General features: G+C 40.8%; 3 protein-coding genes across 8 annotated transcripts; 2 read left to right on the forward strand and 1 right to left on the reverse strand.

Annotated features, from left to right (window-relative positions):
• Window positions 1–4,462: 4,462 nt before the first annotated feature.
• Window positions 4,463–6,910, forward strand: LOC138353541 (uncharacterized). Its single transcript, XM_069306703.1, has 4 exons — window positions 4,463–4,656; window positions 5,747–5,818; window positions 6,287–6,508; window positions 6,753–6,910. The coding sequence occupies exons 1-4, from the start codon at window positions 4,632–4,634 to the stop codon at window positions 6,908–6,910; spliced, it is 477 nt and encodes a 158-aa protein (XP_069162804.1). The 5' UTR covers window positions 4,463–4,631.
• Window positions 6,911–7,010: 100 nt separating this feature from the next.
• Window positions 7,011–11,554, forward strand: LOC138349460 (uncharacterized). Its single transcript, XM_069306697.1, has 9 exons — window positions 7,011–7,203; window positions 7,364–7,561; window positions 7,906–8,010; window positions 8,166–8,395; window positions 8,601–8,779; window positions 9,369–9,486; window positions 9,722–9,813; window positions 10,657–10,864; window positions 10,998–11,554. The coding sequence occupies exons 1-6, from the start codon at window positions 7,158–7,160 to the stop codon at window positions 9,406–9,408; spliced, it is 798 nt and encodes a 265-aa protein (XP_069162798.1). The 5' UTR covers window positions 7,011–7,157; the 3' UTR covers window positions 9,409–9,486; window positions 9,722–9,813; window positions 10,657–10,864; window positions 10,998–11,554.
• A 7,400-nt stretch (window positions 11,555–18,954) lies between these two features.
• On the reverse strand, window positions 18,955–55,882 carry LOC138353540 (uncharacterized). Of its 6 annotated transcripts, none has more exons than XR_011223206.1 (5): window positions 55,334–55,881; window positions 28,179–28,329; window positions 24,742–24,906; window positions 22,505–22,710; window positions 20,225–20,838 (listed from the first exon to the last, which is right to left on the reverse strand). XR_011223206.1 is itself a non-coding variant. In XM_069306702.1 (5 exons), exons 3-5 carry the CDS (start codon window positions 24,764–24,766, stop codon window positions 20,800–20,802), a joined length of 270 nt encoding a protein of 89 aa, XP_069162803.1. In that variant the 5' UTR covers window positions 24,767–24,884; window positions 28,179–28,329; window positions 55,334–55,880; the 3' UTR covers window positions 20,225–20,799. The 6 variants fall into 6 exon arrangements, 5 of the variants coding, with proteins under 5 accessions (XP_069162801.1, XP_069162803.1, XP_069162802.1 ...); XM_069306702.1 differs by having other exon boundaries at window positions 24,742–24,884; window positions 55,334–55,880; XM_069306700.1 differs by lacking the exon at window positions 28,179–28,329 and having other exon boundaries at window positions 18,955–20,838; window positions 55,334–55,880.
• Window positions 55,883–72,089: the final 16,207 nt, after the last annotated feature.

Below are 72,089 nucleotides of genomic sequence, written 5' to 3' on the forward strand. Positions count from 1 at the left end.
AACACGTGTAAGTGCAGTTAGGAAAAACAACAGAGTAGCCCACACCGTCCTCAGACTTAGACCCATCGGTAAAGATGGAAATAGAGTGGGAGTGCGAAGAAAAGTGCTCAGGGAAGAGGCTTTTCAGAATCGTAGGAGGGGTAAAGGCTTTAGTAATACAAGTCAAAGATGTACAAAACTTAGGAAGGGGGACTCTCCACAGAGGCAAGGCAGGAACAATATGAGGAGAAACATTAGAAATATAAACCGAAAGAGAATCCTGTAAGCAAGATAACCGGACAGAAAGAGGCAGACGAAGAAGAGGAACAGGAGCTACAGGAGGAGTAAAAGTTAAAGCACGACAGAGGCGAGAGGAAGGATGTTGTAAGGACCTCGCAAGATAGCGAAGACAGTAGCGATCACAGCAGTCCTGAAGAGAGAAAGCCAGTGTGAACATACAAACTGAGGGCGGGAGTCGAACGAATGGCACCAGAGCTGAGACGCAACCCAGTATGGTGCAAAGCATCAAGACGGAGAAGAGTAGAAGGAGAAGCAGAAGAGTATGCAGGGCAACCATAATCAAGTTTAGACAGGACGAGAGAGGAGTGCAAATAGAGGAGCATGTGACTATCCACTCCCCAAGAAGTACGGGACAAAACCTTAAGTAGGTTAAGGGCCTTAGAGCATTCAACTCGGAGGCAAGAGATATGGGTTGACCAAGACAAACGAGTGTCAAAGACCAACCCCAAAAGCTTAGCGGAATCTCTGTACACAGGGGGATGACCATAAAGCAACAAAGAGGGACGAAGAACTACATGCTTCCAAATAAAAGTCATAGCACAAGTCTTAGACGCAGAGAACTTGAAGCCATGATCGGTGGCCCAAGACGACACGGCATCAATCGCAAGTTGAAGCCGCCATTGAAGGAGAGACGAATCATCACCCTGACAGCAAAGGGTAAGATCATCAACATAGAGAGCGGAAAAGATGCCAGAAGGAAGAGAGGAAAAAAAACTGTTGAGGGCAACTAGAAAAAGAGTGGTGCTCAGAACACTACCCTGGGATACACCCTCATACTGCCGAAAAGGGGCAGAGAGGGTAGTACCAAGCAGCACACGAAAGGAACGACGAGTGAGGAAGCTCTGGAGGAAGAGAGGGAGAGTCCCACGAAGGCCAAAAGAATGAAGTTGAGACAGAATATGATACCACCAGGTAGTGTCGTAAGCCTTTTCCAGGTCAAAAAGGACGGCAACAACGGAGGTCTTCGCAGCAAAAGCAGTACGAATATAGACCTCCAAGTTCACCAGGACATCCGTTGTGCTGCGGCACTTGCGAAAACCAAATTGAGAAGGGGAGAGGTGGTGATAGTGTTCTGAGAACCACATCAAAAGAACGTTAATCATACGTTCAAAGAGCTTGCAGACACAACTCGTGAGGGCAATAGGGCGGAAGTCCTTGGAGGATGACCCGAGAGACCCTGGTTTCCGAACAGGGAGGACAACAGCATCGAGCCAGTTTTCAGGGACTGGCGACGACTCCCAGACCCGATTGTACAGACTCAGTAAATACTGAGACGTGCACGGAGGGAGATGGCGAAGCATTTCATAATGAATCCATCGGAGCCCGCTGCCGTAGAACCGCAAAGAGCTAGGGCTCAGAGAGAGAGAAGGGATCATTATAGGGAAGGCGAAGATAAGTACAGAAATTTAAAGGATGAGATTCAAGAATAGGCTTACGAAGAAGGAAGGATTGGGGAAGATGAGAACCAGAACTAACAGATGAAAAATGGGAACCCAGTTCGGTCGCGACCTGCAATGGGTCCGCCACAAGAGCACCATGGAGGTGAAGGACCGGTGAGACATCGGGAACGAACTTACCCGCAATCTTGCGGATACACTTCCAGACCAGCGGGAGAGGAGTTTCGGACATAACGGTGGAGACAAAAGACTTCCAGCAAGCACGATTAGCCGCACGGACGGTCCTACGGGCCACTGCACTCGCTTTCCGAAACAAAAGAAAAGACTCAACCGTCTGCCGGCGGTGATGTCTCTTCCAGGCTGCACGCTTACAGCGGACAGCCCAAGCACAGTCCACATTCCACCAGGAAATGCACTTCCGCGTTCCCCGAGAGGATGAGCGAGGAATAGAGTGGAGGGCAGCGTCAAAGACAGTGTCATGAAAAAGAAGGAGGGCGCGAAGGAGAAGCAGAACGGATAGGTCGGAAATAGTAGCACGGAGAGTAAAGAGGCGCAAGTCAGCCTTGGCAAAACGCCACCTAGGGAAGGAGAGAGGAGGGTGAAAAGAGAAAAAAGTAACAAAGATAGGAAAATGGTCACTGCCACAGAGGTCATCAAGGACCCACCACCCGAAATCTAAGGAAAGGGATGACGAGCACAGAGAAAGATCGAGACAAAAAAGAGAGCGATTCCGAGAGTCCAAATGAGTGGGCTCACCAGAATTAAGAAGGGACAGGGAAGAAGAGAAGATGAAAGGTTCAAGGAGGTGACCCCGGGTGTTTGCACCCCAAAGGGCCAACCCGTTCTCACACAAGACAGTACATATATGACTAGTGCTTAAAGTCAATATGTGGAATGTGATTTAGTACATATGTGATATATTCCCAGTTAACTTTTTTACCAAGGCTCAAACTCTTCCTCACGTACCAATTTACGTCTCACAGTACTCGTCCATCAACGTAGATAGCTGAATAGTCGTGATTGGTTCAATTATAACGAAAATTGTAGTTTTCAGGTCCCACATGGGTTGTGAAATTCACCTACTATTGTCCATGCTCTTATAATATTACAGATCAGCTACATCCTATTGAAGGCTCGTAGTTTTGTTTTGAGAAATATTAGTTGTTCTTAGTAAATTATAATAAGCACAATAAATTATTACATAGAATAAGTGCTTCACCAATCAATATTATATACCATAGTTTGTGCTTTAGAAATCTTTAAAGAATGTTTTGTAGGAACGCTAACAGAAAACGATGTTATGTTGGAATGTATATAGGGTAAACTACTGCAAACAGGATGGTATGGTGTGGATTATTGGAAACTATAGGATTAGTATAGGGTCCACTACCACCTGTTAGGTGGGTAAGGGGTCCAATAACACCCGCAGGATGAGTATGGGGGTCACATCCACCCACAGGAATGGTATGGGGATCACTTCCACCCACAGGAAGGGTATGGGATCCAATACCATCCACTGGATGTGTATTGCGTCCACTACCACCGACAGGATGGGTATGGGCTCACAACCACCCACAGGATAGGTATGGGGTCCAATACCACCCACAGGATGAGTATGGGGTCCACTATAACCCACAGGATGGGTATGGGGCTCCAACCACCCACAGAATAAGTATGGGGTACAATAACACCCACTGGATATGTATGGCATCCATTGCCCCCACAGGATGACTATAGGGTACAGTATCGCCCACAGGATTAGTATATAGGGTTCACTGCCGCCCACAGAGTCGGTATGGGGTCCACCGCCACCCACAGGGTCGGTATGGGGTCCACTACCGCCCACAGGGTCGCTATGAAGTCAACTACCGTCCACAGGGTCGGTAGGGGTCCACTACCGCCCACAGGGTCGGCAGGGGGTCCACTGCCACCCACTGGGTCGGTAGGGGGTCCACTGCCGCCCACAGGATCGATAGGGGGTCCACTGCCGCCCACAGGGTCGATATGGGGGGGGTCCACTACCGCCCACAGGATCGATAGGGGGTCCACTGCCGCCCACAGGGTCGGTAGGGGGTCCACTGCCGCCCACACGTTCGGTAGGGGTCCACTGCCGCCCACAGGGTCGGTAGGGGGTCCACTGCCGCCCACAGGATCGATAGGGGGTCCACTGCCGCCCACAGGGTCGATAGGGGGTCCCTTACCGCCCACAGGGTCTCTATGAAGTCAACTACCGCCCATAGTGTTTGTATAGTGTCCACTATCGCCCATAGTGTTATTATGGGGTCCACTACCCCTCATAGGGTCGGTATGGGGGTCCATTACTACCCACAGGGTGTGTCTGGGGTCTATTTTGGCAATACTGCTTTTCCAATCTCATTTGTTGTTCAATGTAAAATATTTGTTGCTCGACTTGCAACAATTTATATATATATATATATATATATATATATATATATATATATATATATATATATATATATATATATATATATATATATATAGTATAGTGCCTTTGCAATAATGTACCAATGTGTGTATTTTCATAACTCGTTTTAAATTGTTGAAAAATAAATAACTACATTGTGAATGCAAGTCAATGTTTACATGCTAAATCAGAGTTGCCAGATTCCGCTTAAAATAGCAAATTGTGCTTATTTTCAAAGCTTGAGAATTTAGCTTTAAAGTAGTTAAAAAACTACGAATTTCGCAATTTGCTATGTACTTTAGTGTACTATTTTAAAATAAGATTGGTTTTTAAGCTGCAAGTCATATGAATCTCAAAAAAAGTATATTATTAACAATCTTATCTCCATAGTTCACTAGTTTCTGTAAATCAGATCTGGTAACTGTAGGCCAAGTACTGGAAGACTCAAGACACAATGTGTTGAAGCTATTCTCTTTGAAGAAGTCATCTCGACAGGATCTTCCAGCTCCAGCTATAAAACTTCACCAAACATGGATCTACCTAGTACATCAAATGGTAAGGAATTACTAAACTGTACAAAGTTTTATGCTAGAACATTTGTTACAGAATTGTCCCTGTCAGGGACAATTCAGTCCCTATTCTATGTGTACTCCATCACATAGTGACGGAGTATGTGGGAATAATTTTGTTGACACTGTCCATTTTGTCAATTCTACAACAGCAGATAATATGAATTCCCAGAGATATTTGTAACTTGAGATACTTGGTTTGGTTTGGTTAAGTTAGGTTAGGTTAGCCTAACCCAGTAAATCCTCCCCGGCTAGAATATAAACCCCGGACAAAGTGCTCGTGAAATGCCAGGCATTTGCAAATATGAGGATGTGGTTGATTAGATTATATTCTTTTCTATATCATAGATGTTCAATATATGAAAAATATTTTAGACTTAAAAATGGACCCCTGAGGTACTCAACTTAACACATTTCTTCATATTCATTCCCATTTAGTATGACCTTTTGCTCTCTTTGTTTTAACTATTGTTTTGTGCACTTTACAATTTTTTTCATGAACCTGTAATTTCCTTGCTAGTCTTCCATGTGGTACCTTATTAAAGTCTTTAGCATAATCCATGTATACTACATCCACCGGAAACCCTTTATCTGAGTACCATGTTACCATGTCCCAAAAGTGAGGAGGTTTATAAGGTAGCATCTGTTTTTAAGAAGACCATGGTGTGTCGATTGAATAAGATTGTTCACTGAAAGATGGTAAATGATTCCCTCCCTTAGGATTTTCGCCATGAGCTTGCAGATGTGTTATACCTAGCTGATTGGACATTAGTTTTGTGCTTAACTCTTTCTGCTTTTTTTTTAAATACTGTAAGGGTGAAATTTTCATATTTCAAATCTCGGGGTACTATCCCTTGGTTCAGATATTTTGTGGAAAGTATTTTCAGCAGTATTCATAGTTCTTCTGTCAGTTTATTTTCCTTTATAATTAAGGTTTTTTTTCTTTTGTACCATAGAAAGTACCACAGAAAGGTGTTATAATGTTGTGTTAGCTTTTCTGTACAATTTTTCTTTTTTGTTTGTATAAAAGGCTATGCAATGAATTCAAATATTTACGCTACCAATCAATTTTTCAGATAGATCATCGGATTTTGACAGTATGCTGTACATACCAGATGTTCCAAAAATAACTACAGACAACAATAATGGTACTGTGTTTACTATTTTTATACTTTATATATAGGAAGACAAGTTCAATCAATGAGCATTTTAATATATCATCAAAATTTTCATACATTTCTTTCACTTTGTTACACTTGTAAAAACTTATTCTTAGCTATATTTATATAAATGTTAATACCACTGTTAAATGAACATATTGATTTGTGTCCTTATTAGTTATAGCTTATTTATGTTGACCCAGCACCTTACTAAAGGGATTACCTTAACTTGTGTCACTATCTCTCTAGGGGGCTCCAGGTAGGCAGTATAGGTAATGCCACTAACATGCATATCATTATGGGGAAAGTCCATAATTTAACACATAATTATAAGTAGGAAATTTGTAGCAAATTTTAAGATTATTAATAGGTACATTGTAGCATAATTTTGCATAAGCATAATTTTCTTGTTTTGTTCTTGTACTTTTCCTTCGAACAGTATTATTTTCTCTTCAGAATTTCACCGGAGAATAGCAGTGATGACTAGAGAACATCTTGAACGTGAGTACCAGAAAGCACGTGCTGCAATGATACAAAGAAATGAGTACTTGAAGAGACTCTTAAACGTGGAGGAACCAAACTCAATAAAGGTGACAAACAAGAAACAGAAAAAAGATAACATACAGGATGTATCACACATTAATTCAAAACAAAGACCAGCTGCACCCCAATCTGATGGTAATCTTCTATTATTTTCTTAACAATATTTCTACAGCTGTTATTTGTGTACTTTCCAATAATATTTGTTGCCTATTTTTAAGTGTATGCTAGACAATTATGGAGATTAAATTACTATAACACTGAACAACTTGGTAGCATAAAGTTAGTTATAGTAATATCTTGAGATTTGTCTGAAAATATTAATACTTGTATACAATTTGCAATTATGTACCATGCTTAAATCTTCAAATGTGCCACCCAGACATTCTGCCTGCTATACTTTCACCACCACACATTCAAAATGCGGGCTATTCTACTAGTGGCAGAACGTACACTCAAAGTTATTTGGCAGCTGGTGAAGAAACTTTGGAATCATTTGATGTTGGTATGTCCCAACATCATTTGTTGGTATTTAAATGAGGGTTTATTTAATGGACACACGTCATAAATATTATGTACCAAAATTGTGCTTAATGCCTATGAAATTTTGTTTAACATATTATACTAATCATTCCTTTCACTTACAAATTTTTCTTACTAATTTGTAATCCCATATTTCAAAGTACTTGCTGCAGAACTTGAACAAATTAAAGATTCTCAGCCAAGTGTTTCTGACTGGCAAAAAAGAAGAAAAAATGCAGAGATTAATTGGGGAGAAAGCAGGGCAATGCTGTTCGATTGGACATTGTCTGAGTTGGGTGTTCCAGATAAAGGTAAATTAAATATTGCTGTGTTCATTAAGGTTATACTGTATAATAAGCATCATATGCATATTAATGACACTCTATTAATACATTTAGACTTCAGATTGTTTAAAATGTTAGGTATACAGTATTTAAAATTAGTATAAATAATTACCCCTTTTTTCATCAGGTAAAGTTTGTGTACAATGTACAAATTGTGAGGCAAGCATCAAATGTGAAGACTGTTTTGCATTTTTGTGTCACATTTGTGACCAAATGCAACATTTTCTCATGCCTTTCCACCACAGATTATATTGGAAAAATGGCTTTTATGAGCCATTAGACCCGACACAAACTGTGTGCCCTGAAGGAAATATCTTTCACTGGAGTAAGTATACGATACCTGTATAAAATCCGTACTTTGTTCCGAGATTACTTCTACTTCCCAATCCCAGTCTAGAGCTACGATTATCTTGGTATAACAAAATAAAATGAATAAATGTTTCATTTCAGTCATTACAACATTTGGAGAAGTCTTAAAGTTTAAACCTGACACTTGGTTTTATAGATTGATTTAATCGTCTGATTGTTTCTTTTCTGTGAATTTCTCAGTCATTATCTGGAGAATAATGTCAATATTTTGTACAATCAAGAAACAATGAAATATTCAGTCTGAAATTCTTTTCCATAAAACTCATTTTGTCAAACTGTCTTCCTTTTCTTTGTTACCAGAACCTGTTGTACCAGCCCAACCACCAAATTCTTGCCCCAACTGCACAGATTGCAAGTTTAAAATTTCAAGCTCCAGCAATCTCTGCATCTTCATCACTATAATGGGTAAATAAACTTTAAAATTTACCCTTTTATTTCCATTACCGGATATTCCTGAATCACAATACATTTTGAAATTTTTGTTGCTATAAATGTTAATTTTTACATCACTATTTTAGCAAGTCGCCACACCACTCAATGCACTGTATTTTAAACTACAGGAAGGTATGACCTCTATACTCCAATCTATACATGCCACTGTGGATATGAGCATCAACAACTAGGCAAGACCATGCACAAGTCTGGTTTCTATTCATCATTAGGAAAGAGCAGCACATTCTACAGCACCAGTCTGCTTGAATCATGGCACCATATAAAAAGAAATTGTCCTGGAACATCATTTCGGGCATTAGTCACTGCACTGGAATCCTTTGGTGCTTCTCGTGGGCGTGTATGTTTTGATACCGTTATTCTTAATATTTTCAGTTTTATATTTCAATACAAAAATTATCAAAATTTTGTAGTAATGTATATTCATTTATTAATAATTAGTTTTTAATTTTGTTCAAACACAAAATGGAATGTTTTTTTTGTTTATTTATCTTATGTCATAATATGCATTTTAAATGTCACCATCTAAAAAATTCTATTCCTAGATTGGACCCATTAATTATATAACTTCGAAGAGAGTGTTCTTCGAATGGCGATTCCAGCAATATGAGCTGAGAAAAATTAGAGGAGAAGCTGACAATGAGTGTCCTGCTTGTGATAAAACCCCTTTAGCAGTACATATTGATGGCAACAAGAAGCTGTATCGTTACAACAAAGTTGGGAGGTAATAAAATGTGCTTTACAGATACTTAATGTATAGTATTCTTTTGTTCTCTACACACACTATATTATAATGAATTATATTGTCTTCAAATTAATGTTCTTATAAATAAAGTATGCACATATAAATATACATTGTCATATGACATATTTTTTAACTGAGTATGTCTTTATAGTTTGCCTTTCAATTGCATCCATATCATCATTTTATTTATCTAACACCATGTAAATTTTTGTTTTATGTAAAATTTAGCAGTGCATCAGAATTCTTCATATAAAACATTTTTTGATACCCCATTACCCATTGTTTAATATTAGCCACAAGCAAAGCCATTTTTAGGAGTCCTACATGCAAAAGGACATGCTTGGTATTGTCAGGTAAATAAAAATATAACATTACATTTATGTATACTAATTAAATTTAATGTAATGTATACATTACATTAAATATAATAAGTACAGTTTGTGTAAAAAAATTTAAGATTTCTGATTGTTTAAGATTAATGATATACGTATCATTTAATATAGTAGGAGGCTTTTAATTTTTGTACAATAATTTGAATTTTTTTTTACTGTATACTTTTATGTTAAAGGTATTATATGGAGGGCGGTGGCAAGAAGGAAGTGGCATGACTTTAGGGGAAGAGGCAGAGCAAGTGTTTGCATACCTCTCACGATACAACTCTACAACTAAAAACATGCTGAAAGCTGGTATTTGTTTATATGGTTCATCTGATCAAGTTTTTTATTATTTTACCTGCCCTGTAATCAGTATAATGCGATTTGTATTCAGTATTCAATAAGTATCAACTCCCTCAAATAATCAATAAAAGAATGAAAACATATTGGTCAAACTTGAGTTGGTCTTGGTGAGTAAAGGTATGTTATGAAACTGTTATTAATCTATGCTCTTCAAGATGTTCATTGCTATAAATATTTTTCTCAGAAAGAACAGAAGAACTCACAGAGGGTGCAGTCTTTTGGAACCATCGAAAAATTGATGGACTGGCTCGTGCATTAGTTACTCGACTCAGAAAGGTACTAAAAATAATATATATTTATTTTATTTATTTGTATTTATTTTGAAACTTATTATAATGCATTTATATGTGAAAGGTATTATAATGCATTTATAGGTTAGTTATGTGTTCAGATCATGTACTACATATATTTTCCATTATAAATTAGCGACCATTTCCTTGAATTAACTGCTTGAACTTTTTCAATATATCAATAAGGTTAATTTGTATAAAGTATATAGTATTTAATTAACCTAAATGTATGATTCCGAGATATATCAAATGTGTTCACAGAGAAATCACAGTATCGTGATATATCACGGGAACTGTGATGAGGGTTTGAACCCCATGCACTGAGTGCTCTCAGATGCATGCTCTAGTTCACTACGCCACGACATGGTCAGATGAATTGCAACTTGGAGTACTACTGCACCCACAAGGATCCCAAGGCTTCCACTGAAGCCAAACCAGGTTTCACACAATTCCCCCATGAACTCGGTCTCTGTCATTCAGTAGTTCTGCCTTTGATGCCCCCATTTCAATGTCTTTCTCCATGTATTGATATATCACAATAATATGAATTCTATGTGTATTGAAAGGGCCATCAGAGGTAAAACTACTGGAGGACACAGACCAAGTACATGGGAAACTGCATGCACAACCGCCCATGGAATGGGTATGGGGGTGCATAATTAACAAAAATTGAATTGTGGGTTCATTAGTACCCTAGGTTGCAATTCTTTTGACCATGTTGTGGCGCATTCAACTACAGCAAGCATCTGGGAATGCCAAGCCCATAGGTTCGAACCACTCATCATGGTTAATGTGATTTGTTCATTAAATTTATTATATTTTCAAATAGGCCAGAGAGACGGAAATAACAGTTTCAAATGAGATCGACAAACTTGATGTTCAAAAGTCATTGATTCAAGAATGGCGATCTGACCTACAAATGATTTGTAAGGAGTTAGAGTTAAACACTGGAACAACCTCGAAGAACATAAAATATTCTATCGAGGCAGTTGCAGACTCTATCAGGCATCGCAAAAATCTGATTGCCACTGATGCAGGTAGGCTTACTATTTCTTTGTTAACTCTGAAGCAATTTCTATTTAGCTCTTGTCTATAATTTCTATGTAGGTAAATGATGAGGAAATTTTTTTAACAACTTTAAAACTTTCAGCCAAAAAACTTTATTTGCAGCATCCAGTAAAATGCGCTCTTCCCTCCGGCACAGAAATGAGTGTGATAGGAAAAAGCTTCAAGGCTTCATAAAAATCTACAATAGTGAAAACTCTGAAATTCAACCAAAAATAAGAGTGGAATCTTGGCTCTTTTGAAGCAAGGGCAAAAGATGTGTTCTGACAAGCTGAGTGATGCAAAGCGTTTATTTGGATACCAGGAAGAGGATGTTGATGTTTCCGAGCCCTACCTGGAGCTTTGTGACAGTGAAGATGATGATGATGAAGATGAAGATTTACTACTAAACTCATGATACAAAAGTTAAGTATAATAAATTTTACCTGATTTCTCTTGCTAATTTCTCTTACTTAATTTCTCTAATTTCTAATTATCCTAGCCCTAAGATTACTACTGGCCTCCATTGCCTTGCCTGCACTTTGTTTCCCCCTTAACCATATCACTCATTCTTACAGGTGTGAGACAGAGAGGTACAAGATCATCCAAGAGGAACAACACCTGAAGCACCCAACATTTGGGTGTTTTAATTAATAAAAACGCCCTTCATGGCTTCACTCATCCTGGCTGGTTTAATTAAAAAAACCTAACCTAAACCTAATATATATACCTCTAGAGTCAAGGGAGTTAAGTTTTAGGCTGCACAATGAAACTGCTATTGACAATTTTATAACTGCTGCTGATAATGTCTGTCCTGTGACTTTTTTGTAAGCATAACCAAAAGGCTTAACAATCCCTTGCTTACAAAGGGAATACTTAAACCCATTAATAAAAAACATGACCTTGAGAAGAAGTATAGGTTAGGAATTGTCTCCAAAGAATTCTCATGCTCTTCAACAGGTCACTTGAACTCCAAACCTTTCCAGTTATCCTAAAAAAAGCGAGTTACCCCTGTACACAAATGTGGTGATCTCACAGATGTTAACAATTACAGACCTATATCAATCCTGCCTAACTTGTCAACATTTTTTGAAAAACTAATCTACAAGCAGTTTGACTCTTATCTAGCCAAACACCATATACTTAGTACTAGGCTGTACAAGAATATAACAACTCTTGTATATATCTCAAAAAAAAAAAAAAAAAAAAAAAAGCACAAGACGAAGCTTGAAAAAGTTTAGTGGTATGCAAATAGGCTAGTCCCAGGACTAAGAGGCATGAGTTACGAGGACAGGCTGCGAGAAATGCAATTGATAGGGTACATAAAGATAAACTGTTTAACACGGGTGGTAGGCGAACAAGGGGACACAGGTGGAAACTTAGTACCCAAATGAACCACTAGGATGTTAGAAAGAACTTTTTCAGTGTCAGAGTAGTTAATAGATGGAATGCATTAGGCAGTGATGTGGTGGAGGCTGACTCCATACACAGTTTCAAATGCAGATATGATAGAGCCCAGTAGGCTCAGGAATCTGTACATCAGTTGATTGCTAGTTGAGAGGTGGGACCAAAGAGCCAGAGCTCAACCCCCCGCAACCACAACTAGGTGAGTATACACACACACACACACACACACGTATACACACACACACACAGACACAAACATACACACACTAATGCCTCTATTCACCTTGCAGTAAATAGGAACCTGAAAGTCAGGAAGCTGCTAAAGGCTGCATCTTGGGGATGTGTGAGTGTGTTAGATAAAAATATATGTTGTTTAGATATGATGGAGGAAAAGAGGCCGAGAGTCGGTACATTAGACAACCGACGCTTAGAAAGGCGGGGTCCAAGAGCTAACAGCTAAATCTTGGAAATAATAAATTAAAATATTTAATACACCCACATACATGTTTCACATTATTTTGGCTGAGGGAACACTGAGGGCTGATGGCCCCGTCGACGGGGCAGGAAGTCGGTGGTTGATCAAAGGCCTCCCACATCCTCCACATACCTGAGGATTATTCCGGCTTAATTTTAAACGGAAGTAATGTCTTGGCATTTACGGCTTCAGCGGGTGGGTGGGTCCGTGGGTTTATTACACTGTGAGTGAAAACAATCGCCTATTCTCTATTTTATATTGCGGCTTGTAGAGCTAGAAGCTGTTGCCTCTTGTGTGCGTTGCACAAGGGGATTAATATCTGGATTAATAGCTTTCAATATTTCCAGTATTTTTTAAGGTAACGCTTAAATACCGAAGATACTGCTATTGGACACCGCTTAATTGACAATGTCTCAACAACGCAGGCTAAAGATGTGCGTGGCTCCTGCTATTGCAATGATGCTCATTTGTTTTTCAATGATGGGCCTTAGTTGCCCCCTCTCTAACTTACCGTTCTAAATACCCCTTCTCCATCTTCCGCAAACATTTCCCCTCATACATCTCCCCCCTTTCCTCCTGTCCCCCTTGTCCATCTTTGTCCCCCTGTCCATCTTTGTCCCCTGTCCCTCACTTTGTCCCCTTGCCCACATTTTCTGTCCTCTGTCCCAGATCCCTTTCCCCCTCTCTGTCCCCCTGTCCCCCCTTTCCATCTCTCTGTCCCCCTGTCCCTCTCTATCCCATTGTCCCTGTCTCTGTCCCCCCTGTCTCTCTCTGTCCCCCTGTTCTTCTCTGTCCTCCTGTTCCTCTCTCTGTCCCCCTGTCACTCTCTGTCCCCCTGTTCCTCTATGTCCCCCTGTCCATCTCTCTGTCCCCTGTACCTCTCTGTCCCCCTGCCCACTCTTTCTGTCCGCTGTCCATCATCTGTCCCCCTCCCTTTCCTCCAGTCCCCCTATCCATCTCTGTCCCCTTGTCCCTGTCTCTCCTCTGTCCCCTCTCTCTTGGTCTCCTGCCCCCCTCTCCTCCCTCTGTCCCCCGGTCCCCCTCTCTGACCCTGTCCCTCTGTCTCTGTCTCTGTCCATGTCCCCCTCTCTGTCCCTGTCTCCCTCCCTGTCCCACTGCTCCCCCTCTGTTCCCCCGTCCCTCCTCTGGCCCTGTCCGTCTGTCCCTGTCCCTCTGTCTCTGCCTCTCCTCGTTTCTGACATTCTCTGTGTCAGCCTATCTCTCTGTCTCTTTCCTCGCTCTATCTCTGTCATTCTCTCACTGACTTTGCATATCCTTATCTATACGTCTCTGTGTCTAACATTCTCTCCCTGACTCTGTCTATATCTATTTCTCTGTCTCGATCTTCATCTCTTTCTCTCTCTCTCTCTCTCTCTCTCTCTCTCTCTCTCTCTCTCTCTTTCTCTCTCTCTCTCTCTCTCTCTCTCTCTCTCTCTCTCTCTCTCTCTCTCTCTCTCTCTCTCTCTCTCTCTCTCCTTACATACATACATACATACATACATACATACATACATACATACATACATACATACATACATACATACGTACATACATACATACATACATACATTTATTTAACACATGTGGTACACGCACAAGGGGACACAGGTGGTGGAGGCTGATTCCATACACAGTTTCAAGTGTATGGAAAGTGTATGTATTCAAGTGTATGTATTCAAGTGGCGGGACCAAAGAGCCAAAGTTCAACCCTTGCAACCACAACTAGGTTAGTACATACATACATACATAAGATATAAAACAGTGGAGGATTCCCAGGTAGAACAATCAACCACAATGCCCATTACCCCTTTACCCTGATGTCCTTAACTACACAACTATACAAGAGTCATTAACACGTGTAATGGCTGATCCCCCATCTTTCATTTTATCAGCTTAGTTCCTTTATTATGCCCCAATTACTCATCCCTTGAGCGGTAGTTAAACTGAACCCAAATTTAAAAAAAGTTCCTTGCTAAGCAAGCTACAGTCTTGATAAGTCAGATATATTGTTTGTTAACACATTTCTCAACAATGAACAGTCAGTTTTATCAAGCTAACATATCCTAACACAACGAGTGAGAGTATTAACTGGTATAATTATTTTATTAGACCAGTATATATTATTAGATTATACTGGTATAATTATATATATATATATATATATATATATATATATATATATATATATATATATATATATATATATATATATATATATATATATGTATGTATGTATGAGTGTGTGTGTACATGTGTATACAACATTAATAATTTTGTAACTAGCGTCAAACATTGTTATTTGCTTAGCTAAACGAACTAGAGGGTTCCTGTCCTGAACCGATTATGTGCCTCTGTAATCCTTTACACCACGGCCCACGGGATGGGTATGGGGTGCATAATAAAGAAAGCAATAGAAGAAATTGAAATTGCATAATACGGTTATTGACATTCAATAATAGTAAGATAAAGCAATGAGGACCAAATGGGAGACCAGTGATCAGTGTCTTGTATTCCCTGCAATACCTCAAATCCTACGTACCTCACTGACAGGCTCCAGTATGTTTCTGTGAATAATTCAATTTCTCCCACCCTACCCATCAACATTGGTGTTCCTCAGGGCAGCATACTTGGCATACTTGGGTATCCTTTGGAGGTGCTTATCCAGTTCTCACTTGAACACTATGAGGGGATTGCCAGTTATGCCATGCAGTTATGCAATGTATGAATCTATCTATAAGTCCACCAATCTTTGTAAAAATTTCTTGTATGGATGTACCTTACCTAAATAAACATTTATTTATTTATTATTTATATTTAGGATTCATCAACTGCCAAAGATATTCACATGTCAGTATAATTCTGGCGAGAGAGAGGTTTGGGAAAAGCCGTTATACCAACTAGTCAGCAATAAGGGTGATATTTGTGGGGCACAGGCACACTCGGCCTGGCCCATTAACCCCCAACTGACACTATAGCTACTAGGTACATGAACATAATTACATAATTTACGTACATAATTTAAGGTACATAATTACTAGGTACATGAGGACTGGCCATTGTACTATATAGACCTGAAAAAGTGTAACTTAGCGACAACAAGAAAATATTGAATCACAAGACCAACGACGACCATTCCTTTACCCTGCCATAAACACTGAAATTTGACACCCTACCTCTGGAGCCACCCTGACCACAGGTCCACCAACTACATTTCCCTCCCTCCAACTCTGCCTCCACTTACATTGTACACCACGCAAGTGTGGACTAGTGTGTAAATCTTACTGATACCACACTTAACCTTTATTCTTTCTCAATGTGTTGTATAAAAGGATCTGATTATACCGTTTCATTTCTAACTCCTTTTCTTGGAAGAATGCCACATATGATCGTACACACACACTAGGTCTGTATAGGGTATAGGCAAGGTCTGACAAGGTATACTAGGTGAGTACTAGTTGAGTACTTACACACAAGATATTCTAGGTGAGACTAGGTGAGTATACACACACACGCAACATATACTAAGTTAGTACACCCAGAAACAAGATATACTAGGTGAATACACACATACAAGGTATACTAGGTGAGTACTAGTTGAGAACTTACACACAAGATATTCTAGGTGAGACTAGGTGAGTATACACACACACACGCAACATATACTAAGTTAGTACACCCAGAAACAAGATATACTAGGTGAATACACACATACAAGGTATACTAGGTGAGTACTAGTTGAGAACTTACACACAAGATATTCTAGGTGAGACTAGGTGAGTATACACACACACACGCAACATATACTAGGTTAGTACACCCAGAAACAAGATATACTAGGTGAATACACACATACAAGGTATACTAGGTGAGTACTAGTTGAGAACTTACACACAAGATATTCTAGGTGAGACTAGGTGAGTATACACACACACACGCAACATATACTAGGTTAGTACACCCAGAAACAAGATATACTAGGTGAATACACACATACAAGGTATACTAGGTGAGTACTAGTTGAGAACTTACACACAAGATATTCTAGGTGAGACTAGGTGAGTATACACACACACACGCAACATATACTAGGTTAGTACACCCAGAAACAAGATATACTAGGTGAATACACACATACAAGGTATACTAGGTGAGTACTAGTTGAGAACTTACACACAAGATATTCTAGGTGAGACTAGGTGAGTATACACACACACACGCAACATATACTAGGTTAGTACACCCAGAAACAAGATATACTAGGTGAATACACACATACAAGGTATACTAGGTGAGTACTAGTTGAGAACTTACACACAAGATATTCTAGGTGAGACTAGGTGAGTATACACACACACACGCAACATATACTAGGTTAGTACACCCAGAAACAAGATATACTAGGTGAATACCCTAACACCAACCTCCTACAGTACACAACACCAACCTCCCACAGTACACCTCCCACAGGTAACCCCAGCACCAACCTCCCACAGTACACATCCCACAGGTAACCCCAGCACCAACCTCCCACAGTACACAACACCAACCTCCCACAGTACACAACACCAACCTCCCACAGGTAACCCCAACACCAACCTCCCACAGTACACCTCCCACAGGTAACCCCAGCACCAACCTCCCACAGTAACCCCAACACCAACCTCCCACAGTACACAACACCAACCTCCCACAGTACACATCCCACAGGTAACCCCAGCACCAACCTCCCACAGTACACCTCCCACAGGTAACCCCAACACCAACCTCCCACAGTACACAACACCAACCTCCCACAGTACACAACACCAACCTCCCACAGTACACCTCCTACAGGTAACCCCAACACCAACCTCACACAGTACACCTCCCACAGTAACCCCAGCACCAACCTCCCACAGTACACCTCCTACAGGTAACCCCAACACCAACCTCACACAGTACACCTCCCACAGTAACCCCAGCACCAACCTCCCACAGGTACAAAATGAAGCCATGAGAATTATCTTAGGATGCCCAAGAAATGCTATGATTGAGAAAATCAGGATGGAGTTGAATCTGCAGAGTATTGGGGATAGAATTGCAGAGATAAATGTAGCTTCTGCCATTAGATTAATGAGAGGTGGGGGAGCTAATGAATTGGTCCTCTCAGTTCAAAAGGTGGGAAGTACTGAACAATGTATGATGAAGAAAAGAGCATATATGAATACCTTATGTTCTAATGTTATTAAGTATGATGTTATTTCAGAGTGTATTGCTGTGCCCAAGAGAAAATTTACACCACCATGGGAGGATTGTAATGTAGATGTAGTAATTACTCCCTTGCAAAAGAAAAAAAGTATGTATGAAATAGGAGAGCTGAGGGCAACATATGATTGTATAATTAGAAAATTGCCTACAGAAAACACTCTACTACATGTATATTGTGATGGGTCAGTAGCTAGGGATGGGAAGGCAGGATGTATATGTTCTTAACATTCTGAAACCTATATTGTTTGCTGATGATACTACACTCATCTACTCCAACCCCAACCCACATACACTAAATACTGTAATGTTGTTAATAATGAACTAAAAAAAGTCCACTTATGGATGTCAACCAACAAACTAACACTTAACATAGAAAAGACCTACTACATCTTATTTGGAAGCAAATCTACAAATGCAATTCAGCTTCAGATGACAATGTAAACATTAGCAATAACAATGATGGAAAGTTTCTTGGTCTATTCTTAGACAAGAGACTCAACTTCAGTACCCACATACAATACATAACTAAGAAAGTCTCTAAAACAGTTGGTATACTCTCCAAAATCAGATATTATGTACCTAACCCTGCTCTCATCTCTCTATATTATACACTAATCTATCCCTATCTCAACTATGGTATCTGTGCATGGGGTTCAACCACTGCAAACCACCTCAAGTCCATCATCACCCAGCAAAAATCTGCTATCAGAATAATATCAAATTCTGCTTTCAGACAACACACAGCCCCCTTGTTTAACTCCCTAAACATGCTAAACATAATCTCACTCCATAAATTCTCTTGTGTCAACTACATTTACAAAACCCTGTTCTTAAATGCAAATCCTGCTCTGAAACTCTTCCTGGACAGATGTAATAGGACCCATTATCACCACACCAGAAATAAATATCTCTTTGATATCCCCAGAGTTAAACTTGTATAAATAAATAAATAAATAAATAAATATGTTTATTCAGGTAAGGTACATACATACAAGTAATGTTACATTAATGGATCGATATATAGATAGAGCTAGTACATACAATGCCTAAAGCCACTATTACGCAACGCGTTTCGGGCAGGAAAAACATTAATATCTAGAACTTAATACTAATTGAGCATAAAGAATAAAATGTGTTGAGAACAAATACAAATAAAGATAAAAAAAAGAGGGAACATGACTGAAAAAGCAGCACAAATACAATAGGTTGACAAACAGTGTTGATTAAAAAAAAAAAAAAAATAACAGACATGGGTTGACAATAGAGGGGTAAGGTAGGTTAGTGAATTTATTAGGTAGTGTTTAGTTTTTATCTTAAACTGGTTGAGAGAGGTACAGTCTTTAACATGGTTGGGAAGATCATTCCACATTCTGGGTCCCTTGATTTGTAGAGCATTTCTAGTTTGATTAAGTCGTATTCTTGGAATATCAAAACTGTATTTTTTTCTGGTGTGGTGCTCATGGGTTCTGTTACAACCTTCAATGAAGCTTTTGAGCTTATATGTATGTATTTGTAATGTATGTATGTAAACAATGTATTTATTATCATTTATCAATTCTGATAGAAATTACCTACTTAAAATTATCTGTTAGATTAAGGACCTGCCTGAAACGCTGCGCATACTAGTGGCTTTACAAGATTGTAAATACTGTACTATTCAATGTATTCTCACAACCCCAATGTACCTACTTGTATATATATAAATAAAATAAAATAAAATATTGTGATGGGTCAGTAGCTAGGGATGGGAAGGCAGGATGCAGTATACCAAACTGAATTCGTGCGCCCCTTGAGGGACTTGAAGTAGAGGGATAGGGATCACAGGATAAGTATGGGTTGCACAAACTACTGGTAACAGGATGAGTATGGGTTGCACAATTAATTACTACAAAGTGGTTGAGTATGGGGTGCACGTAAATGAAGACTCCCAAGAAGCAAATCAGAGATCAGCCCAAGCTTCATCTTGAGGCAAAGCTCAATGCCTTAAGCCATATTGATGCTCTGTCCACAGAGCATTCTCTCTCTCAAATCATAATAGTACACTAATGGTTCCCTACACCACCCCTCAGGTGCAGCTGCAGCAGGCTTGGGTGACATGATGACTATGGGGTGCACAATAAACTAACACTCACAGAATGAGTATGGGCTGCACAATAAGCTACCTCTCACAAGATTAGTAATAAAGAAACATTAATTTTTTGGGTAGGGTGACTGAAACTCATCCTGGGGTAAAAATGTTTATTTAAATTTATTATAGTTAAATGAATTTAGTAAATTATTCCATATATTGTATTATAAGTGAATTGACACTAAACTATAAATGATACTAATAAGGTTTTAAAAATGAAAAACAGTAAAAATCCTTCATGTAAGATATGGAAGTTGAAAAGTAAATTAACTGTAAACTAAATTATAAACTGTAGACATAATATAAAGTATTATAAGTAAAATACCTATAAACTACCAAATAATGTGTAAGGAACCATTTCTATTGTTTGTCCTTTTTTACCTGTTTCCTCAGGTATTTTAAAATTCCCATTCCGTTGTTACTACACTGTTTTCCTGGTGTAGTTCCCTGTGGTTCAAATTTTACTACTTGTACTTCTTGCTGTTTCTGAAGGATTGCTAATGGTAGCCCTTGTTGCACCGGCGGAACTTTTTGTAAATGTTCCACCTGCGGAACTTTTTGTAATTGTTGAATTTCTTGCACCTGCGGTACTTTTTGGACTTTATGCACCTGCTGCACTTGTAGCTCGTCAGGATTTTTTTCCAGGGCATTATCGCTATCACCTTCTGATCCTAATGTAAGTTTATCTGCATCAAGCTTCCTTGTGCGTGCTGGAATAAAAAAAAATAAAAAATAAAAAATTTTGAAATGGAAGATCCTGTGTAACAAATTTAATCAGTTACTATGATCGAGCCGCAGAAATTTTACAGGAAAGATATGGTTGGGTTGACTGCATCTATCTGGACCTAAAAGAGGCATTCAATAGAATTCCACATAAGAGTTTGTTCTGGAAACTGGAACATATTGGAGGGGTGACAGGTAAGCTTCTAACATGGATTAAAAAATTTCAAACTGATAGAAAAATGAGGGCAGTAATCAGAGGCAATGTATTGGACTGGAGAAATGTCACGAGTGGAGTACCACAGGGTTTAGTTCTGGCATTCATGGATAAATAATAAATAAATTGTTCATGATTTTTTTAGACAAAAGCTAGAATATGCAGCAGTTGTATGGTGCCCATATCTTAAGAAGTACATGTACAAACTTGAAATGATACAAAGACGTCATGGGTGTCATAGGGGCACCAGCACACTGGTTTGCTAAAGGACCCTTAATGCTGTCGAGACCTTATGGGCCCTTGGACCCATTACGTTAAGACATAGTGCTGTATTGGGCCACACACTTTTTGCCATATACATCAACGACAGAGATGATTGAATTGAAATTATATATATATATATATATATATATATATATTATATATATATATATATATATATATTATATATATATATATATATATATATATATACATATATATATATATATATATATATATATATATATATGTCGTACCTAATAGCCAGAACACACTTCTCAGCCAACTATGCATGGCCCAATTTGCATAATAAGCCAAGTTTTCATGAATTAATGTTTTTTCGACTACCTAACCTACCTAACCTAACCTAACCTAACTTTTTCTGCTACCTAACCTAACCTAACCGATAGAGATAGGTTAGGTTAGGTTAGGTTAGGTTAGGTAGGGTTGGTTAGGTTCGGTCATATATCTACGTTAATTTTAACTCCAATAAAAAAAATTGACCTCATACGTAATGAATTGGGTAGCTTTATCATTTCATAGGAAAAAAATTAGAAAAAATATATTAATTCAGGAAAACTTGGCCAACTTCTGCCATTTTAAAAAATAAAACCAAAAAGTACCTAAATTTTTTCTTGATAGTTTCCTAACTAGTGTATTAAACTCGCACTGTATCTTATGAAATCCAATGCCAGAATATATGTGCCTAAACCATACAACTTTTCCATTGTAATCATTGCTATCACCTTATATCATGATTGTTATATTGAATGCATATCTTACTATATTATACCTTGAAATATTCCTCAAATTATGCTACAATTTATATGTTGATAACCCTCAAATTTTACTTTAATGTACATAGTAATCTTTGTGATACTTTCTTACAATGTACCAGCCAATTTTTTCCATTTAAGCTTTAAATTGCCTATTTAAAATTATCTGTTAGATTAAGGACCTGCCCAAAACACTATGTGTGCTAGTGGCTTTACAAGAATGTAAAAACATCAATTCTATGTACTCTCATAATCCCAGTGTGCTATCTTGTATATAAATAAATAAACAAATAGTATGTAAGTACTGTACAGCATTATTCATGTTGATTCTATACCTTATCAAGCAAGTTCAGCATAAGAAGAATACAAATGAATACAACAGATGTAGACAAACTTCAATACCTGATTTTCAATCCTTCGTAGAACCCGGCTTGCTGTATTTCGTTCTAAAGCCTTCTTGCCTTTAAGTAGAAAACGGGCTTCCTCTTCTTTCTTCATTAATTCTCTACTGTTTCGGAAGTCACACTGGCAGAACTTGCAAACATTGCTTCGGACATGCACACATTGTTTGCAGTTTGTGCATCTCCTCAAGAATTTTCCCTGAAGACCTGAAGGAAATAGTTTCTAATAAAATACTTATATTCAAATGACCTATGCTGCAAAAATTATAAGTTAAATTGTTGTTAAAATGTACTACAGTAATTAAATATATTATTTAAATTATGAAATAATCTACATTAACACTAGTGAGAGCAATGTTAAAAATTTTAGGACTGCATCTGGAAATAACTTTAATTTTGGATGTGATTAACCATGCTGTAACTCGTATAACAAAACTGAGAGGAGTTGAATCCAACAGCCTGATTGACCAGGCTGTTAATTTCAAGCGAATACTATATTATTGGAAGAAAAAAAAATTATATATATATATATATATATATATATATATATATATATATATATATATATATATATAAATATATATATATATATATATATATGTCGTACCTAATAGCCAGAACGCACTTCTCAGCCTACTATGCAAGGCCCGATTTGCCTAATACGCCAAGTTTTCATGAACTAATTGTTTTTCGACGACCTAACCTACCTAACCTAACCTAACCTAACTTTTTCGGCTACCTAACCTAACCTAACCTATAAAGATAGGCTAGGTTAGGTTAGGTAGGGTTGGTTAGGTTCTGTCATATATCTACGTTAATTTTAACTCCAATAAAAAAAAAATGACCTCATACATAATGAAGTGGGTAGCTTTATCATTTCATAAGAAAAAAATTAGAGAAAATATATTAATTCAGGAAAACTTGGCTCATTAGGCAAATCGGGCCTTGCATAGTAGGCTGAGAAGTGCGTTCTGGCTACTAGGTACGACATATATATATATATATATATATATATATATATATATATATATATATAATCAATATTGTAACTTTTTTTGTGTAATGACGTTTTCAAATAAAGTTAGATAAATATACACACATACCAAAAGAATAAGGGTGGTAGGAGAAGAAAATATGAAAGTGTTCAGTGAGGATCCACAAGGTCTTCTCTGAGTACTCTTTATTTTCTTCTCCGAGGCTATGGGTCCCTACACTTGCACCAGAGGTGGTACCCCTCATATATATATATATATATGTCGTACCTAGTAGCCAGAACTCACTTCTGAGCCTACTATGCAAGGCCCGATTTGCCTAATAAGCCAAGTTTTCATGAATTAATTGCTTTTCGACTACCTAACCTACCTAACCTAACCTAACCTAACTTTTTCGGCTACCTAACCTAACCTAACCTATAAAGATAGGTTAGGTTAGGTTAGGTACGGTTGGTTAGGTTCAGTCATATATCTACGTTAATTTTAACTCCAATAAAAAAATATTGACCTCTTACATAATGAAATGGGTAGCTTTATCATTTCATAAGAAAAAAATTAGAGAAAATATATTAATTCATGAAAACTTGGCTTATTAGGCAAATCGGGCCTTGCATTGTAGGCTGAAAAGTGAGTTCTGGCTACTAGGTACGACATATATATATATATATATATATATATATATATATATATATATATATATATATGTCGTACCTAGTAGCCCGAACGCACTTCTCAGCCTACTATGCAAGGCCCGATTTGCCTAATAAGCCAAGTTTTTATGAATTAATTGTTTTTCGACTACCTAACCTACCTAAGCTAACCTAACCTAACTTTTTCGGCTACCTAACCTAACCTAACCTATAAATATAGGTTAGGTTAGGTTAGGTAGGGTTGGTTAGGTTCGGCCATATATCTACGTTAATTTTAACTCCAATAAAAAAAATTGACCTCATACATAATGAAATGGGTAGCTTTATCATTTCATCAGAAAACAAATTAGAGAAAATATACTGTCAGGAAAACTTGGCTTATTATGCAAATCGGGCCTTGCATAGTAAGCCGAGTACGACGTTCTGGCTACTAGGTACAACATATATATATATATATATATATACATACATACATACATACATACATACATACATACATACATACATACATACACACATACATATATATATATATATATATATATATATATATGACAGTGTCAGATTCAGTTTACTACAGTTTAGTAATTTCTTACCATTTGATGTACTAGGTAGATCCATGTTTGGTGAAGTTTTATAGCTGGAGCTGGAAGATCCTGTCGAGATGACTTCTTCAAAGAGAATAGCTTCAACACATTGTGTCTTGAGTCTACCAGTACTTGGCCTACAGTTACCAGATCTGATTTACAGAAACTAGTGAACTATGGAGATAAGATTGTTAATAATATACTTTTTTTGAGATTCATATGACTTGCAGCTTAAAAACCAACCTTATTTTAAAATAGTACACTAAAGTACATAGCAAATTGCGAAATTCGTAGTTTTTTAACTACTTTAAAGCTAAATTCTCAAGCTTTGAAAATAAGCACAATTTGCTATTTTAAGCGGAATCTGGCAACTCTGATTTAGCATGTAAACATTGACTTGCATTCACAATGTAGTTATTTATTTTTCAACAATTTAAAACGAGTTATGAAAATACACACATTGGTACATTATTGCAAAGGCACTATACTATATATATATATATATATAAATTGTTGCAAGTCGAGCAACAAATATTTTACATTGAACAACAAATGAGATTGGAAAAGCAGTATTGCCAAAATAGACCCCAGACACACCCTGTGGGTAGTAATGGACCCCCATACCGACCCTATGAGGGGTAGTGGACCCCATAATAACACTATGGGCGATAGTGGACACTATACAAACACTATGGGCGGTAGTTGACTTCATAGAGACCCTGTGGGCGGTAAGGGACCCCCTATCGACCCTGTGGGCGGCAGTGGACCCCCTATCGATCCTGTGGGCGGCAGTGGACCCCCTACCGACCCTGTGGGCGGCAGTGGACCCCTACCGAACGTGTGGGCGGCAGTGGACCCCCTACCGACCCTGTGGACGGCAGTGGACCCCCTATCGATCCTGTGGGCGGTAGTGGACCCCCCCCCATATCGACCCTGTGGGCGGCAGTGGACCCCCTATCGATCCTGTGGGCGGCAGTGGACCCCCTACCGACCCAGTGGGTGGCAGTGGACCCCCTGCCGACCCTGTGGGCGGTAGTGGACCCCTACCGACCCTGTGGACGGTAGTTGACTTCATAGCGACCCAGTGGGCGGTAGTGGACCCCATACCGACCCTGTGGGTGGCGGTGGACTCCATACCGACTCTGTGGGCGGCAGTGAACCCTATATACTAATCCTGTGGGCGATACTGTACCCTATAGTCATCCTGTGGGGGCAATGGATGCCATACATATCCAGTGGGTGTTATTGTACCCCATACTTATTCTGTGGGTGGTTGGAGCCCCATACCCATCCTGTGGGTTATAGTGGACCCCATACTCATCCTGTGGGTGGTATTGGACCCCATACCTATCCTGTGGGTGGTTGTGAGCCCATACCCATCCTGTCGGTGGTAGTGGACGCAATACACATCCAGTGGATGGTATTGGATCCCATACCCTTCCTGTGGGTGGAAGTGATCCCCATACCATTCCTGTGGGTGGATGTGACCCCCATACTCATCCTGCGGGTGTTATTGGACCCCTTACCCACCTAACAGGTGGTAGTGGACCCTATACTAATCCTATAGTTTCCAATAATCCACACCATACCATCCTGTTTGCAGTAGTTTACCCTATATACATTCCAACATAACATCGTTTTCTGTTAGCGTTCCTACAAAACATTCTTTAAAGATTTCTAAAGCACAAACTATAGTATATAATATTGATTGGTGAAGCACTTATTCTATGTAATAATTTATTGTGCTTATTATAATTTACTAAGAACAACTAATATTTCTCAAAACAAAACTACGAGCCTTCAATAGGATGTAGCTGATCTGTAATATTATAAGAGCATGGACAATAGTAGGTGAATTTCACAACCCATGTGGGACCTGAAAACTATAATTTTCGTTATAATTGAACCAATCACGACTATTCAGCTATCTACGTTGATGGACGAGTACTGTGAGACGTAAATTGGTACGTGAGGAAGAGTTTGAGCCTTGGTAAAAAAGTTAACTGGGAATATATCACATATGTACTAAATCACATTCCACATATTGACTTTAAGCACTAGTCATATATGTACTGTCTTGTGTGAGAACGGGTTGAAAGGGCATGACGACAATTTAAATCACCCAGCAGGAGCACAGCCTCCGGCAAGGAGTCTAGGAGGTGTTTAAGATCGGGAAGAGAAAGTGGGACAGTGGAGGGGGGGGGGGAGATAAATGGAACAAACCGTGTACCATCTACTCACAAAGACATGGGCAGCAGAAAAGAGGAGAGGCAAGGAAAAAAGTAAGGGGACAAAGGGAACATCAGAGCGGAGCAAGAGAGCAGAAGAATTTATAGGCCCCAGCTGTTGCAGGGGGGGGGGGAGAGAGAGAAAAGAATAGCCACGGAAGTGACCAGGACGAGCACCAAGCATCGGCTCCTGGAGACAGACACAAAGGGGCGAAAACTGTGAAATGAGTAGTTGGAGGTCAAGGAAATTGGCGTAATATCCACAGATGTTCCATTGAAGAATAGACATCGGCAAAGAGAGAGAGGAGAGCAACAGAGAGCAAAGAACAAAGGTGAAGAAGGAATACAACACATTAAAAAGGCACAGGATCAGGATCACCAGTCAGGGTTAGGGGGCATGGGTAAACTGAGTAAAGAAGAAGGGAAAGAAATGGGAGGACAGACCAGAGGTGGACGAGCAGGGTCTGGAGGAGAAGGAAGAGGAGGAGGGGCAGAAAGAGGGGAGCGCCCCTCAGCAAGGGCAGTAACCGAGATGGAACTGGGGGCTAAAGAAACCCCCGAGAAAGTGTGGAGTGAGTTTATGTTTAGGATGTTTAGGGATTTAAACAAGGGGGCTGAGTGTTGTCTGAAAGCAAAATCTGTTATTTTTCTGATAGCAGATTTTTGCTAGGTGATGATGGACTTGAGGTGGTTTGCAGTGGTTGAACCCCATGCACAGATACCATAGTTAAGATAGGGATAGATTAGGTTAAAGTGCTTCACACCCCAGTGGTTTATTTACTGAGATGTTGTCTGTATTGACTTATCCTCCTTTCTGCTAGGGTGAATTACGATAACCTGGTCCTTGAATTTCTTTAGGGCAGCAAGGTTTTAGCTTCTGGCCCTAACAGGCTTATATGATTATCCCTGGCATGGACTGAATTGGGTGGAACTCACAAAGTAACAAGCACCAAAGGGCCATCATAAAAGCCCTCACAGAAAGTATTACACACATTTTTATCACAGGAATGGTTTCTCTTCTACACTAATGTTCATTTGCCATATTAGATGTAATTTTTTATAAAGTGTTTTAACCCTTGTGTGGCTCCGGGCTATTTAGCATTTGTCACCCACAGGCGCATACTAAATAAAAAAAAAAAAAAAAAAAATTCTTCCTAACCTGTAAAGTCGTGTTCCCTGATCACCGGGGAGGGGGGGACAAAAATCAATTGTACTTACCAGCAACGTAATAGCGCCGACAAGATGGCGATGACGTCACTATTTGCATGTTCGCTCATGTATGGTGCATCCCAGAGGCGTCGCGCGCGGTCTTCAAGCAGCCAGAGTTCCCACGAATTTATTTTCGCGTCATTATTTACAGTGTCTAGGCCTATTTTATTAGCAATATTAGTCACTAATTGTGTTGCACATAATGTTACATCACAGTCATTATCAATAAATGTTGCATACATCGAGTATACACATGTGCACACAAATGTTTTCCATTACGCCATTATATTATGTAATCACAATGTTCATTATTATATGTACACACAAGCACACACTATGTACAGGTTTTTGCACTATTATTGCACATTTAGAATTCTTGGAGCGAGTGATAGTCGTTGAAGCAGTCGACAGCACACAATGGAACTGCACACGCTTCACACCATGTTTGCACCATTTTACGTTTCTGTTCTCTCCTTTTTGTTGTTTTACATACTAGACATTCACGCTGGCATATTGCACGCTTTCCAGCTGGTGGCAAATGTTTTAGTCTGTGTTGCTGAAAGGCCTCCATGTGAGCGAGCCTGGGTGTTGCAGCATGCTGCAACACTGGGTTCATGATTGGTCTGCCTGTACATCAGCTTGCCTGCCTGCCCATCCACCTGCCTGTACACCAGCTTGCCTGCCTGCCCATCCACCTGCCTGTACACCAGCTTGCCTGTCTGCCCATCCACCTGCCTGTACATCAGCTTGCTTGCCTGCCTGCCCATCCACCTGCCTGTACACCAGCTTGCCTGCCTGCCCATCCACCTGCCTGTACACCAGCTTGCCTGTCTGCCCATCCACCTGCCTGTACACCAGCTTGCCTGTCTGCCCATCCACCTGCCTGTACACCAGCTTGCCTGTCTGCCCATCCACCTGCCTGTACACCAGCTTGCCTGTCTGCCCATCCACCTGCCTGTACACCAGCTTGCCTGTCTGCCCATCCACCAGCTTGCCTGTCTGCCCATCCACCAGCTTGCCTGTCTGCCCATCCACCAGCTTGCCTGTCTGCCCATCCACCTGCCTCTACACCAGCCTATCTGCCTGCCTGCTCACCTGCCCACCCACCTTCCTGCCCATCTACCCACCTGTCTGCTTGCATACCCACCTGCCAACCACCATGCACATCTGCCTGCCATCCACCTATCCCTGCCAATCACCAAGCCCATCTTCCTGCCATACACCTATCCCTGCCAACTCACCCACATGTCTGCACACCCACTTGCCCTGCCCACCTATCAGCCATGGCAACTAACCACCCACCCAGCCCCACACACTAATTAGTGTGGAAATTCAAATTATGTTGGTTGTGGTAAAAACAAAATTGGAAATGTTCACTTTTGAACTTTCCCAGTAAAATGTCTGTTGATCTGAATGACGGGCCTATTCGGATGGGGGTCTTTCCCATATAGTCCGGATTAGCGAGCTTCATCAGTATATTCGTTCCTATCTCAGTGACAGACATGTAGCCATCAATAACATAACCTCCCCCACACTATTGGTAAGTTGGTAAATATAGATACTATAGTGAACTCTCATGTAGAAATAATTAGTAAATTGAAAGAAAGTAATGACCATTTGAATAGCAAAGTTTTATGTCTTGAGGGTTTAGTGAAAGACTTGCGCAAGGATAAGAATCGATTGGAAACAAATTGCAAAGCCATGGAAGAAGAAAATAAACTCTTAAAAATAGCTTTGGAAGAAGTTAAAGTAAATTTAAACATAAATGACTACAATAGGTTAGGCAAGGAAATTCAACAGGAGAAACAGCTTTTGTCAGCACAGATGGAGGAAGTTACACAGGGAATAGAACAGTGCAAGAAAGATATGCAACTCACCTATGCACAAGTGGCCAAGGAGAAGGAAAAAATAGAAGCAGCAGTAAAGGAAGTCAAACACTGCAGCAACCAAGATAAAACAAACATTAGGCTGGAAGTGAGAAAAGAATTGGCATCTAACCTGAAGTTGGTGCAAAACACAGTTGATCGGAGTAAGTCCCTGATCATTTTTGGCTGCAAAGAAAAGGCGATAACATCTAGGTCAGAAAGAGCTGTAGAAGAAGCTAAAGTAGTAGATAAAATTGTTGGCCTCATGGAAGGTCTTACAACCATAGAGAATGTGTGCGACTACAGGAGAATAGGCAGGTACGTAAAAGGGAAAGATCGACCTTTGAGGATCACCCTAAACGGTGCCAAACAGATGGAAGAAGTACTAAGGAATGCTAGAAAATTGCAAAGTGATGAGGATGGGAAAGGGTGGTCGTTAAGACGAGATCTTTCAAAAGAAGATAGAGAGAAGCTGAAACTGAACCTCGCCGAGGCAAAGCATTTAAATGAGAGCAGGAATGAAGAAGAAGTAAATTCTTTTTTCTACAAAGTGATAGGGGTAGGCAAACCAGTAAAGTGGTACATAAAGGCAAACCAACAAAATCAATAGAGAGAGGGGGAGTGAAGAATAAGGAGAGGGGGAACAAGTTCCTGACGATTGCATACACCAACATAGATGGAGTGAGATCGAAGATACTGGAGTTAAGTGATGTAATACAGCTGCAGACACCAGACATTGTTGCACTCACGGAGACAAAACTTGAAGATGTAATTTTAAATGAGGTCATATTCCCAAGGGGCTACTCAATTTGGAGACGGGACAGAAAAATTAGGAAAGGCGGTGGCGTTGCTGTGCTGGTAAAAGAACACCTAAAGGTGAACGAAATAATGACTGCCAATCCACAAGAAGTTGACATAATAGCACTAGAGATCTGCCATGAGGATGATAAACTAATGATAATAAATGCATATAGTCCACCGCCAAGCAGCACATGGTCAAAGGAGGAGCTAGATAGTAAACGTGAACGTCTTATAACAATAATGAGAGAGATTATAGCGAGAGCGGATAACGATAGATCACGACTGTTGATAGTCGGTGACTTCAACTTGAAATCCATAGACTGGGAAGCATATGAAGCTAAAACAGAAGATTTTTGGACCTGTAAATTTGTAGACCTCATCCTGGAAACATTCTTGTATCAACATGTTAAACAAGCTACGAGGATGAGGGAAGGGGACGTTCCCTCCATGCTAGATTTGATATTTACCAGGAAGGAGGAAGAGATATTTGACATTCAGTACCTTCCTCCCTTGGGTAAAAGTGACCATGTCTTTTTGGGAATAAAGTATGCAATGCGTTATAAGCTGGAAGAAAATAAGGAGGTTGAAGCAGTTGAAAAACCAGACTTCAGGAGAGGACATTATGGTGACCTTAGAAATTTTTTTAGTGAGTATAATTGGACAGACTTGATGCTAGGCAAGGAAGTGAATGAGATGTATGTCAAGTTTTGTGAAATATATGATAAAGGTACAAAAAAATTTATACCAAAACAGAGATGCAGGGCCAGAAAACAGGATTGGTTCGACAGAAATTGTGAGAGGGCAAGAGACCAAAAGACACAAAAATGGAATCGATACAGGAAGAGGCCAAACCCCCAAACATACCAGCGATACAAAGATGCGAGAAACAACTACACGGCAGTAAGGAGAGAGGCAGAAAGAAATTTTGAAAAAGGGATAGCGGATAAATGTAAAACAGAACTGGGCCTATTCTATAAATTCATAAACAACAAATTGCAGGTAAAGGATAATATTTAGAGGTTGAAAATGGGAAATAGATTCACGGAAAATGAAAAGGAAATGTGTGAAACATTAAACGAAAAGTTCCAAAGTGTGTTTGTACAAAATGAAATCTTCAGAGAACCAGACACAATAAGAATTCCAGAGAACAACATAGAGCGGATAGAGGTGTCTAGAGACGAAGTGGAAAAAATGCTCAAGGAGCTAAATAAGAACAAAGCAGTTGGTCCAGATGGAGTTTCACCATGGGTTCTGAGAGAATGTGCACCTGAGCTCAGCATTCCACTTCACCTGATTTTTCAGGCATCTCTGTTTACAGGAGTTGTAGCTGATGTGTGGAAAAAGGCTAACATAGTTCCAATCTACAAAAGTGGAAGCAGGGAAGGCCCCCTTAATTATAGACCGGTATCATTGACAAGTGTAATAGTGAAAATATTGGAAAAACTAATCAAAACTAAATGGGTAGAACACCTGGAGAGAAATGATATAATATCAGACAGACAGTATGGTTTTCGATCTGGAAGATCCTGTGTATCGAATTTACTCAGTTTCTATGATCGAGCCACAGAGATATTACAGGAAAGAGATGGTTGGGTTGACTGCATCTATCTGGACCTAAAAAAGGCTTTCGACAGAGTTCCACATAAGAGGTTGTTCTGGAAACTGGAAAATATTGGAGGGGTGACAGGTAAGCTTCTATCATGGATGAAAAATTTTCTGACTGATAGAAAAATGAGGGCAGTAATCAGAGGCAATGTATCGGAATGGAGAAATGTCACAAGTGGAGTACCACAGGGTTCAGTTCTTGCACCAGTGATGTTTATTGTGTACATAAATGATCTACCAGTTGGTATACAGAATTATATGAACATGTTTGCTGATGATGCTAAGATAATAGGAAGGATAAGAAATTTAGATGATTGTCATGCCCTTCAAGAAGACCTGGACAAAATAAGTATATGGAGCACCACTTGGCAAATGGAATTTAATGTTAACCCTCAAACCGCGCATATCATATGTAAATGATATCAGGGACAAAACCGAAACCGCGCACATCATTTATACAGTGTGTCCTCACTTGAACGAACTATATGGGGCGAAGACGATTCGTTCCAGTGCAGAATTCGTTCCATCCGTCCGGCCCTAACAACCTTCTTAATTTTTTTTTTTTAAACATATGCCAGGACACATTAGTTTGTTTCTTTGTTGTGTGGTGCTTCATTATAATATCTTTCATGCTCTTTTGGTGTCAATAATAATCTGAGATGCGAGAATCACCATCCCCCACCCCACTCACACCACCCCACTCACACCATCCCCCACACCATCCCCCCACACCATCCCCCACACCATCCCCCCACACCACCCACACCATCCCCCACCCCACCCACACCATCCCCCACCCACACCATCCCCCACCCCACTCACACCATCCCCCACACCACCCACACCATCCCCCACACCACCCACACCATCCCCCACACCACCCACACCATCCCCCACACCACCCACACCATCCCCCACACCATTCCCCACCTCACTCACACCATCCCCCACACCACCCATACCATCCCCCACACCATCCCCCACACCACCCACACCATCCACACCATCCGCCCCCACCACCCACACTCCCCACACCACCACCCACACCCCCCCCCACCCACACCATCCCCCACACCACCACCCACACACCCCACACCACCCACACACCCCACACCACCCACATCATCCCCCACACCACCCACATCATCCCCCACACCACCCACACACCCCACATCATCCCCCACACCACCCACACACCCCACATCATCCCCCACACCACCCACACCATCCCCCACACACCCCACACCACCACCCACACACCCCACATCATCCCCCACACACCCCACACCACCCACATCATCCCCCCCACACCCAACCACACCACGCACCCACCACCCACCTCACCAACCCACCACACCAACCCACCCACAACCACCCACACCATCCATGGGGTGTATTGAAGCAGCGGGCTTGGAAGCGGCTCAACTCGCCCGACAAAAAATAATGATGGGTTGACAGGTCTCCTCTCACACCTCCAGGACCCCCCACCCCCACCCCACCCCCCAGGTACCCGGCCATACACACCACAATGCCAAGTCAGCTATTGTTTTCTACAGGAAACAATAAAACATGTTAATGATTAATAATGTATATTAATACAACATATTTTGGCATAAATATTTTACAGCTAAGATTGAGATTTATAATAGAGAATGAATGAGAGGTTTGGCAGCCATGCGTGGTCAGCACCCTTCTCTCTCCACTTCCACCACTGACCCCACCTGCCTCTTTCCACCACCTGCCTCCCCTGACACCGCCTGCCTCCCCTGACACCACGTGCCTCGCCTGACCCCACCTGCCTCCCTTGACACCACCTGCCTCCCCTGACACCACCTGCCTCCCCTGACCCCACCTGCCTCCCCTGACACCACCTGCCTCCCCTGACACCACCTGCCTCCCCTGACACCACCTGCCTCCCCTGACACCACCTGCCTCCCCTGACACCACCTGCCTCCCCTGACACCACCTGCCTCCCTGACCCCACCTGCCTTCCCTGACACCACCTGCCTCCCCCTGACACCACCTGCCTCCCCCTGCCTCCCCCTGACACCACCTGCCTCCCCTGACACCGCCTGCCTCCCCTGACCCCGCCTGCTTCCCCTGACACCACCTGCCTCGCCTGACCCCAAGTGCCTCCCCTGACATCACGTGCCTCCCCTGACCCCACCTGCCTCCCCTGACACCACCTGCCTCCCCTGACACCACCTGCCTCCCCTGACACCACCTGCCTCCCCCTGACACCACCTGCCTCCCCCTGACACCACCTGCCTCCCCCTGACACCACCTGCCTCCCCTGACACCACCTGCCTCCCCTGACACCACCTGCCTCCCCTGACACCACCTGCCTCCCCTGACACCACCTGCCTCCCCCTGCCTCCCCTGACACCACCTGCCTCCCCTGACACCACCTGCCTCCCCCTGACACCACCTGCCTCCCCCTGACACCACCTGCCTCCCCCTGACACCACCTGCCTCCCCTGACACCACCTGCCTCCCCTGACACCACCTGCCTCCCCTGACACCACCTGCCTCCCCCTGACACCACCTGCCTCCCCCTGCCTCCCCTGACACCACCTGCCTCCCCTGACACCACCCGCCTCCCCTGACACCACCCGCCTCCCCCTGACACCACCTGCCTCCCCTGACACCACCTGCCTCCCCTGACACCACCACAAATGATGTCAGCCACCTCACCAAGGCCTAACGTTCACACGACCTGTGCTTGTTTTATTGGTCTACTCAAAATTTATTCTAAATAGATATTAGTACAGTACGTAGGCTGTTAGAGGAGGGAGGGAGGGAGGGATCCAGGAAACAAACCCCCCCTACCCCCCCCCCAATGGCTCAGGGAGCGACCGGCCGGCCACACAATGCTAGCTGTTATCTACACCCTAATTGTATTAAAAATTCTGTGAAAAGGAAATGTGTTCAAACTGTTTAAAATATGTACTGTATATAAATATATACTGTTCACGAAATCCCATCTAGTCCGGACAGCTGCATCCCAACGGAAGGGATTATACATCAACGAGTGCTTGACTAGGAACAGACAGCAACTCCTCTACCGCCTGAGTCAAATCCGTCAACAAAACCCAGATGCGATTCATCAGTGCTTCGTTAGAGATGGACTGATAAAGGTGAGAAAAACCGCAGAGGGCAAAATGTTTACAATTACTAAAGAAGAGAACCTCAACACTTTCCTCTCCCAATGTGGTTTGTCTCACCTTATTATCACTCCCAGTGAATTAACTTAATTAACCCCCTGTCAACTAGTGGGGCTAGGTATCCGAAGTCTCCTTGTTTCATTTTCTGACTTAATTTTTAACTCACTCTTAACTAGTCATTTACTGAAATTTTTTAATTGAGTGCATTAATAGTTCTTCAGGACTTATTAATTATGCAGTCATAACGGAATTATTTATAGTTAATAGTCATTAGCTTAAATTTGCCTATGTTTATTATTCAACTTTTCTTTGATTTCATTTATTACCTAGGTTGTCTAGCCTCGCCATGCTCCCTTACTCCATTGTACCCCTGGCTTTGCCTGCATCTCAAATTGCAAATTGTTACTTACAGTGTACCTGAGAGTACTTGTAAGCAATCTACCTCATTTTTCATTTTTGCTCAATTTGTTTGTGTATTGCTTAGTCTTGTTTATATTTTTGTTTTGTATTTCTATAACTTGTGTTTTGTATAGTCCATGTTTATATGTTTTTTCTTTAATCTCATTTATTACCTAGGTTGCCTAGACTAGCCATACTCCCTTACTCCATTGTACCCCTGTAAGCCCCTTGTAAGCTAACTTTTTTTTTTTTTTATTCATTGTGTTTGTTTTGTACAGTATTGTGTACATATTTTTTCCCTTTTTTATAGCTTATTTCTACCTTGTAATTTGCCTTTCTTTCCTTGTTTTTCCTGCAATCAGCTTTTTTTATGCAGACAAGTATAGACCCAGAACTTAACCTCTTATCCACTATCTATGACAATAATCACTTTAATGATTTAAATTGCAGATATTTTGCAGCACATGATGTAAACAATGTATTAACTCATAATCACAATATCTCTGTAATCAATTTGAACGTTAGATCCCTAGGTAAACACTTCGATGATGTTAGTGCCTTGATTGAAACTATTGACAACAAATTCTCTTTTATTATACTTACTGAAACATGGTTGAAAGAGGATACTACTCAACTCTTTAACATGCCTAACTACTCAGCAATTCACAACTGTCGTCAACTTCAGAGAGGTGGTGGCACTGCTCTTTACTATCACCAAGAACTAACATGCTTAAAAGAAATTAGAACTAGAGACTGCTATGGGGAGTATATCTTCGCCAGCTTCAAAGTCAAAGGTGCCGAGTCTGTTCTGTCTGTGGGTGCAGTTTATAGAATTCCTAACACTGATGTGTCCGAATTCAACTCAAACCTTAGAAATCTAATACTTGATAACAGACTGAACAAAAACCACCTAATTATCGCAGGGGACTTTAATATTGACCTCTGCGAGCCAGAACACCCTACTGCTGTTAGCTTCCTCAACTGTATGAATTCCTGCTTCCTCATACCCTTAATCACTAGACCTACTAGAATCACTGATAGCACTGCCACGACTCTAGATCACATCTGGACAAACATAACCTCTCCGCTTTCTTCAGGTATAATCACCGATAGCACTACAGACCACTACCCCACATTTCTCTTAACTAACATTAGCAAACCACCTCTTGAGTCAAGAGAGATACGTTTTAGACTGCACAATGAAACTGCTATAGACAATTTTATAACTGCTGCTGATAATGTCAACTGGGAGTCCAAGTTAGGTAACATAGAGGACATCAACCTAGCAGTGCAATCTTTTCTTCAAAAAACTCTTAGCCTTTATAATACCCACTGTCCTATGCTTACAAAACAAGTCACAACCAAAAGGCTCAACAATCCCTGGCTTACAAAGGGAATACTTAAATCTATTAATAAAAAACATGACCTTGAGAAGAAGTATAGGTTAGGAATCGTCTCCAAAGAATTCTCAAAGAATTACTCATTATTGCTATCTGAGATAATTAGACGAGCCAAAACTAAATACTACGAAGATAAATTTACCCAAATAAAGAGCAACATTAAACAAACTTGGAGCACAATTTCACAAATATTGGGATCAAAGAAGTCTTTAAATAACAAACCGACTCTCCTGTCTAATAACGATGGTCAGCTTTCAGCCTCTGATTCTGCTATTGAGTTCAATAGGTTCTTCTCTTCCATTGGTTCATCCCTTGCTAATGATATTCCATCTTCCAGTACTGACATTAAGGACTATCTTACAGGTAACTATCCACAGTCTCTGTACCTAAAGCCTATTAATTCCGCTGACGTCAATGATATAATCCTTTCCCTTAAAACCAAGTCTGGTGCCCTTGAGGAGATACCAACTTTAATTTACAAAAAAGCCTCCAGACCTTTAGCCCCTACTATTGCTTTGCTCTTCAACAAGTCACTTGAACTCCAAACCTTTCCAGATATTCTAAAAAAAGCGAGAGTAACGCCTGTCCACAAATGTGGTGATCTCACAGATGTTAACAACTACAGACCTATATCAATCCTGCCAAACTTGTCAAAAAATTTTGAAAAACTAATCTATAAGCAGCTTTACTCATATCTAGCCAAACTCAATATACTTAGCCCTTGCCAATATGGCTTCAGACCCAAAAAAAGCACTAACGATGCACTTATTAGTATGCTTAACTCGATTCATACAGCTCTTGATAAAAATGAGTTCCCTGTTGGGTTATTTGTGGACCTGCGTAAAGCTTTTGATACTGTCAACCACCAAAACCTTCTTCAAAAATTACATCATTATGGAGTCAGAGGACACTCCCTACAATACCTCAAATCCTACCTTACTGACAGGCTCCAATATGTTTCTGTGAATAATACAATTTCTCCCACCCTACCCATCAACATTGGTGTTTTTCAGGGCAGCATACTTGGCCCTCTCCTCTTTCTCATCTACATTAATGACCTTCCAAATGCCTCCCAACACCTCAAACCAATTCTATTTGCTGACGACACAACCTTCATTTACTCCAGTCCTGACCCCCTTGCTCTAAATGCCACAGTAAATACTGAGCTAAATAAAGTCCATCTTTGGCTAACTGCCAACAAACTCACCCTTAACATTGACAAAACTTTCTATATTCTGTTTGGCAATAAATCCTCTAATCAAATAAATCTCAAAATAAACAATACCCAAATTTGTAACAAATTAGATGGCAAATTCCTTGGCATTCTCATTGACCACAAGCTGAATTTCCAGGGACACATTCTAAATATATCAAAAAAAGTTTCAAAAACTGTGGGCATTCTTTCTAAGATCAGATATTATGTACCATGCCCTGCCCTGGTGACTCTCTATTACTCCCTTATCTATCCATATCTCAACTATGGTATTTGTGCTTGGGGCTCTACTACCCAAAATCACTTACGTCCTCTAATTACTCAACACAAAGCTGCTATTAGGACAATATCCAACTCTGGCCCCAGGCATCACTCGGTACCCCTACTCAAATCTCTGAATATGTTAGACATTAAGTCACTGCACATTCTCTCATGTGTATTATACATATATAAAACGCTAAACTATAATGCCAATCCTGATCTCAAAAGCTTCATAGAAGGATGTAACAGAACCCATGAGCACCACACCAGAAATAAACACAGTTTTGATATTCCTAGAGTACGACTTAATCAAACTAGAAATGCTCTACAAATCAAGGGGCCCAGAATGTGGAATGACCTTCCCAACCATGTTAAAGACTGTACCTCTCTCAACCAGTTTAAGTCAAAAACGAAGCTATACCTAATAAATTCCCTGTAACCTACCTTACCCTTCTATTGTCAACCAATGTCTGTTGTTTAAGAGCGCTGTTTGTTGACATAATTGTATTTGTGCTGCTTTTTCATCTATGTTTTCATTTCTTGTTTTCATTCTACTCATTATGCTCAATTAGTATTAAGCTTGTCATTTAAGTTTATCATGCCCGAAACGCTTTGCGTAATAGTGGCTTTAGGCATTGTATGTACTAGCTCTACTTGTAAGTCAACCAATCTTTGTAAAAAATTATTGTATGTACCTTACCTAAATAAAAAATTATTATTATTATTATTATTATTATATCACAATTTTCACCATTATTATTGCTCCAATATGACATTTTTCTAATAAAAAGGCTATTTTCAGTGTAGATAATGCGATAATTATTATTAAATTGACTCTTGGCATCTGACGACGAGAGGAGAGTGAGGTAGTGGTGGGTGGTCTCTGTGGTCAGGTGCAGGTGGGAGGGGGGGGGGAGAATGGAGGCGCCAGTCACGTGTTGCCTATAGTGACACCACTTGCCTCCTGACAACAACTCTCTCACCAATGCCCCCCTGACACCATTTTATCACCATTTCAGCTGGGTGTCAGCTGCCTGGCTGACAACCTGCCTCCCAAGAGAATACTAACTTACACCACCTGCCCCCAAACAAAAAACCTTAACTACTGACACCACTTGCCTCCTGGCAACAACTCTCTCACCAATGCCCCCCTGACACCATTTTATCACCATTTTTATCACCATTTCTCCCTAGAAACAATGGGTAAGGATAATAAAACACTACATAACTGTTTACACTCTGGCGAATCATCGTTGATGACAGCCAGCTCTGACGCTCGGCCTCGGTGACCGCTTGGACGAACATTCCTCGCTTAATCGAACATTTGTATGTTCCACTGAACATTTGGTACCGAATTCAATTTGTTCGGCTCTTCCGGGAATTCGATAGAGCGGGGTTCGTTAGACTGAGGAAGCACTGTATATGATTTCGTGTCTAGCGCTATAATTTAAACGCCCCGCCTGGGATAGGGGCAGCTATAGTACAGCCACGACCGATAGTTGCCAGATGCCACCTAGAAAAAAAATCCAGGCCAACATTCTTGGGTGTTACAGCGTCAGTATTGAGCAAGCCACCAAGGCTGGCGCACGCAGCACGAGCTCACAGCACCGCTGTTCAGCTTGTAACCACAGCATCGCCTACAAATACCATAATATAAATGATACTGCTATTATTTAGCAGTGATAGTATTACTGAAGCCCCCTGACTGTGATAAAACTGACCAGGATTCTGATAATAGCAGGATTGTGGTGATATTTAGCGCTGTGCTCCATGGATGGAGGAATAAGGCTGTGGGAGGGAGGGTTGTGGCGTCGTTTTCTGACTGTGTGTGGCCACCATTTATTGACTGCACTCACCATACCAGCTTAGTGGTTCGATATGGTGAACACAAATGTAAATACTTATATATAACGTGTGTATAGTGTGAGATAACAGCGAGAGGAGTAGGTTGGGAGCCGCCATTTTGGTGAGGGAGGAGCGTCGTCTGCACGACTTGGCATGTTGTTTACTGATGGCCACTATGATCTTTGGGCACCATACCAGCTTATTTGTTCAGGTATGGTGAATAAAACAGGTAGATACTTATATATATAATGTGTGTATATAGCGTAATAACACCACAAACAATATTGTTGGAGGACAAATATTAGTGCGCCTGGCCTTGAGGGCGGCTGCCGATCAGCTGACTGTGTGAGTAGCTACGTCTTATTGCCTTTACTCACCATACAAGCTTAGATGTACAGTTATGGTGAACAAAACATGTAAATACGTATATATAACGTCTGTGTATAGTGAATTAATACAGAAAGAGTATTGTGGGAGGTGAATGAGGGTGAGTGAGGTGGTGTTGAGGGAGGGAGTGGCAGTGAGTGGCTCGCTGGTGTTTGGCGGTCATTCCTCGTTGCTTTTTGACTCACAAGACCAACTTAGTAGTTCGTTATGGTGTACAAAACATGCAAATACTTATATATAACCTGTGTATATAGTGTAACAACAGCAAAACTATTTGTTTATTGTTTTATGAACATAATAATTGAATCACTAATATGCACACCATAATTTTGAGTACAGCGATGATTCACACATTTTATTATATAAATATACCATAATTCACTGTATGAAATAATATTACTGCAAAAAAACTAAGAAAAAATCAGAGACATTGAAATAATTACGTAATAATATATTTGTGGCAACTGCCGTCTGACAGCTCGGGTGGAGTAGACCTTGTCTGGTGAAGGCTCTGCCAACGCTCCTTTTTTGCCACACTTCCCTACCCTATTGCGGCTAAAATATGCCACCTATGATTTTTTTGTTATTTTTTCCGTGATCAGGGAACAAAAATGAACACTTCTATAAGACGAAAGAATTTTTTGCATTTTTTTTTTTTTTGTTGCGCCTGTGGGTGTGAATTCCATTTGGGCCCCTAGCAGTTTGAGGGTTAATAAATGCCATGTTATGGAATGCGGAATAGGAGAACATAGCCCTCACACAACCTATATATTATGTGAGAAATTTTTAAAGAATTCTGATAAAGAAAGAGATCTATGGGTGGTTCTAGATAGAAAACTATCACCTGAGGATCACAAAGAATATTGTGCGAGGAGCCTATGCCACGCTTTCTAACTTCAGAATTGCTTTTAAATACATGGATAGCGATATACTAAAGAAATTGTTCACGACTTTTGTTAGGCCAAAGCTAGAATATGGAGTGGTTGTGTGGTGCCCATATCTTAAGAAGCACATCAACAAACTGGAAAAGGTGCAAAGACATACTACTAAGTGGCTCCCAGAACTTAAGGGCAAGAGCTACGAGGAGAGGTTAGAGGCATTATATATGCCAAAACTAGAAGACACAAGAAAAAGAGGTGATATGATCACTACATACAAAATAGTAACAGGAATTGATAAAATCGATAGGGAAGATTTCCTGAGACCTGGAACTTTAAGAACAAGAGGTCATAGATTTAAACTAGCTAAACACAGATGCAGAAGAAATTTAAGAAAATTCACTTTCGCAAACAGAGTGGTAGACGGTTGGAACAAGTTAGGCGAGATGGTGGTGAAGGCCAAGACCGTCAGTAGTTTCAAAGTGTTATATGACAAAGAGTGCTAGGAAGACGGGACACCACGAGCGTAGCTCTCATCCTGTAACTACACTTAGGTAATTACTACCATTAGCAGTAGGCAGCATCTTAGTACCTCTTCTATTTCTTGTATACATCAATGATTTGCCAAATGTTTCTAACATTCTTAAACCCATACTATTTGCTGATGATACTACTGTCATTTATTCTGACCCCAATCCCCACATACTAAATAATATTGTCAATAATGAACAAATCCACAAGGGCAATGACGAGGGTTTGAACCTGCGTCTGGGAGCATCCCAGACACTGCCTTAATCGATTGAGCTACGACATGGTTAAAAGGGTTGAAACCGAAGTTCTACTGAACTTACTGGATCCCGTAGCCTCTCCGAGGCACAAACCAGGTTTTACACAACCCCCCCTTGCACCCGAGGTATGTCAATAGGCCGTTCTCCCTCTTCGCCCTTACATCATCACACACAGAGATCACACTAATGTGATGCATCAAATGAACAAATCCACAAGGGCAGTGACGAGGATTCGAACCTGCGTCTGGGAGCATCCCAGACACTGCCTTAATCGACTGAGCTACGACAGGGTTAAAAGGTGCTCCCAGACGTAGGTTCAAATCCTCGTCACTGCCCTTGTTCATTTGTTCATTTGATGCATCACGTTAGTGTGATCTCTGTGTGTGATGATGTAAGGGCGAAGAGGGAGAACGGCCTATTGACATAGCTCGGGTGCAGGGGGAGGGGGGGTTGTGTAAAACCTGGTTTGTGCCTCGGAGAGGCTACGGGATCCAGTAAGTTCAGTAGAACTTCGGTTTCAACCCTTTTAACCCTGTCGTAGCTCAGTCGATTAAGGCAGTGTCTGGGATGCTCCCAGACGCAGGTTCGAATCCTCGTCACTGCCCTTGTGGATTTGTTCATTTGATGCATCACATTAGTGTGAACTCTGGTTTGTGTCCACTCATGGATGTCAACCAACAAACTCTCACTGAACATAGAAAATAACTACTACGTTTTATTTGGTAGTATCTTGTGGTTCCCACTTCCCCAATATTAGTACTTAAAACTGCTCAGCAGAAGGGGAGGGGGTATAATTAAAAAAATATTTGCATTATGTTAAAATGATAAAAAAATTTTAAACAACTCTCGTACTTTTTGGCTTCAGTGTCGTGAAACTTAAACAAAATATTTTCAGAAATGAATTTTAGACGAATATTAAAAAAAAAAAAGAACGTTTTGTTAATAAGGAGAACAGCTATTAACTGAAACTCTGAATTGTAATGTCAATCCTGACCTTCAACGGTTCCTAGAAGGTTGTAACAGAACTCATGGGCACCACACTAGAAACAAATACCTAATTGATATTAGAAGAGTACGACTTAATCAAACTAGGAATGCTCCACAAATCAAGGGACCCAGAATGTAGAATGACCTTCCCAATCATGTCAAAGATTGTACCTCTCTCAACCAGTTTAAGATGAAAACTAAGTACTACCTAAATAACTCCATGTAACCTACCTTACTTTTAAATGTCAACCCATGTCTTACTATTTAAAGAAAAAAAAATGCTGTTTGTTGACCAACTTGTATATTGGCTCTTTTCTACCATGTTCCCCCCTTTTTTTATCTTTTATAATTTATTCTTTCAATGCAATTTACACTTTAAGCTCAATTAGTATTAACACTATCGCACACCCCACGAGCACGCTGCAGACTTTGACGTCATGGCCCCAATGGTGCGGGCGAGCGTGCGACGCCGCCTAAATGTGTATACTCGTTTCAGTTTTCTCACCTTATTTCTGGTGCTACATCGTTCGTTTTGGTATCATTGTGTTCGCAAATAAATTCCCTACAAGTGTGTATAATGTCCAAAAGCCTGGCATGACTCCCAACAGCAAAGCCTAAAGTCGGCAAAAGTTACCCGTAAGCGCACAAAATCAGTAAAATGTGCATACTCGTTCCATTTTTCTCACCTTAATTCTCGTGCTACGTCGCTCGTTTTGGTATCATTGTGTTCGCAATTAAATTCCCTACATATCTGTATGAATATAATGTACAAAAGCCTTGAGTGTCTACTCGCAGAAAAGCCTAAAGTTACCCGTGAACGAGCACCAATTTGTATACTGCAACCTAATGTGTATACTCGTTCAGTTTGATTACATCAATTTTCGTGTTACGTCTTTCATTTTGGTATCAAATTGTTCGCAATAAAAAGGCGCGTATTTTAAAACTAGTCCCATAATAATAGAGCAATAACTGGAATTTTAACATATATTTTAATTCTGGAAGCTCATCATCACAAAATTATTTATATCTTTCCAGTGCTCTGACAAATTTTTGTGTTACATCTTTCATTTTGGTATCAAATTGTTCGCGACGTAAAGGGGCGCATTTTAAAACTAGTCCCAACATAATAGCACAATAAATAGAATTTTAACAAATATTTTAAAATTTTGACCAAAAACCTATTTATAATCATATAAGTGTTCGGGCATCAAGTTTCATGTTACATCTTTCATTTTGGGATCAAATTGTGCGCATTCTAAAGGCGCTTATTTTGATACTATCCCGAGGTCGATTGGATAAAAAAATGAATTTTATACAAATATTTTTGTAGTGGACGCAAGTCCGGTCCAAACCTAGGACTCGGGAGAAAAATAATGGACGAGAGTCCGGTCCAAAGTGACCGATAGTTTTAAGTTTTAGTCTAAGTGTTTTGTTCTGCACTTCACCTTGCCTGAAACGCTATGCGTAGTAGTGGCTTTAGGTATTGTATGTACTACCTCTTATCTTTAAATCAAACAGAATCTTTGTACTGTAACTCTGCAACTATGTATGTACTTTTCCTAAATAAATTATTATTATTATTAGAGATAACAGAATTTTCACAATTGCAACGTTGGAAAACCACCACTGTAGGTGAAATGTATGTGTTTTTAGCAATATGTATGTTGATAAAGCACTGTGTCAAACACGCTATCACAGATTACTGGAGCAAAGATCTGACTATTCCAACACCTTTCTTCTGGAAATATATGTCCCGAGACAGATTTCAGATACTCCTCAGGTGTCTGCATCTTGCAAGTAATGAGGACCGGACAGAGGATGATAGACTTTGGTGAGTGAGGCACTATATGAATGAAGTGATTGGAAAGTTAAGAGATTTTTATGTACCAGCACAGAAGCTGGTGACTGACGAATCCCTTGTGCTTTTCAAAGGACGTGTTTCATTCAAGCAGTATATTCCCTCCAAACGAAACAGATTTGGATTGAAATTCTTTGTACTGTGTGACTGTGTAACAGGATACGTGTTACACATGATTCTGTATTCAGCTAGCGATGTAGACATTCCCGGTAACAACGAACATGGTTTCTCCATGTTCACATTAATGTGAAGTCACTGATGGCACCATGGATGAACAAGGGCCACATCTTATACACAGATAACTACTATACAAGTCCATTGCTAGCTAGGTTCTTGATTGAAAATAGAACCAGATTGGTTGGCACAGTAAAGGCACGAAGAAGGGAAATGCCAGTGTTTGACGGTAGACTTGCAGTTGGTGAGTGCCAGCTACGGAAATGTGATCAAATACTCTCGGTTCTATGGAAAGACAAGAGAGAAGTGAACATGGTGAGGGGAGCCGGTCGGCTGAGCAGACAGCACGCTGGACTTGTGATCCTGTGGTACTGGGTTCGATCCCAGGCACCGGCGAGCAACAATGGGCAGAGTTTCTTTCACCCTATGCTCCTGTTACCTAGCAGTAAAATAGGTACCTGGGTGTTAGTCAGCTGTCACGGGCTGCTTCCTGGGGGTGGAGGCCTGGTCAAGGACCGGGCCGCAGGGACACTAAAAAGCCCCGAAATCATCTCAAGATAACCTCAAGAAGATGCTGACAACCGTTCATGAGGGTACAATGGTGAACAGTGGCAAGGTGAACTGTGTATCGAAAGAACCAGTATATAAGCCAGATTGTGTTCTTGACAATAATATCAACATGAGTTTGATTGATAAGGCTGTCATGATGGTTGGCACTATCGAGTGTGTGCAGAAAATATTTAAATGGACGAAAAAAGTGTTTTTCCATCTTGTTGACATGAGCATGTTGAACTGCTATAATATGTGTCTGGTGAAAACTGGACGTAAACCTAGTTTCAGTGCGCTTGCTTTTACACTTGCAACACAGTTATTAGCAAAGTTTGGTTAACCCTTAAAGTGCGCATCACTTCATATGAAGTGTAAATCGTTTTACCAGTCAACTGCGCTTCACTTCATATGAAGTGTATGGGTACCGCGCACGATTTGAATGGCCCGCGGTGTAGCTGGGGGTCCCATACGCTGCCCAGGGGCTCTAGTAAACAGCGGCCATTTTGAAAAAAAATCCAGCTCACGATTCGATGGCATGGGAGGCCTCAGTTTAGCGAGAGTCACCATGGCGAGCGCACGGTCAAACGCCTCACGGGCACGCACCACTCAGTCCCTCACCCCAGAGCAAATAGCCCACAAATTATTCTCTGAAGGTGAAGAAAGTGTGTTTGACGATTCAGACAACGATGAGGATTATACACAGTTGTCGGGTGATAGCAGCAGCAGCAGTGAAAGTGAGAATGACCGCCATGCCATGGCGAGGCCTATACGCTCTCCCATGCCTCCTCGCCCATTTTCTACCCCAATTCTACCACGACCTCACAGTTCCTGTGGATATTTTCTGTTTGAGGGTGACGAGTCAGAGGGAGGTGACTCCTTTTCTGGGTTTAGTGACTCAGATCAAAGTTTTATTGAGCCTGTGGCTGGTACCAGTGGTGTAACTGGGCGAGAAATTGTCGCGTCAGCAGCATCTCGCCCGGCCAAGCGCCACCGCATGGCACCACATGAGGGACCAAGACCCTCGTGTTCACGTGCACCCACCTCACGTGCACGTAGCCGCCGTGCTTCTCGCAGACGGTATTCAGCTCCTGGTCGCCGGTATGCATCGCTTCCTCGCCGTCTTTCCTCTGCATCTCGCAGGACGCCTGGTGTACTTGAGTGGAGTGATGGTGACGATTTTATTCCTAATATTCCTCACTTTGACGATAAATATGTAGGGATTACAAACCTTTTCCCTAATCAAGGTGAGGACATGGCTGAGATGGAATATTTTACAGCATTCTATGATGAACCACTCATGGAATACATTGTACACCAAACGAACCTGCATGCTGCTTACCTGATTGAGAGGGAAATCACAGAATTTTCACGACTGCAGCGTTGGAAAAATACCACAGTGGCGGAAATGTATGTGTTTTTGGCACTCTGTTTGTTGATGAAGCACTGTCACAAACATGCAATAAATGACTATTGGAGCAAGGACAAGACAATACCAACACCTTTATTCGGGAAATATATGTCACGAGACAGGTTTCAGATACTCCTCAGGTGTCTACATTTTGGAAGTGTTCAGGACCGAACACCTGATGATAGACTGTGGCGAGTGAGGCACTACATGAACGATGTTATTGGAAAATTCAGAGATTTTTACGTACCAGCACAGAAGCTGGTGGTTGATGAATCTCTCATACTTTTCAAGGGACGTGTTCCATTCAAACAGTACATTCCCTCAAAACGAAACCGATTTGGCCTGAAATTTTTTGTTCTTTGTGATTGTGAGACAGGATACGTGTTACACATGATTCTGTACTCGGCTAGTGATGTAGACATTCCCGGTAACGACGAACATGGATTCTCGGGGAGTGTAGTGAAGACCATCATGGCTCCGTGGATGAACAAGGGACACATTTTATACACAGATAATTACTATACAAGTCCCTTGCTAGCTCGGTTCTTGCTAGAAAATAGAACCGGATTGGTTGGTACAGTAAAGCCACAACGAAGGGAAATGCCTGTGTTTGACAACGACATTGCAGTTGGTGAGTGTCAGAGAAGGAAAAGTGATAACATTCTGTCAGTTCGGTGGAAAGACAAAAGAGAGGTGAACTTGTTGACAACAATTCATGATGGAACAATGGTGAACAGTGGGAAAGTGAGCCATAAAACAAACGCACCACTATATAAGCCAGACTGTGTTTTAGACTATAATATCAACATGCGGTTGATTGATAAATCAGACATGATGATTGGCACTGCAGAGTGTGCGGAAGACATGTAGGTGGACGAAAAAAGTGTTCTTCCATCTTGTGGACATGAGCATGCTGAACTGTTTCAACATGTACCTTGTGAGAACTGGACGTAAGCCCACTTTCCGTGACTTTGTATTTGATGCTGCAATACAGTTATTAGGAAAGTTTGCAAAAGATGTCCCAGGTATTCAGCAGCCCATCATAAACCCACTGTTGCAGCATGCTGGTACTCCACGCCTCGCTCACACTGAAGGCTTCCTAGCACACAAACTTAAGTATTTGCCACCTGGTGTGAAGCGTGCAATAGCCCAACGTGATTGCTTGGTGTGTAAAACAACGACACGTAGAGACAAGAAACGGAAGCTTGTGCAAACATGGTGTGAAACGTGTGGTATCCCATTATGTGCTGTCGACTGCTTCAATGACTACCACAGTCTAGAAATCTTCTAAGTGTGCTTCAAAGTGTGTATAGCGTGTGCGAGTGTGTAAATATGTAAACATATAAGCAGATAGCGTGTGCGTGTGTGTAAATATATACAAATATAAGCAGAACATACAATATAATAGACTGTAATGACATATTATATTGCCGTAATTGAAAACATTTGTGTGCGCCTGTGTATACTCAAATATGCAACAATTATTGATACAAAATATGTTCAAACAGTATTTGAAACACAATTAGTGAAAAAAAATTAGATAAAATGCGCTTAGACATTGTAAATAAATAGCGCGAAAATATATTTGTGGCAACTCTGGCTGTTTGAGGACCGCGCGCAACATCTCCCGGGCGTGTACTGCATGAGCGAACATGCAGATTGTGACGTCATCACCGAGCTTCTCTGCTCTATTGCAACAAAAGTAAGTACAATAGAATTTTTTTTTTTTCCCGTGATCAGTGAACAGAACTTAACAGATTAGCAAAAAAAAAAAATTTTTTTTTTTTTCAAAATGACATGCGCCTGTGTGGATAGCAGGATATTAGACCCCGAGCATGTTAAGGGTTAAGATGTTCCTGGCATACAAAGACCAATGATGAACCCAGTGTTGCAGCATGCTGCAACACCCAGGCTCGCTCACATGGAGCCCTTTCAGTAAAACAGACTAAAACATTTGCCACCAGCTGGAAAGCATGCAATAGGCCAACGTGAATACCTAGTATGTAAAACAACAAAAAGGAGAGAACAGAAACGTAAAGTGGTGCAAACATGGTGTGAAGCGTGTGCAGTTTCAGTGTGTGCTGTCGACTGCTTCAACGACTACCACTCTCTCCAAGAATTCTAAATATGCAATAATAGTGCAAAAACCTGTACATAGTGCATGCTTGTGTGTACATATAATAATGAACATTGTGATTACATAACATAATGGCATAATGGAAAACATTTGTGTGCACATGTGTATACTCGATGTATGAAGCATTTATTGACAATGACTGTGATGTAATATTATGTGCAACACAATTAGTGACTAATATTGCTAATAAAATAGACCAAGACACTGTAAATAATGACGCGAAAATAAATTTGTGGCAACACTGGCTGCTTAAAGACGGCGCGCGACGCCTCTGGGATGCACCGTGCATGAGCGATCATGCAGGGTGTGACGTCATCACCCATATTGTCGGCTCAATTACATCGTCGGTATATACAATTTATTTTTTTTATATTTTTCTCGTGGTCAGGGAACACGACTTAACAGGTTAGGAAAAAAAATATTTTTTTTTTATATGCACCTGTGGGCGACAAATACTAAATAGCCCGGAGCCACACAAGGGTTAAAAAGATAGAGGCCATGGAATTGGGGGTGCTATATTAAGTTGGATTAGGGCATGACCATACCAAAGGAAACAAAAAGTTAGTATAAATTGGATTAAGTCAAACTGGGAAAATGTTGTAAGTGAAGTGCCTCAAGGCTCTATTCCTCTGTTATTTAGAATATATATAAATGATTTAGATTCAGGTTTGAGCAGTAATATTTGCAAAGTTGCCGATGATACTAAAATTGGGAGGGAAATAAACATGGAAAAAGACTCACTTTCACTTCAAGACGATCTAAATGGTCAAAAATGGTTTTGAAATGGTCAAAAGATTCGCAGATGCAGTTTAATGCTGACAAATGTAAGGTTTTGAGGCTAGGTAATGATAATAGAGTTACAAGATACGAGCTAGATGGTGATGAGATTGCAAAGTCGTAATAAGGTATATAGGACACTGGGATTATAAATCGAAGTGTTAGTCATAAGACACCTGGTGTTGTTCTTCAGCTATATCCTGCTCTAGTTAGAACATAAGAACATAAGAACAAAGGTAACTGCAGAAGGCCTATTGGCCCATATGAGGCAGATCCTATTTATAACCACCCAATCCCACTCATATACATGTCCAACCCACGCTTGAAACAATCGAGGGACCCCACCTCCAGCACGTTACGCGGTAATTGGTTCCACAAATCAACAACCCTGTTACTGAACCAGTATTTACCCAAGTCTTTCCTAAATCTAAACTTATCCAATTTATACACATTGTTTCGTGTTCTGTCTTGTGTTGATACTTTTAATACCCTATTAATATCCCCTTTGTTATGTCCATTCACCCACTTGTAAACCTCTATCATGTCACCCCTAACTCTTCGCCTTTCCAGTGAATGCAACTTAAGCTTTGTTAATCTTTCTTCATATGAAAGATTTCTAATTTAGGGAATTAACTTAGCCATCCTACGCTGGACACGTTCAAGTGAATTTATATCCATTCTATAATATGGCGACCAAAACTGAACTGCATAATCTAAATGGGGCCTAACTAGAGCAAGATATAGCTTGAGAACCACACCAGGTGTCTTGTTACTAACGCTGCGATTAATAAATCCAAGTGTCCGATTTGCCTTATTACGAACATTTATGCATTGATCCTTTTGTTTTAAATTCTTATTAATCATAACTCCCAGATCCCTTTCGCAATCCGACTTCGCAATCTCAACACCATCTAGCTCGTATCTTGTAACTCTATCATCATTACCTAACCTCAGAACTTTACATTTATCAGCATTAAACTGCATCTGCCAATCCTTTGACCATTTCAAAACCCTATCTAAATCAACTTGAAGTGATAGCGAGTCCTCCTCCGAATTAATTTCCCTACCGATTTTCGTATCATCGGCAAATTTGCAAATGTTGCTACTCAAACCTGAATCTAAATCATTTATATATATTATAAACAACAGAGGTCCCAGGACAGAGCCTTGAGGCACTCCACTTACAACATTTTCCCACTCTGACTTGATTCCATTTATACTAACTCTCTGTTTCCTTTGGTATAGCCATGCCCTAATCCAGCTTAATATAGCACCCCCAATACCATGAGACTATCTTTTTAATCAGTCTTTCATGTGGCACTGTATCAAAAGCTTTGCTAAAGTCAAGGTACACAACATCACAATCCTTACCACTATCAACTGCCTCAACTATGCTAGAATAAAAAGATAGCAAATTTGTTAAACATGAACGGCCATTTATAAAACCATGTTGCGACTCAATTATTAATTTATGTTTTTCAAGATGAAGACGAATTTTATTTGCTATTATAGATTCGAGTAACTTTCCCACAATAGACGTTAGACTAATTGGTCGATAGTTAGACGCAAGTGATCTATCTCCTTTCTTAAAAACTGGTATCACATTAGCAACTTTCCAAAACTCTGGCACTCTGCCTGACTATTGATTTATTAAATATGGTTGACAGTGGGTCACAAAGTTCCTCTTTGCATTCTTTAAGCACCCTGGCAAACACTTCATCCGGCCCTGGGGATTTGTTTGGTTTGAGTTTTACTATTTGTTTAAGAACATCCTCCCTGGTAATAATATCCCCTTTGTTATGTCTATTCATCCACTTGTAAACCTCTATCATGTCACCCTCTAACTCTTTGCCTTTCCAGTGAATGCAACTTAAGCTTTGTTAATATTTCTTCATATGAGAGATTTCTAATTTGGGGAATTAACTTATCCATCCTACGCTGGACACGTTCAAGTGAATTTATATCCATTCTATAGTACGGCGACCACAACTGAACTGCATAATCTAATAGGGCCTAACCAGAGCTAGATATAGCTGAAGCACAGCTGAACCACACCAGGTGTCTTGTTACTAACGCTTCGATTAATAAATCCCAGTGTCCTATTTACAGTACCTTATTACGAACATTCATGCATTGATCCTTTTGTTTTAAATTCTTACTAATCATAACTCCCAGATCCCTTTCGCAATTAAACCGACTTCGCAATCTCAACACCATCTAGCTCTTATCTTGTAACTCTATCATCATTACCTAGCCTCAGAACTTTACATTTATCAGCATTAAACTGCATCTCCCAATCCTTTGACCATTTCAAAACCCTATTTAGATCAACTTGAAGTGATAGTGAGTCTTCTTCCGTATTAATTTCCCTACCAATTTTTGTATCATCGGCAAATTTGCAAATGTTGCTACTCAAACCTGAATCTAAATCATTTATATATACAGTATTATAAACAACAGAGGTCCCAGGACAGAGCCTTGAGGCACTCCACTTACAACATTTTCCCACACTGACTTGACTCCATTTATACTAACTCTGTTTCCTTTGGTATAGCCATGCCCTAATCCAGCTTAATATAACACCCCCAATACCATGAGCCTCTATCTTTTTAATCAGTCTTTCATGTGGCACTGTATCAAAAAATAGGGTCCATTTAGATTATGCAGTTCAGTTTTGGTCACTGTACTATAGAATGGATATAAATTCACTATAAGTGTCCACCGTAGGGTGACAAAGCTAATTCCCCAAATTAGAAACTTGTCATATGAAGAAAGATAGACAAAGCTTAAATTACATTATCTAGAAAGGCAAAGAATTAGGGGTGACATGATAAAGGTGTACAAGTGTATGAAGGGATATCACAAAGAGGGATATTAATAGGGCCTAACAAGATACTGATAAACTGATGAACACCACCAGGTGTCCCATTACTAACACTTCAATAAATAAATCCCTGTGTCCTATTTGCCTATTACAAACATTTATGCACTGATTTTTTTGTTTTAAATTCTTACTAATCATAACTCCCAGATTCCTTTCGCAACCCGACTTTGCAATCTCAACACCATCTAGCTCGTATCTTGCAATTCTAATTGTCATTACCTAGCCTAGCTAATTACTTTACATTACATTACCTAGCTAATATCCCTCTTTTCACACTAGAGATGCTATACCGATGATGACACTTTTCAAAACGCTTGTGCTCTCTAGAGTGGAGTACTGCTGCACAATGACAGCCCCTTTCAAAGCTGGAGAAATTGCTGACCTGGAGCGCATTCCAGAGATCCTTTACTGCTAGAATCCACTCAGTAAAACACCTAAACTATTGGGACCGACTAAAGAGCCTAAATCTGTACTCCCTTGAGCACAGGCGGGAGAGATACATAATAATTTACACATGGAAAATATTAGCGGGGCTGGTCCCAAACCTGCACACAGGCATAACATCACATGAGACCAGAAGACATGGCAGGATGTGCAGAATACCCCCGTTGAAAAGCGGAGGTGCAACAGGTACTCTGAGAGAGAACTCTATCAACATCAGAGGCCCGAGACTGTTCAACATGCTTCCGCTACACATAAGGGGCATAACTGGCAATCCCCTCACAGTGTTCAAGACAGAACTGGATAAGCACCTCCAAAGGATACCTGATCAACCAGGCTGTGACTCATAAGACAGGCTGCGAGCAGCCGCGTCCAACAGCCTGGTTGATCAGTCCAGCAACCAGGAGGCCTGGTCGACGACCGGGCCGCGGGGACGCTAAGCCCCGGAAGCACCTCAAGGTAACCTCAAGACAAGGCAAGGTAGCCTAGCTTATTACCTAGCCTTCTCATCTTTATCTAGCCTTATCATCATTACCTAACCTTATCATAATTATGAGCCATTATTTTGTAATAGTGGTTGAGTAACTGACAGACAGGATCTTCCTGCTCTAAACCCATATTGTCCTGGGTTGTGTAGTTCATTATTTTTCAATAAAACTAGAAATTTAATTCCTAATCTTGCATGACATTTTTGCACAGATTTAGTTTGATTCTGGGGATATCAGAGATATTTATTTCTGGTGTGGAGCTCACTGGTTCTATTACACCTATCAAGGAAAAGTTTCAGATCAAGATTAACATTTAGGAACAAGGTTTTGTACATGTAGATAGCAAACGAGAATGTGTGAAGCGAGTGTATGTTTAGCACAATAAGGGACTTATACAAAGGGGGAGGGGGGTGTCTGAAGACAGAGCTTGTTATAGTTATAATGGGACATTTTTGCCGAGTGATGATGGGCTTGGACATCTTAATACTTTCCAGTGTTGTATTGCTGTTTGGGTCAACCCATGTGTTGCGTTTCCACAATGGTCGCCCAAGTTAAAATCGGCGAACACCGATTTAAACGTTAAAAATTTCCCTATAGATATGAAGTCCCCATGGCGCAGTGGTAAAACACTAATTTAAATGATAAAAAACTTTTGATTTTTTGTTTAAAAAGTTATCAAGATGTTTTCAACATTATTCTTGAGGCGTTCACCGATTTTAACTTGGGTGACCGTTGTAGAAATGCAACACATAGGTTAACCCAATTGACAATCTGGTCAGATTCTATCAACGGTTCAACCATTTCCATTACCAGTCTCTACTCATGAAAAACTGATATACTGGCATTCCTACTCACCTCGCATGTCAATCTTTACAACATATATCCTCGTGTAGTGAGAGTAACTGGGCAAGAAGCCCCTGCGTTCACCACCATCCTTCTTTCTGATATTAGGTGCAGTTTGCATGAAGGGTTTGTCCTCCCGTTGACTGCACCAGTGCAGATGTTGGTAGACGCGTTTATGTTGAGGATGCTCGGAGTTTCAAAGGTACTTGTTGCGTTGTGCTGTAGATAGAGGAGCGGCGACTAAAACAAGAAGTGTGTGTTTGAGGGAGACTTGCCGCACCGCAGGGCAGTATGTTATGTTTATGGCGTCAGCTGATCCATGGGATACAAGACACTCTGTACATTGACAACATCGCACACTAATACTTTTACCACTTCGGACACCAGCTTTGGACGTTTCGCATATGTTTACGTGTTCAATACTAAAACGACAATATATTGTTATTAACAATTAAAATCTTCTACTTAACAGGCATATAGTTATTAAATGAAGTTTAGTGATGTGATGGACATAATCCAGGCTTGGTAAGGACGCTGCCCGCCAGCGTAAACACAACACACCCGAATGCCCACAAACACGATACAACGCACAAAACACAGCCCTTTTGTCAGTTTTTGGATAAACTTCTTTTACATTTATTATGTGATAGATATACTTGTATATAATAATAACTATTATAGGTAAGCACCTAATATGTATATATTAATCGATAAAAACGAAATCAGAATCCACACGCCTGTCTTTATATGTCTTTTGTGTAAAAGTATTTTGGGCGCTCATATATTTGTGCGCTAGCTTGCGTTCACAACTGTTCTCACCAACAAGCATTATTATTATTATTAATATTATTTTTTAGATATATACAAGAGTTGTTACATTCTTGTACAGCCACTAGTACGCGAAGCGTTTCGGGCAAGTCCCTGGAATACGATCCCCGCCGCGATTAATCGTTTTTACAACCAAGTTCCCATTTTACTGTTGAGTTAAACAGAGGCGGGGTTAAGGATTTGCGCCCAGTAAATCCTCCCCGGCCAGGATACGAATATTATTATTATTAACATCTTTATTGAAAAAAGTAATTACAATTTTGCCTAATCTGAGGATTTTGATAAAGTCTTATTAAAGTGAGGATAATGCTGGTATTCACTGTCACGCAGGACAGAGGGTCGTACATAAGACAATAGGTCTAAACTTTAATTTACAAAAAAGCCTCCAGATCTTTAGCCCCTGCTATTGCATTGCTCTTCAACAAGTCACTTGAACTCCAAACCTTTCCAGATATTCTAAAAAAAAAAACGAGAGGAACCCCTATCCACAAATGTGGTGATCTCACAGATGTGAACAACTACAGACCTATATCAATCCTACCTAACTTGTCATAAATAATTGAAAAACTAATCTACAAGCAGCTTTACTCTTATCTAGCCAAACACAATATACTTAGTTAGCTCTTGTCAATATGGCTTCAGACCCAAAAAAAGCCCTAACGATGCACTTATTAGTATGATTAACTTGATTCATGCAGCTCTTGATAAAAATGAGTGCCCTGTTGGGTAATTTGTGGACCTGCCTAAGGCTTTTGACACTGTCAACCACCGAAACCTTCTTCTTAAATTACATCATTATGGAGTCAGAGGACACTCCCTGCAATACCTCAAGTCTTACCTTACTGACAGGCTCCAGTATGTTTCTGTGAATAATTCAATTTCTGCGGGTGGAAGAAAATGCTCACTGAGTGGGGGACTTGTTTATTTTATAATAATAATAATAATTATTTAAAACAAATAATTAATTAATAATAGTCATAATTAATGATTTAATTGATAATCCTTAAATGAGGAAGCCTAGTAGCTCATTATAACGAATAAATAGATGAATAAAGTGGAATTAATTATGGTGACTAATAATGATTAGTGAATAACCATAAATTATTATACAGAAATAAAATTATTGGATAGCCGTTATAATGATTAAATCAAATACAATGAAGAGAGATCTCGTATTCTTGGCTTATCACTTTGGGGGTTCCGTCGGAGCACCCCCCAATCCCGTGAGGGCCAACACCACGGAACCCCCACCCCCTAAGGGCGAGCAGAAGCTGGCTGCTATAACAAATTAGCACTTATTACAAAAGCTACAATCCTTTCCCCAATTACAGGTAATACTCTTCTCATCTTATTGGAGGGAGCTGAGGTGTAATCACCATATAAGCAAGCGATATGAGCAATAGGGAACAGTACAATTTCCACAGTCAACAATGTAGCACTCGGCGTGTACAGTTCTAATCGACCCAAGTCGACGCTGCAGCTTTGACACAGAGCAGACAGCAGACTACGACCGCATGGAGCCGCCACGCTCTCGCTCCCCGAGTTCAGACACACAATTCCTAATTGAGCCACCACGCTCTCCCACATATAGAGCTCCACGACTCCGGCCTCACTCAGCTCTGCTCCAGGCTTCGTCTCAACGTCTACGACACTGCTGTATCCAGGACTACTAAATAAATCTGAAACTCGCTAAACACTGTGTATCTAATAAATCCAACAACGTAACATAATCGTACGTTACATTGGTGACCCCAGAGAGTTTCGACGATACCCAGCCACGATATGGACTACAACATGGACTTTCACTGGACCTCTACTGCTGCTGCTTGCTGTGGACCGCAGCCACCTGTCATGGAACGTTGCCAACACCCTCGCCACAGCTATGATTTCCATCGCGACCATCTCTGCATTTTCATCTACTATGGCGTGCTGCTCCACGATCGTTACTCATTCATCTGACTCCTCAACAATGATTACATCATGTAGGATCTACAGCCTGTCCTGACGACTCTCCGTCGCTGCCAGGGCACTGCTTGTCCTACTGGGACGCCCACGACAGCTGCTCTGTCATCAGTTTCATCTACACGTTCACTGCATTCTGATACTCTGCCGACTCAAGCACCTTGTGCAGTACAGGACTTACAGCTTGCATTTCCGACTCTTCGTCGCCTCCAGGACAATTCAGCTCTAGCAGTGATTTCCTCGTTGTCCTACCTACGTGCCTACATTACCTCCTATTGTCCTAGTGCCCGAGCCCATCTGCCCCGGATCTAAATGCTCCACCAGCGACCGAAGGACGCAACAATCATGCACATTCTTCTCTCCTGCTACACCGAGCTTGTCTACATACTGCCTGTATCTTTTGGTACCAGACTACATGCTTCACAGCGACCCAGGGAACAGTAGCCTCATATTTTTTATTGTATTGCTTTTCTTCCATTCCCTGGCAGGGAAGTCCTGTAGCGAGTAAGCTTATACTCACTCCATTATCTCATTATCTGAATAGCATAACTAATTAGCACTTATTACAAAAGCTACAATCCTTTCCCCAATTACAGGTAATACTCTTCTCATCTTGTTGGAGGGAGCTGAGGTGTAATCACCATATAAGCAAGCGATATGAACAATAGCGAACAGTACAATTTCCACAGTCAACAATGTAGCACTCGGCGTGTACAGTTCTAATCGACCCAAGACGCTGCAGCTTCGACACAGAGCAGACAGCAGACTACGACCGCATCGAGCCGCCACGCTCCCCGAGTTCAGACACTCACAATTCCTAATTGAGCCACCACGTTCTCCCACATAGAGCTCCACGACTCCGGCCTCACTCAGCTCTGCTCCAGGCTTCGTCTCAACGTCTACGACACTGCTGTATCCAGGACTACTAAATAAATATGAAACTTACTAAACACTGTGTATCTAATCAACCCAACAACGTAACATACCTGTACGTAACAAAATAAATCTAAGGATAAACAATACCCAATTTGTAACAAAATAGATGGCAAATTCCTTGGCGTTCTCATTGACCAGAAGCTGAATTTCCAGGGACACATTCTAAATATATAAAAAAAAAGTTTCAAAAACTGTTGGCATTCTTTCTAAGATCAGATATTATGTACCTCCCCCTGCCCTAGTGACGCTCTATTACTCCCTCACTATTCATATCTCAACTATAAATAAATAATAAATAAATGTTTATTTAGGTAAGGTACATACATACAAGAGATTTTACAAAGATTGATCGATTTATAGATAGAGCTAGTACATACAATGCCTAAAGCCACTATTACGCAAAGCGTTTCGGGCATGAAAAAACATTAATGACTAAAGCATAATACTAATTGAGTATAAAGTATAAAATGTGTTGAGAACAAATAAAAATAAAGATAATAAAGGGGGGAACATGGCTGAAAAAGCAGCACAAATACAATTAGGTCGACAAACAGCGTTGTTTAAAAAAACAGACATGGGTTGACAATATAAGGGTAAGGTAGGTTACAAGGAATTTATTAGGTAGTGCTTCGTTTTTATCTTAAACTGGTTGAGAGAGGTACAGGCTTTAACATGGTTATCTTCTTGAGGTTATCTTGAGATGATTTCGGGGCTTTTTAGTGTCCCCGCAGCCCGGTCCTCGACCAGGCCTCCACCCCCAGGAAGCAGCCCGTGACAGCTGACTAACTCCCAGGTACCTATTTACTGCTAGGTAACAGGGGCATTCAGGGTGAAAGAAACTTTGCCCATTTGTTTCTGCCTCGTGCGGGAATCGAACCCGCGCCACAGAATTACGAGTCCTGCGCGCTATCCACCAGGCTACGAGGCCCAACCAGGCCCTTCCTGGTTGGGAAGGTCATTCCACATTCTGGGTCCCTTGATTTGTAGAGCATTTCTAGTTTGATTAAGTCGTACTCTTGGAATATCAAAACTGCATTTATTTCTGGTGTGGCGCTCATGGGTTCTGTTACAACCTTCAATGAAGCTTTTGAGGTCAGGATTGGCATTACAGTTCAGCGTTTTATATATAAATAAATAAATAAATAAATAAATGTTTATTTAGGTAAGGTACATACATACAAGAGATTTTACAAAGTTTGTTGGATTAATAGATAGAGCTAGTACATACAATGCCTAAAGCCACTATTACGCAAAGCGTTTCGGGCAGGAAAAACAATAATGACTAAAGCTTAATACTAAAGGGTATAAAGAATAAAATGTGTTGAGAACAAATAAAAATAGAGGTAAAAGAGGGGTGAACATGGCTGAAAAAGCAGCACAAATACAATTACAAATTATTACAGACAATTACATTCAAACAGCGTTGTTTTGAAAAAAAAAAAACAGACATGGGTTGACAACAGAGGGGTAAGGTAGGTTACAGGGAATTTATTAGGTAGTGCTTCGTTTTTATCTTAAACTGGTTGAGAGAGGTACAGTCTTTAACTTGGTTGGGAAGGTCATTCCACATTCTGGGTCCCTTGATTTGAAGAGCATTACTAGTTTGATTAAGTCGTACTCTAGGTTAGTTAGTTAGTTTAGTTCATTTATTATGCACCCCATACCCATCTTGTGGGCGGTAGTGGAAAGGGTTACAGAGGCACATAATGGGCTCAGGGACTGAACCCCACAATTCATTTAGCTAAGCAAGTTACAATCTTGATGAGCTAGTTACAAAATTCAATATAAGTCATCACATCAACAATGGGTTCGAGATCGACCTCAAGTACAGGTTCTAAATTAAGCAACTGACATATGTGGAGAGCTAGTGTCAAAATTTATATGTTTGTCCTGCACACCGCCCCCCATCCAGTGGGCAACGGTGGATAGGTTACAATCACTTAGTTACTACCTACAGTTAGCAAACTGGGGATATTTGGCTAAAATTTCTGGTAGCAGATCATTTTGAATGAAATATTAACACATCGTTGGAACATTGGTTATAGAATTGTCTCTAAATTCACGTATCTTTTCGCACTCCATCACATAGTGACGGAGGGTGTGCGAATAATTTTGTTGACACAGTTTACATTTGGTCAGGTCTACATCAGCAGATAATGAGCATTCCCAGAGATACTTGTAACCGAGTCTAAACCGAGCAGTAGTAACATCTAGAAGTCTGCTGATTTTATTGGATGATCCATAGATGTGTGGCTCCTCTTGCATGATAGTATGATGATAGATGGAATTACTGGTGTCAATTTCACTTTGCCTCAGATCTACAAGATCTTGTTGAAGTTCTCGGTGTACTGCTGCTCTCAGATTGCTCATTGACAATCCAAGGTTACACTCAACGGCTCCTTTAAAGGCAGATTCTTTGGCTAACTTATCAGCTCTATCATGCATTCGGAGGCCAACATGAGATGGAGACCACATGAAATGGACTCTGTTACCATCCTTAATAATTTTGTTGTATTTGTGTCTTGCTTCGGACACGAGCATGTTACAGTTATGTCTTAACCCCTTAACTGCGTTGCCTCCAAATGTGACACCCCCGCAGTGCGCAGGAAATAAATTCTCTGGAAAAAATTCTTTTTTCTTTTTGAAGTGTCAAAAACCCTTCCCTCAGTATGGGTATGCAAAAAAAAAGTCGAAATTGTACTTACTTTGGCTGCTATGGGGTCCGGAAGTTGGGGCGTGACGTCATCATTCCCCGTGCGCCCGTGCCGTAAGCTCTCGGGGGCGCTCGGGGCGGGGCGCGCGAGTTGCCGCGAATATATTTTCGTTCATTTTTTGCGCACCTTTCCAAATACATTTTCATTGTTTTTATGTGCCAATCCAATGTATAATGAACACGTACACTATAATATCGCAGTACAACATCCGTACTGTCCGTAGACACTGTGTTACGTGCATGAAACCTGTGTACACATATGCAGCACATATTTACTATGTATCATGCTAATTTGTGTATATATACAATCTATTTACACACTATACACTGTCACACACTATATACATTCACCATCAACACATTCAGAACACCGCGTAGCAGCTGCTTCGTATGGGCCAATAGCAGCTGCCTCGTATGGGCCAATAGCAGCTGCCTCGTATGGGCCAATATCAGCTGCCTCGTATGGGCCAATAACAGCTGCTTCGTATGGGCCAATAGCAGCTGCCTCGTATAGGCCAATAGCAGCTGCCCCGCATGGGCCAATAGCAGCTGCCCCGCATGGGCCAATAGCAGCTGCCCCGCATGGGCCAATAGCAGCTGCCCCGCATGGGCCAATAGCAGCTGCCCCGCATGGGCCAATAGCAGCTGCCTCGTATGGGCCATGAACACATTCAGAACAGCTTGAGTGAGAGCAGCCACACCCAGCCAGTCTCCCTCACTCCAACATCTTACTCGCCAACATTGCTCCTCCCACCATATTGCTATAGTTCTTATTACACATGTTCTATATACCTATCTACATGTTTTATTTACCAGAACTATGCAAGTAAGCCGGTATTGTGTCCAAACAGTACAGTGGCCACCATACACTGCATGAAAAATCACACAGCAGACAACGCTACGATTACGTCACCTCCCTCACCAAAATAGCTCCTCTCAACATTCTCCTGTTGCTGTTCTTACACTATATACACACACTATATATACCCATGTACATATGTGTTGCCCATAGCGAACCACTAAGCTAGTATGGTGAGCAAAACAAGAGTGGCAGCCACACACACAATAGAGGCTACCTCAATTCTCGCCCTCCCTCCCTCATCAAAATTCCTCCTTCCACAATACTACGCACAACGCTAATTATAACCACATTCCTGCTATTATCACAATCCTGGTCACTAATTCCTGTAAATGAATAATTGACCACACGTTTATTTTGAAAAAGAACCTAAGAAATCATTTGAAGATTCCTAGATGAACGAAATAATGCTCTGGTGCTGTGGCTAGCGCTGTGAACATCGTGAACAGCATTGAATCACTGATATTTGAACATTGTACCCAGTCATTATCACACTCAGGCTCTAATATAACACTATCATAGCTAAATAATACAAGTTATATATATATTTTGACATTATTAGGCGATGCTGTGGTCACATGCTGAACAGCAGTGCTGTGCGCTCATGCTGCGAGCGCCAGCCTTGGTTGCTCACACACTACTGAGGCTCCCACACCCGGGAATGTGGACCACGATTTTTTTTAAAGATGGCGTCTGTTTACAAGAGCCCTGAGGAAGCTGATGTGAACCCCATGTAGCCGCGGGAGTTTTGAATGGAACGTGAAAAATACAAATACCCGGAGGCGCGTTGCGCAAACCAGACGTGAGCCTGCAGGCGCGTTGCGCAGTTTAAGGGTTAAAGAGTTGAGAGCATTTGAGGATGATAAGGAGTCACTTACAATTAATGTATCAAGTTTTGAGACTTGTACACATTTCAGTGCAAGGATCAAGGCAAATAGTTCAGTCTGAAGGGTAGAGGCCCAGTTGTTTATACGGACTCCCCACTCAAAGTATAGGCCATCGCCCATTGTCAGGACAACTGCACTTCCAGCTGAACCCGTGGTGCGGTGTAGGGAACCATCAGTGTATATAATTTGAGAGAGAGAATACTCTGTGGACAGAGCATCAATATGGCTTAAGGCGTTGAGCTTTGCCTCAAGACGAACCTTGGGCTGATCTCTAATTTGCTTCTTGGGTGGAAAGGGAGGGATTAAAACTGGAAAGGGTGTAACCTCCCACGGTGCAGGAAAGTGCCGTTGTTGTTTCTCTTGGTACAAATCATGAACCCCATACATTCTGAGTTGAGTTCCAGTTTTTGTTATCCATTTGGAACAATGCTGATCTTCAATAAAGAAATTCTGGAGGGCTTCTGTGCAAGGATTAGGATGAGTTAGCCTAAGCATTTTTATACCAATTTGACAGTTAATTTCAGTAACACGATAAACAACGCTCAGAATATTAAGTTCCTTTCTCATATTAAGTATCTTTGTGGTACGAGGGCACCCAAGGATTATCCTCAAGGCTTCGTTCTGAGTTAGCCTAAGCATTTTTATACCAATTTGACAGTTAATTTCAGTAACACGATCAACAACGCTCAGAACATTAAGTTCCTTTCTCATATTAAGTATCTTTGTGGTACGAGGGCACCCAAGGATTATCCTCAAGGCTTCGTACTCTAGGAATATCAAAACTGTATTAATCTTTTGAGGTCAGGATTGGCATTATAGTTCAGCGTTTTATATATGTATAATACACATGAGAGAATGTGCAGTGACTTAATATCTAACATATTCAGAGATTTGAGTAGGGATTTGTTGATGATATTTTGTGCTTATGGCCGTGCAACAAAGACCAGATAGTTTTTCTTAATGAACTCAATTCTTTGGTACCTTCAATAAAATTCACTTGTGAGACTGAGGAGAATGGTACTCTTCCGTTTTTAGACATTATGATTCATAGAGTCACTAGAAAGTTCAAATTTAATGTGTATAGGAAACCTACCAACGTGGGGTAGTATGTTCATTTTTATTCGAATCATCATAGTAAAGTTAAACAGGCAGTATTTTCAAGAATGTTTCTACGAGCTTTGAGGGTTTGCAGCCCTGAGTTTTTTGATGAAGAGATTGCTAAAATATATGAAATTGGGAAGAGTTTACAATATCCTAAGAGGTTTTTGGATTTCTCGTTTGTACAAGCCAAGCGTACGTTTTATAATCACGTCCCTAAGGCGAAACCAAAAATTATTAACTCATTGGTGGTACCTTATGAGAGTGGACTTGAAAAATTGTCTCTGATTTTTAAGAAACTTAATATAAATTTGGTGTTCACTAATAGTACGATCAAATCCAATTTAATAAAAAACTCCCCTGATACAGCAGGTTGTGTGTATTCGATTCCCTGCAATGATTGTGATTCTGTGTACCTTGGACAAACAGGAAAGTCCTTACAATTGCGGTTGTCACAACATGCTTATAGTATTAGAACTGCCCAAACGTCTAATGCATTGTATCTACATACGAGTTTATGCGATCACAATATTAACTGGAATGGGGCAAAAAGCATTACCAATTGTGGGGATTTCGTGGAACGGAATTTGATTGAGCCTGCTCTAATCAGTCAGTGTCCAAATCTTCTTAATGTTAGTACTGGAATGTACAAACTTGATCCATTTTTAAGTTATAATATTGCACAACAGTTTAAGAAACAACTCTGATAGAGAGGCTTACAATGTCTCATTATAATTGTATATTCATATATTGTGTGTTCATGAGGCTTTTCTTTAATCTTTCATCCTTATTCTCTGACCGCTTAATCCTCTTTGACCTTTCTAAGCTAAGCTCTACCTGTTTTTGGTTATTTACACCTGACTAACCCTAGGGATGGGTTATCTTGAGGTTATCTTGAGATGATTTCGGGGCTTTAATGTCCCCGCGGCCCGGTCCTCGACCAGGCCTCCACCCCCAGGAAGCAGCCCGTGACAGCTGACTAACACCCAGGTACCTATTTTACTGCTAGGTAACAGGGGCATAGGGTGAAAGAAACTCTGCCCATTGTTTCTCGCCGGCGCCTGGGATCGAACCCAGGACCACAGGATCACAAGTCCCGCGTGCTGTTCGCTCGGCCGATCGGCTCCGGGTTGGTCAAGTGTCGGCCTATATATCCTCCCCCTTCTCCCTTCTCCTTAGTCAGTCTGGTGTTGACAAAGGCTTTAACAAGCCGAAACGTTCACCTCATTTCATATTTCTCTGTGGATTTTCCGCATAAAATGATCAGTGTTTTGTGATCGTCAATTGCATATATATATATATATATATATATATATATATATATATATATATATATATATATATATATATATATATATATATATATATATATATATATATATATATATATATATATATATATATATATACATATACATATACATATACATATACATATACATATATATATATATATATATATATATATATATATATATATATATATATATATATATATATATATATATATATATATATATATATATATATATATATATATATATAACAACTGAAAACTCACACCCCAGAAGTGACTCGAACCCATACTCCCAGAAGCAACGCAACTGGTATGTACAAGACGCCTTAATCCACTTGACCATCACGACCGGACATAATGAGGTGATAGCCGAGGCTATTTGAACCACCCCACCGCCGGCACTCGGATAGTAATCTTGGGCATAGCATTTTACCAAATCACCTCATTCTTTGGGGCACACGTGAGGAACACAAATGCGAACAAGAGCATTTCAGTTGCATATTGTCCTGGGGACCATTCAGGCTTGTTCGCATATATATATATATATATATATATATATATATATATATATATATATATATATATATATATATATATATATATATAATAATAATATATATATATATATATATAATATTTAATAATATATATATATATATATATAATATTTAATAATATATATATATATATATATATATATATATAATATTTAATAATATATATATATATATATTAATAAATATGACCGAAAATGTAAGATTAATAATTCTAACACGAATTTTCTCAATATTTCTTATGTTTCTTTTCACTGTCGATGATAATTGAAAAATCAATTCTTCAAAATTCATTTTTATTTCTAGTCTGACGCGACACTTGAACGCGTTTCGTAATAACTTATTACATTTTCAAAGACTTTAGTTTACACACACACAACTATAACCTGCAAAAATTAAACAGAGTTCTACTATGCTATAATTTAAACAGCTTTCATCTTATATACCCGCATTTGGGTGAGGTGATATGTTACAACAGTTTTGGATGAGGTGAACAAAACTTTCAACACAAGACAGAACACAAAACAATGGGTATAAATTGGGTAAATTAAAGGGAAGAATGGAAGTAACTGCAAAGGGCCTATTGGCCCATATTTCTTGATGCTTCTATATTGGTGCGGAGTCTTGAAGTGGGTAGAATATAGTTGTGCATTAATTGGCTGTTGATTGCTGGTGTTGACTTCTTGATGTGTAGTGGGTGTAGTGTCAGCACAACAGATGTCCTGGTGAACTTGAAGATCTATATTCGTACTGATTTTGCTGCGAAAACCTTCGTTGTTGCCGTCCCTTTTGACCTGGAAGAGGCTTACGACACTACCTGGCAGTATCATATTCTGTCCTAACTTCATTCTTTTGGCCTTCGTAGGAATCTCCCTCTCATCCTCCAAAGTTTCCTCTCTCGTTGTTCCTTTCGAGTGAAGCTTGGTACCACACTCTCTCTGCCCCTTTCCGGCAATATGAGGGTGTGCCCCAAGGTAGTGTTCTGAGCACTACTCTTTTTCTTGTTGCTCTCAATGGTCTTCTTTCCTCCCTTCCTTCTGGCATCTTCTTCGCTCTCTATGTAGACGATCTTACTCTTTGCTGTCGGGGTGATGATTCGCCTCTCCTTCAATGGCGGCTTCAACTTGCAACTGATGCCGTTTCGTCTTGGGCCACCGATCATGGCTTCAAGTTCTCTGCATCTAAGACTTGTGCTATGAATTTTACTCAGAAGTGTGTCATTCTTCATCCTTCTTTGTCTCTTTATGGACATCCCTTTGTGTACAAGGATTCCGCTAAGCTTCTGGGGTTAAGCTTTGACACTCGTTTGTCTTGGTCAGCCCATATCTCTTACCTCCGCGCTGAATGCTCTAAGGCCCTTTCCCTCCTTAAGTTTTTGTCCCATACTTCTTGGGGGGCGGATAGGCGTATGCTCCTCTCTCTATATTCCTCACTCGTCCTGTCTAAACTCAATTATGGTTGCCTTGCTTACTCGTCCGCTTCTCCATCTACTCTTCGCCGTCTTGATGCTTTGCACCATGCTGGGTTGCGACTCAGCTCTGATGCCTTTCGTTCGACTCCCGCCCTCAGCTTGTATGTTGACACTGATTTCCTATCTCTCCAGGACAGCCATGATCGCTACTGTCTTCGGTATCTGGCACAGTCCTTGCAACATCTTTCCTCTCGCCTCTGTCGTGGTTTGACTTTTACCTCTCCTGTAGTTACTGTTCCTCTTCACCACCTTCCTCTTTCTGTCCGGCTATCTCGCTTACAGATATCCCTTTCCATTCGTCTTTCTCATATTTCTCCTTGTATTGTTCCTTCCTTGCCCCCGTGGAGGGTCCCCCTTCGGAAGTTTTGTACATCCTTGACCTGCAGTACTAAAGCTTTTACTCCTTCTACGGTTCTGAAACGCCTTTTCTTGAGCACTTTTCTTCACATTCCCGCTCTGTTTCCATCTTCACCGATGGGTCTAAGTCCGCGGACGGTGTGGGCTACTCTGTTGTTTTTCCTGACCGCACTTATATGTGTCGCCTCCCTTCGGAGACTAGCATCTTCACAGCGGAGCTTTATGCTATTATTCATGCTCTCTGTCTCCTGCTTCCTCGTTGTCAATCCTCCTTTGTGGTTGTCGTTGACTCTCGTAGTTCCCTCATGGCTCTCGGGTCCTTTAATCCTGTTCATCCCGTTGTCGTCGAGATTCAACACTGGCTGTTTCTTATCTCTAGTAAATTTAAATCCGTGGAGTTTTGCTGGGTTCCCAGCCATGTTGGTGTTTCTTTAAATGAGCGTGCCGCTAGAGAGGCTATCCGCTCTTGTCCCGTTTCCTGTAAAGATATTCCTTTTTTCGATTTTTATCCGGTTATTCATTCCTCCATCCTTGCCCGTTGGCAGGGTCGTTGGTCTTCTGTTGTTCGTAACAAACTGCGTATTCTTAGGCGTTGTGTGTCCCCGTGGCCTTCCTTCTGCCACCGTAACTGGCGGTGTGAAACGGCTCTAGCGCGGTTGCATCTTGGCCATACTCGCTTAACTCACGGTCACTTAATGGAACGCCGCCCAGCTTCTTATTGTCCAAATTGCGATGTTCCTCTTAACGCCGTGCATATCCGTGTTGAATGTCCTAACTTCCAGGACGAGCGTGTGTCTTGCTTTCCGACCGCCTCTCGCGGTCACTTGTCCCTCGATAGAATTCTTGGTGAATTGGATACTTCTGATATCGTTCGCCTTATGTGTTTCTGTTCTCGTATTGGCATCCTTAGTGATATTTAGGGTCCTCTGATTACTCCGCACATTTGATAGTGCTACATAGCCTTCCCGGTTTGGTGCCTTCTTTTTGATAATTACTTACTTCCGCTGTGAAAATAGATAGTTGGTTTGGTGCCATCCCTGCTTGAGATGGTATTCCGGTATCCATACAGCGCTAGTGACCGAGGGTACGTTGTTCATGATGATGCGAGATCCATCTGTATAAATCGCTGTGGTATTTGGGTAGCAATTTTTCATTGTTGAGGTAAAGACTGAGGTTATGGCTGAGTTTAGTGCAGATTTTGGGATGTTGTCTTCGAGTTGCATTGATGTATTAGGAGTTGTATAAAGCCAAGGTGGAATAGGGGGGACAGGAAGTTGGGTTTCAGAGTTTTGGAGTAGGGAGAGGTCTATATTGAGGTTATTTGTAGCCCATGTGAGGAAAGGTTGCGAGTGAATGGTTGGGAAGCGGGGGTTATGTGGGTTAACTGTTGGGTTAATTTTTGATCTGTAAGGGTGTGTCTGGTGAGCAGTGGTACAGAGTAACAGATGGTTGGCACACATAATGTCTCGTCTGGTGGCTATGCTTGTGAGGCCCGTTTCCCCGTAAACTCCAAGGATAGGAGTGGAACGCATTGCGCCACATATAAGTCGCATAGCATTGTTTTGTATGACCTCGAGGCTCTGTAGGTTAGTTGGCGCAGCCGACGCATATGCTTGGCAACAATAGTCTAGTTGGCTGCGAATGTAAGTTGTATAGAAACGGAGCAAGATTTTATGGTGTGCTCCCCAGGTGGTGCCAGTGAGGGCTTTCAGTATGGCGAGTCGGGGTTGTGTCGTCTGTTTAAGGTGTTGAATGTGTACCTTCCAGGTATGTAAGGGGAAGTCTAAGCGTATGCCAAGGTATTTATGTTCTCGTACGTGTTGGATCGGAGTGTTGTGTATTGTGAGGGTTGGTAGATGAAGTAGACTTTTTTTTAGTGAAAATATGATAACAGATTTTAGTAGTACTAACTTGAAGGCCCCATCGTTGTGTCCAATCTATGAGGTGGTCAAGTGCTGTTTGCATTGTTGAGACTGTATTAGGTAGGGCAGTGTCTGAATAATACAATGTTAAGTCGTCGGCATACGCCGAGAGGTGAACAGGATGGGTGTTAGGCAAATCTGCTAAGCATGCAGCGAATAGGGTTGGATGCCATCGGAAAACTTGCCTTGCATAAAGACTTTGGAGGTCCTGTTCGTAAGATAGGACTGTAACCATAGAAGTAATCTTCCCCGTACGCCTAAGAGGCAAGTATGAGGAATGCTATCAAAAGCTCCTTTGAGGTCTAGGTAGAAAACAAGACAAAATTTACTGCGTCTGAGAGAGGTGCGGATTTCATGTTCAAAGCAGAGTATTTGATCAAGCGTGGAGCATTGCAGTCGAAATCCAGCTTGGAGTGATGGTATAATATCATTATACTCAGGGTACCATTGGAGGCGAGTATGTACTAGCCTTTCCATGACTTTATGAGGCATGATAGTAAGGAGATAGGTCTGTATGACGCAGGTTGGGATGGGTCTTTTCCTGGTTTAAGGAAAGGAAGAATAATACTGGTCTGCCATTGTGAGGGAATATTTTTGTGAGTCCAGCATAGGTTGTAATAGTTTAGAAGAGTGCTATGTGCAGTCAATGGAAGATATTTGATGAGTTCATATGAAATTCCATCCTCTCCAGGTGCCTTGCCAATAGGTAGGCGGTTTAAGGCTAATCGTAGCTCATTTAAGGTGTACAAGTTGTCGACGCCGAGCATGGGCAGTGGTATGGCACGGTTAATTTCTTGTCTGAGGGAGAGTTCTTGGGCATGAAGGAATGGTGTTGAGAGGGTAACTTTAAGGCATTCAGCAAGAATGCACACAATGTAAACTGGGAATCTGAATTTATCAATACACAGGATATTAATTCGATACTGTCAACCACCAAAACCTTCTTCTTAAATTACATCATTATGGTGTCAGAGGACACTCCCTACAATACCTCAAATCCTACCTTACTGACAGGCTCCAATGTGTTTCTGTGAATAATACAACTTCTCCCACCCTACCCATCAACATTGGTGTTCCCCAGGGCAGCATACTTGGCCCTCTCCTCTTTCTCATCTACATTAATGACCTTCCAAATGCCTCCCAACACCTCAAACCAATTCTATTTACTGACGACACAACCTTCATTTACTCCAGTCCTGATCCCCTTGCTCTAAATGCCACAGTAAATACTGAGCTAAATAAAGTCCATCTGTGGCTAACTGCCAACAAACTCACACTTAACATTGACAAAACATTCTATATTCTGTTTGGCAATAAATCCTCTAATCAAATAAATCTCAAAATAAACAATACCCAAATTTGTAACAAATTAGATGGCAAATTCCTTGGCATTCTCATTGACCACAAGCTTAATTTCCAGGGACACATACTAAACATATCAAAAAAAGTTTCAAAAACTGTGGGCATTCTTTCTAAGATCAGATATTATGTACCACGCCCTGCCCTGGTGACTCTCTATTACTCCCTTATCTATCCATATCTCAACTATGGTATTTGTGCTTGGGGCTCTACTACCCAAAATCACTTACGTCCTCTAATTACTCAACACAAAGCTGCTATTAGAACAATATCCAATTCTGGCCCCAGACATCACTCGGTACCCCTACTCAAATCTCTGAATATGTTAGACATTAAGTCACTGCACATTCTCTCATGTGTATTATACATATATAAAACGCTAAACTATAATACCAATCCTGATCTCAAAAGCTTCATAGAAGGTTGTAACAGAACCCATGAGCACCACACCAGAAATAAATACAGTTTTGATATTCCTAGAGTACGACTTAATCAAACCAGAAATGCTCTACAAATCAAGGGGCC

The sequence above is a fragment of the Procambarus clarkii genome, chromosome 58 (assembly GCF_040958095.1).
Source record: "Procambarus clarkii isolate CNS0578487 chromosome 58, FALCON_Pclarkii_2.0, whole genome shotgun sequence".
In the NCBI taxonomy this organism is placed as follows: Eukaryota; Metazoa; Arthropoda; class Malacostraca; order Decapoda; family Cambaridae; genus Procambarus; species Procambarus clarkii.

Excerpts from the sequence above, each read along its gene's own strand:
- LOC138353540 (XM_069306698.1), bottom strand. The coding sequence starts at position 26,201 with ATGGTATGGGGATCACTTCCACCCACAGGAAGGGTATGGGATCCAATA. Across the intron at positions 24,885-26,079 it reads CACAACCACCCACAGGATAG|ATCTGGTAACTGTAGGCCAA; the intron begins GTATGGGGTCCA and ends TCTGTAAATCAG. Across the intron at positions 20,839-22,504 it reads TACGAAGGATTGAAAATCAG|CACGCACAAGGAAGCTTGAT; the intron begins GTATTGAAGTTT and ends TTTTTATTCCAG.
- LOC138349460 (XM_069306697.1), top strand. The coding sequence starts at position 7,158 with ATGCTGTTCGATTGGACATTGTCTGAGTTGGGTGTTCCAGATAAAG. Across the intron at positions 7,562-7,905 it reads AGGAAATATCTTTCACTGGA|AACCTGTTGTACCAGCCCAA; the intron begins GTAAGTATACGA and ends CTTTGTTACCAG. Across the intron at positions 8,011-8,165 it reads CATCTTCATCACTATAATGG|GAAGGTATGACCTCTATACT; the intron begins GTAAATAAACTT and ends TTTAAACTACAG.
- LOC138353541 (XM_069306703.1), top strand. The coding sequence starts at position 4,632 with ATGGATCTACCTAGTACATCAAATG. Across the intron at positions 4,657-5,746 it reads TCTACCTAGTACATCAAATG|ATAGATCATCGGATTTTGAC; the intron begins GTAAGGAATTAC and ends TCAATTTTTCAG. Across the intron at positions 6,509-6,752 it reads AGCTGCACCCCAATCTGATG|ACATTCTGCCTGCTATACTT; the intron begins GTAATCTTCTAT and ends TGTGCCACCCAG.